General features: G+C 36.1%; 1 protein-coding gene across 2 annotated transcripts; it reads left to right on the plus strand.

The window, feature by feature from the left end:
• Positions 1–6,794: 6,794 nt before the first annotated feature.
• On the plus strand, positions 6,795–53,054 carry GABRG1 (gamma-aminobutyric acid type A receptor subunit gamma1; the record flags this gene model as incomplete). 2 transcript variants are annotated; one of them, XM_081101988.1, is made up of 9 exons in its annotated part: positions 6,795–7,083; positions 24,171–24,319; positions 27,605–27,672; positions 35,458–35,678; positions 36,379–36,461; positions 40,082–40,219; positions 40,335–40,487; positions 43,858–44,069; positions 52,785–53,054. In XM_081101988.1, 9 exons carry the CDS (start codon positions 6,980–6,982, stop codon positions 53,052–53,054), a joined length of 1,398 nt encoding a protein of 465 aa, XP_080958114.1. The 2 variants fall into 2 exon arrangements, with proteins under 2 accessions (XP_080958114.1, XP_080958115.1); XM_081101989.1 differs by having other exon boundaries at positions 6,980–7,083; positions 43,981–44,069.
• Between the last annotated feature and the right edge of the window lie 19,035 nt (positions 53,055–72,089).

Consider the following 72,089-nt stretch of genomic DNA (forward strand, 5'->3'; position numbering starts at 1 on the left):
GTAAAGCAGACATTGGTAAAGTGTGGAAAAAGAAAAAAGGACCAATTCTCTATGTATCAAAAAGTCATGGTCCAGATAAGAGACAAAAAATTAAATACATGGTTTTTTAAAATGTGTTTAAAAATAAAAGTGTATGATTTATATTGTAGAAAGCTCAATAGAATGCAAATTTAGTTTATGATGGTATTTGGAGTATGTAGAAACGTGCTTGAAATCCCAGGGCTCAGTGACTATTTCTTGAATTAAATAAATCCGTGAATTATATAATATAGCAAGTGTAAGAAAGGAAAAATACTGAGTGCTTCTAGATGGCATAATGAGGACTTAAATTGATTTGGGGAAATTGGGCTTTCTTTGAAGATGTGCCAGTGAAACGGAGACTAACAGGGACAAGAGAATAGCCAGATCAAGGGTGAGGAGAGAGAGTCATCCAGCTAGCAGAGGTTCTCAACCTGTGGGTCGCGACCCCTTTAGGGGTCGAACGACCCTTTCACAGGAGTCGCCTAAGACCATCGGAAAACACATATATAATTACATATTGTTTTTGTGATTAATCACTATGCTTTAATTATGTTCCATTTGTAACAATGAAATTGGGGGTCACAACAACATGAGGAACTGTATTAAAGGGTCGTGGCATTAGGAAGATTGAGAACCACTGAGCTAGAGAGAAATCATCTCCCAAGCCCCTATCAACAAGTCATGGCAATGACAATACTGAAGGCAGGTCATCGTGGCTGAAACATATTGAGGGAAGGAGAGAGCTGCCAAGGTGGAGCAGGGAGGAAGGGGTAGGGGTCAAAAGCTGGAGTGCCTCAAAGGCCATGATAATAATACTCAATTTTTGTCCAATGTACAACAGGAAATCACTGCATGGTTTAAGCAGAACATCATCAGGTTTACACCTTTACAAAGACCATTGTGATATTTATATAAAGAATAATTAGAGGTAGGCAACATTGGAAATGGAAGGTGTTATAGTAATGCAAGTAAGAGATGATGGCTGTTTGGATTATGTGCCAGTAGAGACAGAAAGTTGGATAATGATTCTAACAATAGCATTATTTAATTGTATTAATTAAAGTTATCTGAGCACTTACTATGTGTGAGGCACTGTTCTAAGAGCTTTATATAAATTGACTAATTTAATTCACAGCAATAATATGGGAATTAAGGCATTGCAAAATAAACTTTTTACTCTTATTAGTAGAGAATCTTGAGTTGGAACCCAGGTTATCTTATTTATGATCCATGATCACTGCAATCTATTTACCCTGGATACATTAGAAATAATATTTGGAAATATCGAAAGAGTTCATGATAATTAGATAACACAGATATTAAGCAAAATGGAGGTCTTTGGTTTGACTAGCTGGCTGATATTAGTGGGATATATGTGTCTAAAACCCAAGAGAAATTCCTGGACTTGCATTATTATTTGAGGGACTATATTTCAGTTTTAAAACAATATATGTAACTTGAGATATAGGTGAGTCTGCACAATGTGAGAGTGTGATGGAAAAGGAAAGAACTGATCTTTGAGGGATCCTCAAATATTTAAATTGGGTAGAACCAGCCTAAAAGCAAGCCTAAAAAGTGTTTGCTAAAGACTTAGCAGAAAACCCAGGAAAGCATTGCATCATAACCTCCGGGAGTGTTTTGAGAAAGAGGGGATGGTCAACTGGATTGAATGCAGAGGAGAGACCATACAGGTGAGTATGAGAAACTTCTACTGGATTTAGCAACATGGAGGCATTGGTGTCATGGGGACACAAGTCAGACCACAAAGACTGATGAGAGTTTGGGTGGTGAACAAGTAGAGAAAGACAACTATTAATGAGAGAAAGTGATAGGCATGAAAGAAAGAAGGTTAATACAATATCTATGTATATTTTAATGTTATGCATGAGCACACTTACATGCTGGTGTAAAAAGGAAAATATGGAAGATAGAAGAAAGAGTGGAGAGAACAAGTGGCAAACATTCAGATTCAGAAAGTGTAACACAGAAACAAACAACAACAAAAGGGATAGACTTAGGGTTAGAAGCGATAGATAGATCCATTGCCACCTGCCACCAAGGACCAGCTTCCGGACTCCCTTTCTTGGCTGCACTCTAGGGGCCAAGTACAAGACTGAGCCTGAACAGATGAACAAAGAAAGGGGTGTGCTCTCAGTCTTGAAATCTCTCTGTGCTGGCCCTTTCTTCTGTTTACATTAAATAATAATTTGATTGCATAAACTAAGATGCCTGGGTTTTTAAAGTTTTGATCATGGCAACCTGTAAATTGGAAAAATAATTGATTCCTATGTTCTGTTGGGAAGGAATAAATCAAGCAACAAGATTTGACTTTTGTCTTTTTAGATATGAGCCCTTGAGACCAACACTAGTAAAAGAGATCCCTTAATGGCTACAGAAATATATACAGTAATTAAATACATCCATGTGTTATATATTCAATTATACATTGAATACTTATTCATTCTACAGATATTAATGAAGGGATTATTACCTGCTAGCCTCTGCTTTGAACAGAAGTGGTGATGAACATAAATAAAATCCCTGCCTTCATGGTGGTATGTTCTAGAGAGAGAGCAAGGCATTGATCAAATATACACATAATATTAAATATAAATATACTACAATAACATTGAACATATACATAATATAATACCAAGTCTAATAAGCACTATAAATCTTAAAGGTATAAAATTTAAAAGCACATAACAGTTTGAGAAGAAATACAGATAGTTTCAAAAAATATGTTCTATGATATAAATATGAAGTGGTAGTTTTAAGTGAAAAGAGAACTATATGTACCTATAATTTGAAACCATTAAGAATAATGCCTGGTGACATATAGTGAACACAATAAATATCACTTATTATTAATAGACAGACTTATACCACAGGCTAGCATGCAGTGAACAACCAATAGAGGAAAAAAATAAAGTGACCCTTAAACTTAATCAGGAAGAATGAAGAATGAAGAGACTCTAAACAGATGAAGAAGGGATAAGGGCCTCCTATGCTGAGGCAGTAGCATGACAAGACAATAAAATATGACAGTGAGTGATTGGTTTGGAAACCTGCAGTTGTTGTTTTGACTGAAGTATATAGCTTGTGGCCATAAGAAAAAAAGTGCTGCTCAGACACTGTTGCTCAGTGTTTGAACATCGACCCATGAACCAAGAGGTCACTGGTTCAATTCCCTGTGGGGGCACATGCCCCGGTTGCAGGCTCGATCCCCAGTAGTGGGTGTGCAGGAGGCAGATAATCGATGATGTTTTTCTCTCATTGATGTTTCTATCTCTATCACTCTCCCTTCTTCTCTCTCTCTAAAAATTGATAAAAACATATTTTAAAAAAGAAGAGAAGTGTACTGGGAGAACTGGAACACGACTCAAAATATCTTCTTGTTCAGGTCAACATTATCAGGATAATGTTGAGGTGGATGAGAACACCAGTGTCTCCTGAACCCCTCCATCTTCCCTATTAGACTGTGCATTCTAGAAGTTAATATTCGGTTCCAGATATTGTACTAAAGATTAGAGTGAATAAGTTAGATTTTAAACCTACTCTCAATGAGTTAATAACAATGGCAACTAACCTTTTTTGAGTAATTTCTTTTATACATGTACTGTTTTAAGTGATCCCCTTGAATTAATCCAGTTAATCCTTAAAACAACTCTAGACCCTAAGTAGAATTTTCATCTCCCTCTTACACATGAAGAAACTGGGGCACAATGAGGTAAATATTGTTCACCATTGTATTTCTAATATTAGGCACAGAGTTTTTTAATTAATATTTTGAATGAATAAATTAACAATGGCCTGATGAATCATGCCAACATCCAACTTTGCTAGGGCCAGGATAGCACGTTCAGAATCAGATCACTGTCTCACTCATCACTTTGTAAGACATTTATAGGACAATATTTCTTAAACTTCTGGAGGCATGATAATCCCCCAAATTATAATTACTAAAAATTATAATTGTCTAGATCTGGAGATAATTTCATTACTTTGCATTTTTAATAGGTACCCCAAGCATTTCATTTTAAGGTGATACCTGTACAAATTTTACAAAAATGAATATTACTGCTCACTATGATTTGATAATAATTACAGCTAGATATAAAACTACTGGGTAATGGTTATGGCTCAGTCTTTCAAAGGAAGGAGAAGGGCAATGGTGACTTCAGTGACAATGTAAGGAAATCTTCAGCTGCAATGAAATCTAGCCACCCATCCTTATTGCAAGGCGTCTCAACCTTGGTACTGTTGAAAGTTTGAACCTTATAATACTTTGCTGTGTGACCGCTTGCTTTTGAATTTGTGATTGTGCAGCAGGAACTCTGGACTCTACCCTCTAGGTGCCAGTAGATTAACCTACCTCCCAAGATGTGACAACTGAACATATCTTTGACACTGAGAAATGTTGTCAAATTAACTGTCATTGGAATCCACTACCACAATGGAAGAGAGAATTTTCTCCAGTTCCGTATTTATAAGCAACCATTGGCTTCTAATCTAGAATCGTGTAAGACACCTGATGTTTCCCGGTGAGTTTTCCCTCTACGGGAGACTATGGTTTGTTTGTTGAGTAAATGTACCTTCTTAGCTTTCTTCAGGACTCATAATATATGTCACCCTTCTCCCTCCACCCCCACACAGCTGGCTTATTACATTGAATGAGACAGACTGTCAGGGTCAAGACACCTGACTAAGACCCCAAATCATCATTCTTTCTTCAGGTTCTTGAGGGCTCAGGTTCCTTTCACACCGTTTACAGGGAATTGTAACTAACTGTGACAGCGGAATGAGATCAGTTTCCCAGGAGACATATATTGTAAAAAAGAAAAGAAAAATCAAAGATGAGACATAGAAATAAAGAGTCAGGGAAAAGTGCTTGAAAGAAAGGGATGAAATAAACCTTAAAAAGTTCAGCACAAAATTGGCCAAAAACTAGATTTTGAAAAATACAGGAAATTTCCCATCTTGAAAATTACTCTAGTTCTTTATCATTTATAAGAATAAGCAGGCAACATGTAACTACCCAAGGGGGTATATCCTTCACTTTTCCTCTCCATTGATGTCTCTTAACTGTTCTCAGTATCTTTCAGTTACATATAAAAACAATCAGGGTAAAATCTTAGTACATATTTTTGATGGAGGAACCATTATTACTATTGTGTAACACTATGCAATATCACATTCCCATTAATATATGCAAAAATCTTATCAAAACACAAAGAATAACGAAATAAATATTTGTTATTCACTACATACTTCTAGTGAATTAATTCCTAGTTCACCAGGCTAATCAGATCAATGAATTAGTGTGTGCATCCAATACAACAGTTGCACTAGCTATCCAAAGCACATTCTTAATGGAAGCTGGAAAAATAGAAAGAAGACAATACACATTTATATTGGCACCGCCTTTAACTAATTCATTCACCTCAAAATCAATAATGGAACTTTATTGTTATATAGATTATTTAGTATTAGCTGCCTTGACTAACGTGCTTTGTGGAAGAGAATAATGCTGCCTAATTAACGTTTAGAAGAATCACAAGGGGGTCAATACCTATTCTCAGAGGAGAATGAAAAGATGGAGAATCAATCACAGAGAGGGAGGAAAAGCCCAGCATTGCACCATCTGTTATCCTGGGCAAGAAAATAATCTGTAACGTTGCTACCGCCAAACCCAGTGAAGTGATTTCAGAAGGTTGGGTAGACGCTGTTACTTCTGCCTTGAACTGTTTGCGGGGAGACAGATGCTCGTGGGTAACTATGTGGTAAATTGTAGTTCACCCCTGAATCTGGCCAATTCCACGTGGTGATTAACGAGACCATCAAAGACGCAACCCCGAGCGTCCTGGGTGGGAAGCAGGGATTTAGGAAGGCATAAAAGCAGAAACGGCTGGGCAGCGAGCCTGCTTCCACCACCATCACTGTCTTCGCCTGTACAGTTGTTCAAGCTGCCAGAGGCTTTCTGGTTGCCCTGGCAACTGTTGAGCTCTGCTGCAAACTCAAAGCAGAGCCTCTGAAGTTGGGTACCAAACACTGGAGCTCAACAAATGCAAAGGCAACTGGGGAGGGCGAGGAGAACAGCATCACCCGTGTACCCGGTCTGTAACTCCTACGGCTCAGAGGACCTTTTCCAAACCGGATTTTTGTTTAAGTTTTTTTATAAAATGAGACAGTTCGTGCCTGGCATTATTCATTAGTACCATCCCCTGGTGCCCGGGGAGAGGAGAATGCAAATCATCTCACTTGTAAAGACGGAGAGAAAGGAGTTAGGAAACGCGATAGCCAGGAATGCACGGAGCACGCCCATTCATTCATTCATTCGGGATTTTAGCGACTCCTTGGTGCCGGGCATTGTGCCAGGTGCTGGGGCTGCTTCGAGAAGTGAGACGCCCTCCTACACGCCAAATGAAGGATAATTAACAAAAATTAGCAGAACCTGCGCCAGCCCGGGGAAAACCAATTAGGGGGCTGCAATCTTCCCACGGGTCTCGGAAGGCAGATTCCGAATCCAGACGCGGGAGCGGAAGGAGGCGGCGGCGCCCCAAGAGTCAGGCCCGGAGCGAGCGGGGCGCCTCCTTCCCTGGGGAGGAAAGCTGTCCTGGCCACTCCAAGGCTCCCCGGGGCTGCGAGGGAGAGAAGAGGTTTGTTTTTCTTTGAGAAAGACGGAGCCCTTTTCCCCACTGGGCTCGATTTCTAGTAGGGGGAGGCCCGCCTCTCGGGGTCGTTGATTGGCCCAAACGGTTTGCAGATAATTTATGCCAGCATCCTCTCGGTCCGATTGGCTCCCGGCTCCATTCCGCTGGGAGTCGCATCCCACCTGGTCGGGAGGTGTATCGCCTTCCCACACTTTCCCTTCTGGTGCTCCTTCCCCGGGCGGCAGCTTAGGTGGGAGGAAAAGTCCTGGCGTGAAGAATTCAGCGGAAAAGAAAAAGCGATTCTGATGGGTTCTTGGAAAGCTTTTCTCTTCTCCCCTCTTCTTCTGTGGAGTCAAAGTAGAGGCGTGAGGCTGATGTTCTTGTTGCTGACCCTGCATTTGGGAAGCTGGTGAGTAAATGCAAGGACTGAGAACTATTCTTCCGTGCCTACCCCCTTCCCGCTGGCTTTTTCTTTTCTTCCCAAAAAACCATTCTAAGTCATTTGCATTTCCCCAGGTACCTGTGCAATATTTCCCCATCCTTTTCTTTTCTGAGGAGGTCTCCCCATTTTCAGACAGAAGGAAATGAACCTCTGTGTGGAGCATGGAGGTTACTCCAGCTGTTTTCGTTTGGAAACGTGGTCAAAACTAGTCAAGACTCAGTTACTGGGAGTGGGGAATGGAGATGGGGGGGGCGGTGTAGAAATGGGTTTCCTACTAAATTTAGTGAATAAATGACACTGATGAACTTTCTAATGATTCCGCATTTTATAGGAATGGTTACTTTAGAAACTAACAAGTTTCATAGCCTGGTATGTATGATGCTTTTCTACATACAAGTGTTTTGGTTTTCCTTACCCCTCCCCCTTTTTTTGCTATGCTGGGGGAGGGGGGAGGGTTTTACATCAAAGTAAATTATAAATATGGCTAAAATCTACCAGGTTCTTGTGTTATATTTATGTTAGAAATAAATATATTTTATTAAGCCAGATTCCAAAGATTTTTATTTTAATTGTCTGTCTACATGAAAATAAAAATTGTATGGTGATAGAAATGATGTTCTGGGTGTGTGTGTGTGTGTGTGTGTGTGTGTGTGTGTGTGTGTGTGTTGTGAGAAAGTCAGAGAGAGACTGAGAATATCAACCCCAAGCCTCCAATTTAACAGGTCTGCTTGGGTTGTGATACCTTTCAATAAAACTTTTAAATCATTCAAAAAAAATATCGAACTGCTCAGGTATTGTATCTAGCTATAGAAGTAGTTGATGAACAAAGTTAAAATATATAGATTAGGGCACAGATGCTATAAAGATCTTAGACATACTGAGTAGTCGAAGTATGAGTATATTGTGTGACTTTGTTTTATATAAATCTACATTTAAAATTATATTATTGTATGATGTGATCCTCAAGAGTAAGACACAATTGCTATGCAGATGAAAACATGCCTTTATAACTACTTGCATCATTGCTAAAATGAATTATTATTATGACTAATTTTAGTATATACCAACAGTGAATAGTTGTGTCAATACCAGCAGATAGAACAACTATATTTTCTCTCTGAAAATAGAGAATGGATTGAATTATGCTAAGTAATACTAGACATGCCAGAAAATGTTTGACACTCAATGCTTCTTTTTTTTAAAGTTTTTTAATACTTTTTCTTTAGAAACTTAAATATGTTGCATGGACACAAACATGCTGGTTGATTATTCCTTATATGTAAGTTTTGTCATAAGGGCTTATTTCTTTGAATATATATATATATATATATATATATATATATATGGAAAATTACAGAAAAGATTTTTATAAAATAAATATCAGGGCTCTCATGCATCTTCACAATATTACAAACGAATCTGTGTTCTCATAAATAAAAGCAGATTTAGCCAGTGGTTTTTTGAAATAACAACCTGTGTGCTCCTTTATCATTAGAAGTGCAAGTTTTCCTTACAACCTAATAGGCAACTGCTTACTTAAGGGCATAAAGAGTTGCGTTGTTTTAAACAGTAATTTGGTGTTTGATAATACTTACGTGATGATCATCATAATTGGCCCCAGAATTCTCTTCTAGCTGCTCATAATTTAAAAAGTTGGGAGTTGTTAAAAAGCTGTGTGTTGCAGTGGACGGAGATGGGTTCTGGCAGTCTGGGGACATGATTTTATGTGTCAAGAGTCCTTAACCCTTGGAGAGTTTCTTCATCTAGGAAATATAGATCGTTTATGATTGCTTAACTTTTCACATGCAATATGTCCAGGATTTGAACTGAAACATAGAAATAACTCAATAATTGTTTCACTGGCTTTTTCTTAGGACTTTTAAAGGAGGAAGTTCTAATAGGAAAGTCCCTATATTGTTCATACCATATGTATTATTGAGTCAGAAAGAGGTGTTATGTGTTCAAATATATAAATGATTCATTTCATCCTAGTTCAATAGATAATCTGGATTATTCTAGCCAGTGGACAAATATTCTAAAAACTATATTTTATTGTGATAATGAACTCGTAGGGCCTCAATTATGAGAGCTCATGTCTTCATTTTTTCAAAGTAGTTACAGTGTGGTAAAGTTTTCATCTTCTTAATATTAAGTTCGAGATAATTAATGTCAACATATATAAACCATTTACACTTATGGATTTTCTCCCTTTCTTTGTCTTTTGAAGAGCCTTTTCAAAACTAATCATATATGGTTCTGTGTGTAAGAATTTTGGTGTCTTATGCTGGTTTCTAAAATAAATCATCAAAGTCATCTATTTCGAGACTTACCAAAGTAGGACCTATTATTTCTTATCTCAGCAGAGACAAGAGCTTATTTCCTTGTTAGTTTCTCTTAAGAGCACAAAGGAGGGACAGTATATTGATTTTTATATTCCTGAACTATGAAAACCTGTCTCATTGCTGTAACTGAAGCTATAGTTATGGTTCTGTGCTTCATTCTCTGCGAGGCTATATGGCATCTTGACAAGTTGCTTAAAATCTCTTAAGCTTGATTTAACTTTTTTTAATGTTGGGAAAAATCTATTTATAATTAGATTTCTAAAAGAGTTGCAAAGTGTTTGATATATCAGCTGTTTTAAAAAGTAATTTATGGCAAGCTTTGACCAAGAAGCTATATTTGAGAGAGCACAAGAAAAATAACAGGTTTTCATTTTTTAAAACAATTTTATTAATCAACTAGAGGCCCGGTGCACAGAATTTGTGCACTTGGGGGCAAGGGTTCAGTCTGATCTACGCCTTTTGCAGTCTGGGAGCTCTCACGGGATGTCTGACTGCTGGGGGATGTCTAAGCTGGCAGTCGGACGTCCTTAGCGTTGCTGTGGAAGAGTGCACTAACCACCAGGTGGCAGCTTCTGCGTTGAGCCTCTGCCCCCTTGTGGTCAGTGCATGTCATAGTGACCAGTCATTCTGCTATTTGGTCTATTTGCATATTACCCTTTTATTATATAGGGTTATATGCAATTTAGTATTCAGTTGCCCAAATAAAAATATTCAAATACACTTGCTTTATAACATATATAATTTCAAAGTAATTTTAGTCATATATATTGACTAAATATACAGAGGTAGTTGTCAATGAATTTTTTCTTAGTCATCTAGATTATTTGCTTAATTTCTGACACTTATGATAACCATTCAAACTTGAGGGCAAAAAAACTAAGTATGATGTTTCATGATAATTAACTTTTCAAAAGACTGAAAAAAAGATTTTTGAAGCTAAAATTCAAATGCTATAATTGATAAATCACCTGTGTATAGAGTCTTTTGGGTATGCCATTATTTTGTTTTATTTTATCCTATGAGACACACTTGACTAACTAATGAAAGAAACTGTTTGACCTTTCATTCAAACATTGAGAAGACTAATTTAATATTGTATACTTATATAAAGGTGGTTGACACTTGTCTAAGAAAATAATATGTGAAGGTGGAATCCCCAAAAAGAGAAAAAATAGGGTGGAAAACTGAAAAACTGACTCAAGATATTATCAAAATATGACAAATCACTACCGTGGGGGAAAAAAAGAAGAAGTGGACATAAATTGAACATACTGGCTTCAGGAGAGTAACTCAATATCTGCATGGTACCAGTAAAGAACCCGAAACTTTCTAATCAGATTCTGGTTTCGGCTCTACCATTTACCACCATGGTGATTTCAGGCAAATCTTTGAGGCAGAGAGTCCTCATTTGTGAAAAATAAAAATGACATCTACCTTCCCAGATTGTTTCAAGATCAAGATAAAACATGTGTGGAAAGAACATAACACTTAAAATGTTAACTGAAAAAGCATAATAGCAGATACTCTGTGGAATCCACTGATCCTAGTATTATTTATCCTAGTTACAGTGGTTTAAAGGCAATAAAGTGAAGTCCTTGGATTCTTGTGCATTAATATCTTTTGGATTTGAAATAGATCATTCTTTTACAACAAATATTGGTTGAAAACTCGCAACATGCTAGGTTTACATTGGTGAATGAAGTAGACGTGAGTTTAGTTCATGTCTGAGAGAGAGAGAGAGAGAGAGAGCTTATACTCACTGCAAAAACCTTGACTTATGGTATCAAAAGAAAACAGCTTGTAGTCAAAATAAGAAAATATGCCTTTTGAACTTCAAAGATAAACAGGAAATTCTGAGTGTTTAAGGATAGACGATGCTGATGGAGTAGATCACAAGCAAGGAAAAGGAATTAGAGAGCCATGGATGTCTCTCAGCAATACAGGAAGACTAGGAGGGAGATGTCTCTAAAAATCTAAAGACAAATGTCCAGCCTAGAAGGTTAAACTTAGCAGAGTTACCAATCAGATATGAAGGAAGAAAAAAGCCTAGATACTGTCATTCTCCCCATTTTACAGATGGGAACACAGGGGCACAGCAGTTTCTAGAAATTCACTAAAGATCATCTTGCTAATAAGTTCTGAATCCAAGACTCAAATCCACATATTCTATGCCCAGAGTATTCAGTCTAAACCAGCACAACTCTCAGGTTACATATGCTATGTAAGTCAAACAACAGCAAAAAAGCACATGACTGTGGATGAAGGAAATAAAATAAGGGAGAGAAGGAGGAAAAGAAAGGAGAGGGAGGCTAGTGCAATCGATAGAAGTAAGTATAAAAGTCTACTGTGTACCAATCACAAGATCTGAAATATTATGTACTAGAGGCCCGGTGCACAAAAATTTGTGCACTCAGGGGGGCGGGGGGGTCCCTCAGCCCTGCCTGTGCCCTCTCGCAGTCTGGGACCCCTTGGGAGATAACGACCTGCTGGCTTAGGCCTGCTCCCGGATGGCAGAGGGCAGGCCCAATCCCTAGGTGCAGCCCCTGGTCAGGCTCAGAGCAGGGCTGATTGGGGAGTTGGGGCGCTGCCCCCTGTCATGCACAGAGCAGGGTGGATTGGGAGGTTGCGATGCCACCCTCAGTCACACTCAGGGTAGGGCCAATTGGGGGGTTGGGGCACCGCCCCCTGTCACACTCAAGGCAGGGTCGATGGGGAGGTTGCGGCGCCACCCCCTGTCACGCACAAAGCAGGGCCAATCGGGTTTGGGGCACTTCCCCCTGTCACTCACAGAGCAGGGCCCATCAGGGAGTTGGGGCTCCGTACCCTGTCACACACAGAGCAGGGTTGATCAGGGGGTTGGGGAGCTCCACCCTGTCACGCACAGAGCAGGGCCCATCTTGGGGTTGGGGAGCTCCCCCTTGTCATGCACAGAGCAGGGCCGATCAGGGCGTTGAGGAGCTCCCCTCTGTCACTCACAGAGTAGGGCCAATAGGGGAGTTGGGGCACTGCCCCCTGTCACACACAGAGCAGGTTGGATGGGGAGGTTATGGCTCTACCCCGTCACACACAGAGCAGGGCCCATTGGGGGGGGGGGTGTTGGGGCACCACCCTCTATCACCAACAGAGCAGGGCCGATCAAGGGGTTGGGGCGCCGCCACTGTCACACTCAGGGCAGGGCTGATGGGGAGGTTATGGCTCTACCCTGTCACACACAGAGCAGGGCCCGTGTTGGGCGGGGGCGGGGGGGGGGCAGGAGGGAGTTGGGGCGCCGCACCCTGTCACATATAGAGCCGCAGGGCAATCAGGGGGTTGGGGAGCTCCCCCCTATCAGGCACAGAGCAGGGCTGATCAGGGGGTTGGGGTGTCTTCCCTGTCACGAACAGAGCAGGGCGGATAGGGAGGTTGTGGCCCCGCCCCCTGTCACACACAGAGCAGCAGGGCAATCAGGGGTTTGGGCGCTGCCCCCTGTCACGCTGATCCAGGTGCTGGGAGGCATATTACCCTTTTACTATATAGGATAGAGCCTGGTGCATGGGTGGGGGCCGGCTGGTTTGCCTTGAAGGGTGTCCTGGATCAGGGTGGGGGTCCCCACTGGGGTGCCTGGCCAGCCTGGGTGAGGGGCTGAGGGCTGTTTGCAGCTGGTCACACACCCTTCAGGGTGGGGGTCCCTACTGGGGTGCCTGGCCAGTCTGGGTGAGGGGCTGAGGGCTGTTTTCAGCCTGGCGGGTGACTGAAGCTCCCAACTGCTCCTTTTTTCTTTTTTTTTCTTTTTTTATTCTGGGCCAGCTTTAGCTCTGAGGCTTGGCTCCAGCTCTTAGGCCTCGGCTGCTGAAAGCAGATATCTGGTTTGTTTGGGTGCTATAATCGAAACACTGTTTCAACTCCAGCCTTGAAATCCCGGCTGGCTGAAAGCAGGTTTCCTGGGTTTTGTTTAGCTTCTGTATATATATATATATATTTTTAAATATATTTTATTGATTTTTTACAAAGAGGAAGGGAGAGAGAAAGAGAGTTAGAACCATTGATGAGAGAGAAACTTCGATCAGCTGCCTCCTGCACACCTCCTACTGGGGATGTGCCCGCAACCCAGGTACATGCCCTTGACCGGAATCGAACCTGGGACCTTTTAGTCCGCAGGCTGATGCTCTATCCACTGAGCCAAACCAGTTTTGGCGAGCTTCTATATTTTTAACAATGTTTCAAACTGTAAGCTCAGAGGCCGGCAAGGCAGGCAGGGAACATTGGCTTCCTCCATCACTGGAGCAAGCAAGCCTCATGTTCGTTTCAAGCTGCCTGGCTGCCGGCCGCCATCTTGGGTGGCAGTTAATTTGCATATCACCCTGATTAGCCAATGGGAAGGGTAGCAGAGGTATGGCTAATTACCATGTTTCTTTTTTATTAGATAGGATAGTACTAGATTATTTATTTGGGTAAAACTAACAAACTGGAGTACTTGATCTATAAAAAAAAACATAAGATAAAGGGTTAAATGCAAGAAATTTGGAATTTAGCTAAGTTTTGTTGAGGAGTCTGATGGCTACTTATTTTTAAGGATGCTATGTAAAATCAGAGTTAAATTTCTTATGTCTATGTGAAATAGACACACCATAACCATGTAGTGAAAACTGTGTGCAAGGATTTTTCTTTTAAATCAAATGCTCTGTAACAAAATCAAGGATGCCTTATCACTAAGCTCATTCTAGCAAAAGCTTGTTAGAATTCTTGTACTCTGTGGGAGGCAAATGACAATATATGGTATTTTTCTACTTTTATTTTTTTTTAAATATATTTTATTGATTTTTTTCCAGAGAGGAAGGGAGAGGGATAGAGAGTTAGAAACATCGATGAGAGAGAAACATCAATCAGCTGCACACCTCCCACTGGGGATGTGCCCGCAACCAAGGTACATGCTCTTGACCGGAATCGAACCTGGGACCTTTCAGTTCATAGGCTGGCGCTCTATCCACTGAGCCAAACCGGTTAGGGCTTTTTCTACTTTTAAATATCTCAGAACCTAATTCTGTCGGTACACAAAATAGTTTTACCAACTGAAGCCCTGTGTTTCAGGAAGTACTCTTAGCTATTAATTCACTCAGTAAAAGTTAGAAAAAAAATAATTGTATTTTTTATTGTTGACAGCATTACAGATGTCCCCCAATTTCCCCTCTTCCCTTAGTCCACCTTAGCATTCATTTAGCGATAACTATGTGAGACCTGAGAAACAGTGGTAAGAAAAACACAATCCCTGCCCTTGTAGTGTTTGTGCAATGTATATAGGATATATATGTGACTGTATATATGCCAGACACATAGGACAAGGAGGGTGGGATCTCTGCTCCCGGTGGACATAAACTCTAGAAGTTTATGTTGAGACTTGTTTATTAATATAAACAAGCAAAGACATAAAATGCTATAAATTCTACTCAGAATTCTAGATGAGCTGTAGTGGGGACACCGAAGGGGCTGGGAATTGCAACTCTGGGAAAAGTTTGAATACTCTGAGCTTTCAGTGGGATAAGTTTGGGCCAATGTTACTGAAGAATAGAGAGATAGAAAGATAGCATTGCTATTATGGGGCCTAGGTATGGTCTCAAAATTTAGTAGTTTCTTTTGAAAACAATATACCTATACCTTCTAGGAGAGCCTTTATTCTTGTCATTTAACATATAACGATAAAATGGTAACATCTTATTAAAGGCTATACGTATTTTAATATTGGTGTGATCGGGGTGTGATTTGGTTCTCCAAGTCTGCTAGAATCAGGGGCTCTGGCCAAAGAGTTAAATCTTTGGGCACATTTTCAAAACTCACTTACGGTTGTACAATTTGTGAATTGCTTAAATACAAGGACATCATTCACCTCTCAGTCCTTCTAGATGTATATAATTATTAGAAGAAACTTTCAACACATGCTGTAGAGTATCTTGAATAAGGATTACCTGTTCCACAAAATAGCCATATTGACTAGCACAAAGCTTTTTTTCTGGATTATATTTGTGTTATTCAGACATGTGTTCTTTCAACCAATTTGTTGCTCTGTGCAGGTGGCTTATGAATGTGCATTTGTTTCTGCCATTTCCTTAGTTAGAATTTGTTTTAAAAACCTTCAAACTGTCATAACTAGAATTAACTAGAGTGTTTTTGCTGGTTTTGTTCTACTCATTTGTATTCTCTCCATTTTGAAGTGAATAATCTGAAAGGATCCTTATGTCAATGAAAATATTTTATCTCTAATTTTATGACCCCAAGATTTAGGGGGAAAAGTATTTATTTCCACATGTAGAGGATCTAATTCCCATTACTTTCTATCATTTAATTTCAATCTTTTAATAAATTTTAAAATGTAACAAATCTCAATATTGTGCCTCTACTTTATGGAATTTTTAGCAGCCTTGTAGAATTTATCTGATGTGGAAGAGCATATAAAACAGAGAATGTGAATGTCATAAAGAGTTGTATTGTTTCTAAGTCCAATTTATGTTGTCAATTTCTATGGATATAAATTGGAACAGTGAGGAATTTGATGTTCATTTTTTTTATTGTCTAAAGTTTTACATATGTCTCCTTTTTCCCCAATTGACCCCCCCGCCCCCCTGCCCAGCCATTCCCACCCCGGGCAATCCCCCACTGCCCCAGTGTCTGTGTCCAGTGGTTATGCTAATATGCATGCATACAAGTCCTTTAATCCAGTTGTCATTTCTTTAAAGACCATAATGAAAATTAAGGTTTCTTTACCATCCTCAAAACAAACAAACAAACAAAAATAGTTCCAAAAGAACATTTATAATATTTGGCTATTCACCAACTACCTAAAGATTATTCATTGGACTCATGGTTTCCAATTCCTAAACATTTTTCAAAATATTTTTATTTATATTTAGAGAGAGAGGAAGAAAGAGGGAGAGAGAAATAAACATCTATTGGCTGCCTTTGCATGCCCCCACCAGGGATGGCCTGCAACCCAGTAATAGTATGTGCCCTGACCAGGAACCAAACCTGTAACCCCTTGGTGTAAGGGCTGACACTCAACCCACTGAGCCAGGGCTCTAAACATTTTTAAAGAACAGAGTAGGCCTGTCTAACAACGTAAATAAAGAAAACAAAAACAATACTCCTAAAATTGGCAAAATATATTGCTTTATTAGTAGCATTTACTGTGATATTTAAGATCTATCACCAACCTGCATGTGTATGCCCATTTGTATATTTAAATTTTTAAGTAAATGAAATCAAACACTTGTTTTTGGCACATAGTTAATATTAGAGATAGCTTTCTTGATTCGTATACTAATCTAGAAATCAGTTGTACCTACATTTCAATGACAATGTTGTATTCTATATTCTAGAAGAATCATAACTTACTAAATTATTTCATAATAGATTCTATTTTATGTTATCATACATCATTTTGTGTACATACATACATATGTACATCTCTTTAATTTCCATATTTCATTAATATTTCCAAATTACTTACCATAAAATAATTCAGTTTTCTCTTAATGGTTGGAAAACTGCTACTTATCCATATTACTATCAGTACTTGAAGTAATGGATCATTTAATGTTCTGCCAATGTGATGGCTAAAATTTGTCACATTTTTAACTAACTTATTTTCCCTAGGTAACAATAAATGTTAGCATAATTTCATCAATTTTTTGCCCCCCCCCGAATAATGTATACCAATTATGTTATAAATGTCTTCGTCTCAGCCTTTCCTGTGTCTTTAGTCTTTTTCTAAATTGTGTCATGTCATTCATAAGTTATTCTTTTTCTATTTTTATATCTTTCTTTTTCTATTTTAGTTTGGTTACGTGCTACCCAGAAAGGCCTCCTTACCCCAAAGATCAATATTTCCCCCAATATCTTCCTTAATACTTTCATACTTTATTTACTATATTTTGATTTTTATTATATAATCTGTAATTTTTTATATAAGTAGGACTCTAATTTGTGTTCTTTTAAGGGGCTTAATAAGCACTTCAATACAATTTATTGAATAACTTATTTTTTCATATCCAAACTGGCTAGTCACTTTTATCATATAGTAAATTTCAAATAACTTGGATCTGAATTTGAGTGCTAGATTATGTTTTCACTAATTTCCTTCTGTATTACTACAATATGGTATGGAATACGGTAACTTTTGTTTTTTGTGTATTCTGGCAGAGCACCTTTTTTATATATTTTTATTGATTTCAGAGAGAGTAATCGAGAGGGAGAAATAGACACATCAATGATGAGAGAGAATCATTGATCAGCTGCTTCCTGCATGCCTCACACTGGCATGTGCCCTGACCAGGAATGGAAGTGACAGCCTGGTTCATAGGTTGACACTCAACCACTGAGCCGCACACTGGCTGATTTCATCTAACAAAACTTTTTTTCAATAATTTATTCTAACCCCTCATCTTGATTCTTCTAGTTAAATATACTGATTTTAACCTAATATATACGAACTCTGGGTTTCTGATTAAAATTTCATTAAGTTTATAAACTAGCCCTAACTGGTTTGGTTCAGGGGATTGGGTGTCGGCCTATGGGCTGAAGGGTCCCAGGTTCGATTCCGGTCAAGGGCATGTACCTTGGTTGCAGGCACATCCCCAGTGGGGGGGGGGGGTGTGCAGGAGGCAGCTGATTGATGTTTCTCTCTCATCGATGTTTCTAACTCTCTATCCCCCTTCCTTCCTCTCTGTAAAAAATCAATAAAATATATTTTTAAAAAATGAGTGCTAATACAAACATCTATCCTAAAAAAAATTATAAACTAATTGGGGAATTATATATTAACAATATTGTTTCATAGCAAAAACATTTATTTTACCTTTATTTTTTTCTGTTATGTTCTTCAATTTACTTTTCAATTTCTTTAAATTGACTTAAACTTTCTCTGTTATATATTTTTAAATTATTTTTATTGGGAAGGAAATCAATTTTTGTTTATGATGAATTAGTAATAGTATGAAAACGGTACTGTGTTTTAAAAGCTAATTTTATATTAGGTAAGCTACAATAATTTAATTATCTTATTAAGGCTAATAATAATAGTTTTTAGCTTTTTTTTTCATTCACTGTAATTTTACCTGCAAACAGCAAGGTGAGCTTTGATTTTTCCATTTATTCATTTATTCAGTAAGTATTTTTTTTTTTTATTGAACACCTTTTATTTGTTAAGGAGTAGACTAAGTACTAATGATATGACATTGAATGGCTTCAAGGAGATTAGTGCCACAAATAAGTAAAGTAGTCAATTAAGATTCAATGTGAAATATTTTTAAAAAGCCCACCTGGTGTGGCCCAGTGGTTGAGCATGGACCTATGAACTAGGAGGGCACAGTTTGATTCCAGGTCAGGACACATGCCTAGATTGTAGGCTCGATCCTTAGTAGGGGGCATACAGAAGGCAGCCAAACAGTGACTCTCTCTCATTATTGATGTTTCTATCTTTCTCTCCTTCTCTAAAATCAATAATTTTTTTTAAAAAAATGCAATATGAAATTAAAAATGAGAGTTCCACAGCAGCACAATTGACAATAGCTAAGATTTGGAAATAGCCTAAGTGCCCATCAGCAGATGAGTGGATAATAAAACTGTGGTACATCTACACGATGGAATACTATACTGCTGTAAAAAAAGAAGGAACTTTTACCATTTGCAACAGCATTATGCTAAGCGAAATAAGCCAGTACGAGAAAGATAAATATCACATGATCTTACTCATTTGTGGAATACAATGAACAACATAAACTGATGAACAAAAATAGATCCAGGGACATAGAAGCTATAAACAGACCATCAAGCCTCAGAGGGAAGGCAGCGGAGCTGGGGAATAAGAGAGCAACCAAAGGACTTGTATGCATGCATATAAGTATAACCCAGGGACACAGACAGTAGGGGGGTGAGGGCATGTGCTGCGGGGTGGAAACGGCTGGGGAGAGGTCAATGGGGGGAAAAGGGAGACATGTAATTCTTTAAACAATAAAGAATTTTTTTAAAAAAAGATGCAATGTGATCAACTTCCTGGTAGAGCTAAGCACTGAACAGATTGTAAACACATAGCAGAGAACAGCTACTTAACTTTCTTGGCTTGGCTCCCTTTGCCCTCCTAAATTTCAAGTCATTCCTCTCTTTGTGTGTCAAAGGATGGGTCCCATATTTCTTTGTGTTAATAAAATAATCACCACATCGAGTGATTTTACCTCCCTACAACCCTGAAAGTTCAAATTGATAAGTCTGTTACATATCACTTTTTTAGATATTTTACTTCCCTACCAACTTTAATAAGTAATAAAAAAAAAACTAAAAACCTACAAAGAATTTTTTATACAAAAGAATTTAACAAATACAGTATAAAGGTGAAAAGAAAATAACATTTTTTTCTTAAATTTCTTATTTTACTTTTATTTTCTTTGACTTCTCTATCTTAAAATCAGAGCTTATACTTACTCTTTAGAAGCTAGTACTCATAGGCTTTGACATTAAGGTCTCTTCTCCTCTGAAACATAACAGACATGTTCTTTACTGAAACTTGTCACTTGACCACTATGCTTATAGGAGCTGATGTTTATGAATAAACACAGTTTAAGTTGCCATGGCCAATAGATCACAGAGGAGGCCTGGCTTTGGAGTTTCATCGGCCTTTTCTGAACAGATTAATGGAAGAGCCTTCCCCTGGAGTCAGAGCCAGGACATTCACACTCACCTTTATATGAACCATACTCAGGGTGACTGTATAATTTACCATCCAAATTAGGTCACTTTGCCAGTGAAGGAGGGTGCTATTAATAATTGCTAGTATTCTGGAAAAACAGGTGTAAACCAGGCCATCCGGGGTAAACCTCCATGAATGTTTATCCTGTGTATGAAAAATCGTTTATATTCATTGACTGACTTGCTAGGGGTCTGGTGCAAAGACGGCGCTCCTCCAGAGGACTGGCGACGGGGCTGTCAATCAGCTATGTCCCCATGGCAGGAGAACAGAGTTGCAAATTTTCAGAGCTGCCACTATCGATTTCTTGGCAGGTGATAGAGCTCTGCTTCTCTCTATAAGAGGCTCCAGTTAATTATTTATTTTTTATGATTAGAAATGTATTTCGGAGCACTATCTGGCGGTGCATAGGAAAAGACAGGAATGAATGTCAAATTAACTCATTTTTGTGTATTTATATTTCAAAATTATACAGAAAGATTATAGTATACTATAAATATACCAAAAATGAATAAGTTTTGTCTGTCTCTATGATTGTAGCCTGCCTAGTGTATTCATTAGGCTACTTTCCATTAAATCTTTAGCCATTCTATAAATCAGTTTTAATAATAGTCGAGTGCTACATGTTATTTTTCATATAACATTAATTGCATCATATGAATAAATCGTAATTTACTTAAACATAGTCATAATGTTTAAAATTTGCCTGCCACAGATAATACTGTGATAAGCATCTTTATATGTAATGGTTTTCTGTATCATTTATTTTATTTTATTTTTTTCCACCACCATTTATCCCCTCTATATCCTCTTCTACCTCCATTCCACCTTCCCCCTAAATCACCTCGCTGTTGCCCATGTCCATGAATTATGTATCATTTTATTAGTTTTTCCTTCATTACAAAAATAAGCTAGTTTAGATCATGAATGTAATGTTATTTGTCTCTGTGTTTCAGCACATACCACATTTGTAGTACATAATATTTCTCCATATGTGAATTACAGAGTTGGATTGGATATGTACACACGTTAGATAGTCTTTCTCAAGAGAGAAGGTGTGTGATTCCTTGAGATTATTATTTTAACTTCTCGGAACTCAAAGGCAGAGACAAGGCATCCTACCCATGCACAATCCGAATGCACTTCAAATTACTTACCATCATTGATGCATGTGATTATGAATTAGAAAACTCCAAATCCAACCACCCTGATTTGTATAATAAAGATAAAATGAAATTATATTGTGCAAGTCTTCAAACTCAATCAATATTGTTTTAAATCCTGGCTATATTATTTAATAGTGTATGTCCTTGGAAATCTATAAGCCCAATTTACATCTGTAAAATAGAACTACTAATATTTTCTTCAATACATTACTCTGGAGTAAATTATATAACATGTGGAAGGAACTTAGTACATAGTTTCTGAAACATGGCAGGCACTGAATGATGCATTATATGCATTCAGTAGCAGGTAGTAACAGCAATACATCAAATTTAAAATAAATAATTAGTAAATTAAAATATTCAAGAACTTAAATGTAAATAAGATTATGTGCATTCAAATTATTTAAAGAAGTCCTTGAACATGTGTAGAATTTCTCAGAATATTACCTAAAATCATAATTGTTTTCCCCAAATGGTTTGAACACTCACTCATTCAACACATATAAATGCTACAAATATCTTTGAGTCTGTGAAAGACATTAAGATGTCAGATATGTTATATTAACTATTTTAGAAATGATGATAAGTACTCTTTAATCATCAAAATATTACCAATATGATATTCAAGGTAATTAATGAATAGATTGAAGATAATTCTAAAAGTTTGGAAAGAAGATGTGGAAAAGTTAACCTTAATAAATGTTTTCCTGTTATTGCCAAAAATGAGGAAAGATAGCTTTGTACTATCATTGAGGTCAATTTTCATATTACCTTTGAGCTAGCTGCGAAAAGGGGAATATAAATCACTATGAGCATGCACTTTCTGGAATACAAGGATGTTGATACTGTAAAAACTACAAATATATGAAAGGAAATCATACTACTGTACCAGTAGTATATACTTTTTGAAGTTAAATATGTCACAACAATTAATATAAATGAGCACTTCAAAATTCTATTAACTAAATGCACACTAATAGTTTACATAGGAATAAAAATTGTATACTGTAGTAATAAACTACTCCCAATTCTCATGGCTTACAACACTGATTGTTTATTTCTTGTTTAGTCTATATGTTCACTGTGTGTTGACTGTGGCTCTGCCCATGTTACCTTCCCTCCCAGAGTGAAGGAATAGAGTAGCCTCTGTCAGGATGGCTAGTCTTCTGGTAGCAGGACAAGAGCTATACGGTGAATCGTGAACTTACATTAAGCCTCCTGCTCAGTAGTGACACATATCACATATTTTTCATTAGTCAAAGCAAATCACAAGCCACACAAGTTCAGTGAGACAGAGGTGTATAATCCTCTGGCAAGAAGGAGCATTTTAAGCCTAAGTTAGAAGTGAGTGGAGTGGAAAGTATAATTCTCTGACAGGAAGGAGAGGAGAAATATTGAGAATAATGACATACTCCATTATCTATTAATAATGACTATCAATAGGTTTATTGTGAAGATCAAATGAGATAGTAAATAATGTAAACTTAAGTTTTAATTTGTAATGCTAATTTATACTCATTAAGGATGAAGAGGGTGGATGTTAACTAAACTTATTTTGGTAATCATTTTTTCAATATACACATATATTATATCATTATGTCATATACCTTCAACTTATACAATATTCTATGTCAATTATATCTGAATAAAACTGGACTTTTAAAAAAATATAAATGGTGTGGGAGCTGCATTAGATAATATTAGATCCAAAGAAAAATAGGTCTGAATGGATAACTTGCATATTCACTATTGGACAGAAGCCAATCTTTGAAAAATATGTAAATAAAAATTATAGTATGAACTTACCTGATTTTACTAGTATAAGTGTTTAGTGTTTTGACTGTTTTCACTCAAGGACTAAGGCTTACTACAGTAGGGTGTTTTAAGTCCCAGATTATCTTCTTCAAACAAAGATGGAGTTTCTTATGGGTAATAAAGTAAGAGTAGCCTGTTGCTTATGATGAATTGTAGATAAATATCTATATTACTTCATTTTCTACCACGATTCAGAAGTAAGCTGAATTCTTAGCAGGAAGCATTAACTGGAGAGTTAGAGCGTGATTCCTAGGGTTGTGCTTGGGCTTGGCTAGTTCCCCACTGTTTCCAGTTTTCTACTGGAAAATAGCAGTGGGCTATTGGGTCCCTAAATTCTAACTTCTAGTTCTAAAATTTGAGAGTCATGCCCCCCAAATATACGTGGAGGGTGTCGCCCATGTTGGATTTGATGATACGACAACCTCTGACAAAGTTTTTGGAAAAATATCTCTTGGTTCTTCTAACTTAAAAGGAAAAAGCATAGATGTGTTCAATACTTGTTTCTTTTTACTTCAATCCTTTCTTCACTCATTTTTCCTCAATTCTTCTTTGGTATGCATGCATTTTTATACATGTTATCACACTAATGTTACAACTTTACCTGTATTCATTTATCTTTTAATTTTTATTTTGGGGTGTGGTTATTTAGAGTCACCACATATAGTTGTCCAGATTGTGTACTGCACAAATCTAGGGCCACCATTCACATTTTCAGTGAATAATTTCTAAGGCCTTTAAGGACCATTGTGGGGATGGCCAATAATTATTTTATTATTGTAATATTATTTTATTTTAATATTGTGTTACATTTCTTGTAATAAATTTTTAACATTTGAGTGTTATTATATTAGTAGAGTTCATATGATGAATACACTAGTCTTACTGAATATAAAATAATTCTAACACTTTCCCCCCCTCTTACTTACTATTCCCTAACAAAAGTATAATAATCTTGAACTAGTTTTTTAAAATACCCAATTTGGTTAACTTCCTATCATCCATTTTATTTTTGGGATTATTTAGTGTTGATAAAGCAGATGATGAAGATGATGAGGATTTAACAGTGAACAAAACCTGGGTCTTGGCACCAAAGATTCATGAAGGAGATATAACACAAATTCTCAATTCATTGCTGCAAGGCTATGACAATAAACTTCGCCCAGATATAGGAGGTAAGTTTTTAGTTATCTTCTGAGATTTGGGGACTATAAAAACCATATTTACTGATATTATTTTAATTTTAGATCACATATTTCTTGAGTGTCTGATGTATGTTAGAGTGCTGGGTTTGACAAGTATTAATTGGAATAGCACTAATTATTAGAATAAAGGCATGTAAATTTTTCTGATGTAATTACTTTACAACTGCTACAATGAAAGATGCAACAGCAAAGTTTAATGAAACTATCTGAGGATTAGAGAGATATTTTATAAAAGAGAATATTTGAGAAATAGCAATTCTAATTTTGTGCCAAAGTCACACTGTGTTTTAATTAATGTAGAATTATAATCCTTGATATTATCCTATATAATAGAAGGGTAATATGCAAATTGTCCCCTCAACCGGGAGTTTGACCTGAGTTCAATCAGGGGGCGGGGTCGGCCCCCCAACTGCCCCGGGCCCCTCCCCCCGGCCGGACCCCACCAGTACACAAATTTGTGCACTGGGCCTCTAGTATTTAGTATATGTAATCCTACTTTGTTCCACTTTAAGATTCCTATTCTAGGTCATTTGGCTTTATATGTAAACTTTATAACATAATTAACTTCTAAGCCCCTCCACCAAATCCTTAAAACAAACAAAATATATAAAACAGGAAATATTATTTTTGAGATTGCATTAAATATATGGCCAATTATAGGGAGATTGAAATCTTTACTTTATTGAATTTTTATCATACCAAATTCATGAGCATTACATATTTTTCAATGTACATATTTCTTTTTTATTAATATTTCCTGTAATGAAGTATTAAATATATTTTACTAGATTTAATTCTCTATATTAGGAGTTTCAATGCAAGTGTAAATACATTGCATAAATACATTTCTGTTGATATCAGAAAACCAGGATATATCACTCATATCTAAAACTTTCTACACTTTAATTGTGAAAAGTATGTCCTACATATAAAAATGTCCTCAGGAATCATTAACTTCTTGGCATAGAACTATTCAGTCCTTAGTATCATGAAATAAAGAACAGGTAGTCAGTGTTTGTTGATTTATCAAATGAACTGAAAATATCTAATTAAGTAAGAGTGGTATGTTGCACTTAATTGCTTATAAATGGTAACGAATATACTGAGGAGTGAAACTAATAAACCGATTGCCTAGTTATTAATTGACTTTCATAAGAACCATTCTGTAAATCTAGCTATAATTTGCTTAATTATATTATAGTTATTGGCTGCAATTCATAGCTAGTCAAAATAAATGGCAAGTGGTTAAAGCACCTCCTCTCAGAAGTCATTAGCCTAAGTTAAATTATAAAACCTTCTATAAATCATATGAGCTACTTTTATTTAAGAAATCTAATTGTTGGATAGCAAATCAAATTACACTGTCATGTATAAGTCTGTGAACCTATAGTTTTGTACTGAAACTATTTCTAACAAATCATTTCTTTTTCTAGCTAAGAAATATGTATGCCATAAAATAAATTCTTTGCTTGACAAAAAACAAACTATTTAAATGTTATGGGTTTCTAAGTGTAGTTTTTTTTTTTTTGAATTGCAGAGGGTAAGATTAAATGTTGTTATATAATTGTACAGGCACTGTGTTTCAAAATGCTTCAGGTTTCCCACTGAAGCTTGCTAGCCTGGGAGACATGGGACTGAACAGAGACTCAGACAGACTCAGCCAGGTAATAGAGGAGGAGGAGCATCCTGCAGGGGGAACATAGAATCTGAATTGTAAGAGTGACAAATACTAGGCCAGGAAGAGAAATTAAAGTTTAGAAAGGAGAACTGAGTAAATATTACCAAAAACATGCTACCTTAGAAACATTTATACTACAAGTTGTTTTTTTCTGCTTTATTTCATTTACACTATCCTATATAATAAAAGGGTAATATGCAAATTGACCCTAACTGCAGAACTACGGGCAACAACCAGTCGCTATGATGCACACTGACTACCAGGGGGCAGCTGCTCAATGCAGGAGCTGCCCCTGGTGGTCAGTGCGCTCCTCCAGGGGGAGCTCTGCTCAGCCAGAAGCTGGGCTAACAGCTGCGAGCACAGTGGTGGTGGTGGGAGCCTCCCCTGCCTCCTCGGCAGTGCTAAGGATGTCCAACTGCGGCTTAGGCAGGGAGCGGGCCTAAGCCAGCAGTTAGACATCCCCTGAGGGCTCCTGGGCTGCCAGAGGTATGTCTGACTGCCAGCTTAGGCCCAATCTCCCTGGGAAGTCGGCCTAATCCAGCAAGTGGACATCCCCCGAGGGGTACTGGACTGCAAGAGGGTGCAGGCCGGGCTGAGGGACCCTCTTTCCCCTGAATGCACAAATTTTTGTGCACCAGGTCTCTAGTCTCTTTATAAAACTAAGTTTTATATGGATTTTGTAAAAATCTATATAAAATAGATTTTTTTCTTATCTACTTTGTGAAACTTTTACAGATATTCCTCAAAAAGCATTTGATATATCATAGAATAAACCATTTATATCATATTTTGTGAAGAAAAGGGGATAAAAGAAATTATGTGAGAATGTTTCTCATAGCAAACAAAAATCTTATGAGTAGAAATTATCATTATCATTATTATGGTAAATCTCATTATAGGAACCAAAAATACCTGGCAAAGGTTGAAAGCCTAAATCATAATCAAATATGGCATGATTATGGATATACTGTAATCATATCATTTGATAAATCTTTATAATACTGACCTGTGCTACACATTTTAATAGAATATAAAATACTGTATATACAACTTAAAGACATACTGAAAAAACACAAATGGTTGTATAAACGTGAAGTTCATATGACATTCATAACATATACCCTGTGAGAATTAAGTAAAAATCTACCTTAAACTGGAGCCAACTATGAACAACCTACAGAAATATTGTTAACAACAAGGGAGGAACAGGGAAAGGAGAACAATAGGCTCTAAAGTCCATGCAAATTCTAAAATTCTGTGACTGTTATAGAGAAAATTATCTAGCAATTTTTATTGAATTCACTTCCTTAGATTTAATAAATTATTTAGGTATTTTAAAAACATTTTTAGGTTGTGCACTGGGATGTTTTCAGTCAAAAATATACTTTGTAAAATCAACTTGTAAACTGAAAGGTGTTTATGTTTCTGTAACATTTTGTGTTCCTTCATTTTCTAGTGAGGGATGCTTTATTATTTAAAAAATAAATAGTAATACTCATTTAGATTTTTAAAACTAAGTTCTATTTAATGAAACCTCTGATCATGTCCTTGACCATTTTTTCTTTGATGTTTTGCAGTGAGGCCCACAGTAATTGAAACTGATATTTATGTAAACAGCATTGGACCAGTTGATCCCATAAATATGGTGAGTAATGGACATTAAAAGAACAAAACTGTGGCATGGAATTCTTGAGTATATACCTCAGTAATGGAATGAACATGCAAGTATTTCTGATCATTAATTCTTAATCAGTTGAGGGCAAAACCTCCAATTCCTACACGCCAGGTATGAACAACTGGAGCTAAAATATTCCCATAGCTAAGAATGTGTAACCCTTGACTTCAATGGTAGGGTCTATGCTAGGGAATAAAAGCTTATCACCTGAGCCATCACGAGTGGGTCCCTGAAGAAATCTGGGAGAAGAAAACCAGAAGGACTGAGGGGAAAGCAGTCGGAGAAGGAAAGGGACTGACTGCAGAGGACGGAGCAGGAACAGAGTCATAGAGGACCAAAGCAGACTGAGAAGATCAGGAGACTGTCCAGCAAATTGATAAGCCTGGAACATAAATGCAAGGAAAAGAATTAAAATAATGTTTAGATGCCTTATTAAGGATGGTCATATAAGCCATAACAGGAAGTTTATGTATTATATGAATTATATCCCATTGGGTAAAAGAAATGACTGGAAGCTTTTTATCACAAGCATATTATAGGCAGATATAATATATATATAGTCCTCACTCACTCAAGGATATGTTTATTGATTTTAGAGTGAGAGAATGGGAGAGAGGGAGAGAAAGAGGAGAAAGAGAGAGAGAGAGAGAGAGAGAGAGAGAGAGAGAGAGAGAGAGAGAGAGACATTGACTGGTTGCCCTTCATAAGGGCCCAGATCAGAATGAACCCACAGCCTAAGTCTGTCCTGACCAGAAATGGAATTTGCAGGCTTTCTGTGTACAGGTTGGTGCTCCAACCAACTGAGCCACACCAGCCAGGGCTACAGATTTATATTTTATATACTCTATACAAAAGCATAGAAGATGGATGCAAGGGGCCAAGCCAGCTTTAGAGTGACCAGTTAAGAGGTTAATGCATTAGTCTGGACAATAGATCATGAAGGCCTTACCTAGAGTAGTAGCAACTGAGCTGGAGAAGACACTAGTACATTTAAGAAATATTAGATGAGTGAACTCAGAATTTAGAGGTTAATTGGTGGTGCATAGGCTGACTCCAATGTATATAAATGAGAAGACTTTGCAGATGGTAGAGTTACTATTTAAAATACAGATAGAAGAAAGAGGGGTTCAAAAAAGGGACATATAAAAGTGAGAGGGTTAGGAGAAGAACCAGGAACATATGATATTATATAATTGGAAAAAATAAAGAGCATGAAGAAGAAGGAACTAATTATCAATTGTCAATGTACTTGAGAATCCAATGAAAAATGGATTAAATTGGGCCCATTGGTGTTGGCAGTTAGGTGGAACTGGTTATCTTTGCTAGATGAAATTCCATGAAATGATGAAGGTAGAAAATAAATAATAATTGAATTTTAAATCCCTCCTCCATCCTCAAAATTGGTCTCATATTCCACTTCTTGTCCCAGGTCCCTGTAGACATAATATGGGTTATAGGAATAGACAAGCAACATGTGTTGTTGGGTCCATAGTGGGAATGTAGTTTACTTTTATGATTTTGACATACTTCACGGAGAAGAGATTGCGATGAGAATGGTGGTAGATATTGGAGAGAGAGATTAAAGGAAAGAAAATAAGAGAAATTTCAAAGGAAGGCCATTTAGGATGGAAAATGATAAAGTGTGTTATTTATGTTTTATCTTTACAAATTGAATGGATAGCATTTTATTACTGATTTAAAGACATAATTACCTCCTCCAATAGAACCCCTCAAAATTTTTAAAAAATGGTTAAAAGTGTTCTGCCCCAAACCCTAATAATACCATTTCTGTGAGTCAAATTACTTCCTAGGACCCATTCTGTGGACTCAATAGTGTCTTATATTCATCTCCCTTGATTTTGTAATCTCTGTTAGCCTTTCAAGACACCAAAAAACAAACAAACAAACAAAACAAAACAAAAAACTACAGACTAGGTGGCTCAGACAACAGACATTTATTTTTTCCAGTTCTGAAACACAGTAGTCCAAATCAAGATTGTAGCAAGTTTAGTTTTTTAAAACCCTTTCTTCTTTGTTTTCAAATGCCTACCATCTTGCTGTGTCCTCACATGAACTATTCTCTCTGCAAGCACATTCGTGGTGTCTCTTTGTGTGTCCAAATTTTATCTTCTAAAAGGATGCCAGTCAGATTTGCTTAGGTCCCAGTCCAATAACCTTATTGTAATTTAATAACCCCCTTAAAGGACTTAGCTCCAGGTACTTCACATTCTGAGGTACTGAGGGTTAGGGCTTCATATGAATTTTGTGGTAATGCACTTCAGCCCATAACACCATCTGAATATAATTCTCTAAGATTTTGCTGATTTGCTCTCTTATTTTACATATTCATTATTACAGCAGTCAAGTTGTTTCTCTATTACAAGGATTTCACCACTTTATATCCAAATAGTCATCACGCCTAACAAGTGCCTGTGTCTGCTCATTCTCATGGTAGTATAGTCAGGCTATTTTTTTTTTTCTTACTCAATATGATGTTCCTATGATTGTCATGAACTTTCACAGCTGCCTGCACTGACTGTGGTACTGACAGGATTGGGGCCACACCAGGACATCTTTGTTACCTCATTGCAAATGAATATGAATAGGCTGCGGAGAAGTTGAATTTGACAGTCTGAAATTAGAAACTAACTCTCAGGAAATGTTAGCACTGGAGCAAATATCTGTCAGTAATTAGCTAAATCCCGAGACATGGCGAAAACAATCTTGTAAAGAGGAAAAAAAAAAGAAATGGATATCAGACTTTAAGGAATATGTACATTTAAGGAATATGTACTTCAGATGAGGCTGCTGTAAATAAAATAGCAAGGTTGGCAAGAAAATTATGATAAAACAGTGGCAAATAAGCCAAGAAAAAAGAAAGTTTCAATTAAATTTTCAGTGTTAGCTCTGTTTAAATCGAATTCCTATACACCAGTTGATTATTATAAAGACAAATCATTCTAAATATCTGTGTATATTATTTAACATTATGCAAATATGAGATTTCATAGAACAATATATAACTGAAATGTTAATTTTCTTTTTAGGAGAATCTTAAAATGCTCATTTTTAATTAACCAATGCTTAGAGGAGATAAGCCTGTTAGAGCATATGGAAATCTACATTTTCATCAATTGTATATTTTTTTGCTCTGGGCCTTTGTTTTAAATTATAATGAATGCATTAAAGAAAAATATATGGTTGTTAAAATAAACAGAAATAGGATTCAAGGTTATGTTAGTGTTCCAGAGATATTTAACAAGAATGGATACCAGGAGGCATTTATGATAATCTAACTTTATAAAAGTTTCATAGTACTGAAGATTCATTTTCCCGGTGACACAAATTCCACACTTGTGACCTGGAACAGTGATAGTTTTTTAAAGGCTAATTAAATTAAATTGTTATTAAAACTGGTGATACTGAAGTACATACAGGAAAAAATTAAGAATGTTTGATACTGTTTATTAAAAGAGAAGTATTAGGGATTAATGAGGAGCAGTTTACATAGAAGACTTTTTTAACTGAACAATACAGAAAAATTAAAATTCAGTTTTCATCAAATGAACAAAATTGCTTTGAATGTGAGTGCAATCAAGCAGGCAGACTTGAGTATAATTAAGCAAGCAAGAGGGTGGTTTTACAAGTGGGATGGCCAAGTATCAAATGTGTGTGTGTGGGGGGGGGGTAGATGTATAGTTTAATAATTTGTTTGAATATGGTGAGAAATGACTTTTAAGTCTTTTTTGCTTTCTCTTCTTATATCAACCTGATTTTTGGTAATAAACTCTTGAGGCGTATGACTGTGTTCAAACATTCTACACTAGAAAAGCTGGTCCTCACAGACAAATTTTTCTCCATGAATTTCTTCAATTTAAAGGAACACATTTCTTCAACATGATTTGTGCAACTGGACCTAATGTTCAGTATGTTTATCACTCTCTCTCTTTTTCTCTGCTTGTACCTCTTGTTCCTTCCTCTCATTTTTTGTTATTGCAGCTTCTAGATTTAAGAAAATAGAATCTGAAGCATAGCTTGTACATATCAAAGAAACCCTGTTTATTCCTTATACTATGTTAACAGGAAACTGTTACTACTTGATAGGTATATTAATTTTAAAAATTATAAGTTAACAAAACCATAAAAAACAAGATTTTTTTTCCTATCTTGAAAATTGACCTGCATATACTAATGGAGGGGAAGAGAAGGAGTTTAGTCTTTCTGGATGTGATGAATTAAGGTAATTGGAAAAAAAAAGAATTTATATTTAACAGTTTAAACTTTATTTTCTTGTTTTGTACAATACTTTAAAGCTTATTACCATAGTTTTAATTTCTTTACTTTTTATATTGCATTAACATATTATTTTTGACATTAGCTACTTAAATCTAGTTCTTTTCACAGGCTTTATTTTAAAACAATATAAAATATAGGTATGTTTCGATTCAACACTAAGAGAGATCAAATAAGAAATTATAAATGAATAGTGTTGTTTTCATTTCTATGCCTCTTTCTCAGTATGCTCATTCATTTACCCATATATATATGACATTAAAGATCTTAGAATTTGAAAATTAAATTAATCTCTGATCTTCAAATAATATAAAAAAGATATTAGTTTTTGATATAAACAAATATATCTCTCTCATATCATGGTTTTGCTTGCCTTACATGTACTTACTACCTATATTGTAACAGGTGGTTATTTCCCACTAAAATATATTGGCTTCCTTCCTTCAGGGAAGCTAAAACCTAGTGGGGAGAATGTCTAAACAATGAAAAATACAGCAATACAGAAGGTCAAGGGCCAAGAAAAAGGCTGTGTACGAACCCATGTATATTTTAAGTTGCAAATGATGACCTTATGCTGTTTTATATGAAAAAAAATGTCATAAAAATAGTGTATCTATTATAGAAGAAATTCATGTCTAATATGGGAAAGTTAGAAATTTGATATAAGTGAAAGAAAAAAATATTCTAGATGGTTCTTATTCAGTATTCATCATTGTTACTTCCAATTTAATAACTCTGTAGATAGCTTTACTAAATACCATAATATTATGCATATTTTATAGTAATGTGTCTTTTCACTCATTATATCACAACTGTTATTCCACCCACACCTCTGAGACCTCTGACACATCTTAGTCAGATTTTGGAGGTGTCTATTTTGAATTATTTTCAAGATAGAGACTCCCAGGTTAGTTACAATTTTATCTTTATAGATTAGTAAACATGCTAATGTGGTAGAATGGACTTATATTACTTGGTGGTTCTGATATCAAGCTTGGCTTGACGAATAAAGTCTGCATGTTGCTGTAAAGGCATTTTTTGGATGTGATTAACATTTAAATAACTAGACTTTCGATAAATCAGATTACCCTTTATAAGGTAGGAGGACACCGTCCAATCAGATAAAAGCTTTGAGAAAGCACTGAGTGAGGTCCCCTGAGGAAGAGAGATTCTTTCTCCAGACTGCATTTGACTCAAGACTGAAACCTCATCTCCTTCCTGCAAACTACACTTGTACCTTTTCTCAACATGTCTGTAGCCCTTAGATTTGATTTACTGCTAACCATTATCTGGCCCCTCATAATATCTGGACATGTGAGTAGATAGTTTAGGGAGAGATTAATTTCCAGGTGGGAAGACCAGATCACAATCAACCAAATTTTGTAATGAAATTATTCACCTACAATAATTTCTTAGGCAGGTCTGCATTTTATATGAAGTTTTCTTTCATTACTAGAAAGACAGTAATATTGAATTAGCTAGTTAAGTATGAGACACATGCATAATTGGAAAGCTGACAGTGTGATGGGAAGACTACACTACATAAACTTTCATCAATTATGGTTTGACTTAATGGAGTTAGAAATCAAAATGGCTCACTTCTTCATCTTTACTTACTAATGCTGTGTTCTCAACTCACTTTCAAGGAAGCAAAGTAAATTTCATAATGTTCATTGGCTCTCACATATGTTAAAAGCCCTGTTCCTTATCTCCAAATGTTTATCCTAGAAGCTATTGCACTTGTTCTGGATAAATGGAATTTTCTTTTCATGTTTCTTTTGCTTATTTATTATGCAGCTTATTATAACCTCTAAATGGGAACATGAAGTACAAGAACAGTTGAATCATTTTCTGGAAATTACACTAATACAAACGAGTAAACAAAATTGTATTTTCGATGACATATAAAACGGCACAAATTTTAATGACCTTCTTAGTGAGACACTTATTAAGGATTAGTAATTTAAAAGACCTTGGAATTATTAACCTCTGTTATGGATTTGGGAAGGACAGATTATGAAGACTTCTTTCTCTCCTTGATCCTAGATTGAGGGGATAACTTTGAATAGAAAAATTTCACATGTCCTCAATACTCTCTGCTTGGGAGAGTTTGACACTTCAGAAGTCATCGCTCTTTCAACAGTGGTTAGCACTTTTATAAACAGGTATTCTAAAGAAGAACCTGTCAGCTGCTCCTAAGGAAAATTCACAGCTGCTTGCTAAACCCCACCACTCCGATAGGTAATTATCAAGTGTCACTTTTAATGCCCTGTTAGTTTGGAATACTGCAGCCAAATATCCCCACCAAGTAGCATGAGGTTTCCTCTAGCAACCAATGTTGGATCTTCGCCTAGCCATAATCCTGGCACATATGTATGCCTCTTCCGTTATTTTAAGCTGTTTGTGCCACTTGACTACATGCCAATGAACAACAAAATTCTGGCACATCATGTAGATTAAATACTCTTCCTGAGATCTACCATATCTACTGATGATCTGCTCCTCAGAATGGGCGTGAGCCTTCTGACTATTTCATTTACTATTAAAACCAGAAACCATGTCATTAACCCAGGTTACACTCTTAGACTCTGAATGGTTCGTCATTTGTGTCAGTCGAAAAGGCTGTTTGGATCAAGTATAATTTCTCCCAAAGAAAATACATCCAGCCTGAGAAGCAGGAGGTCAGGATAGGCATGAATGAAAACTATTATGAAGATAACACAAGAATAGCGTGGTGTGTGTGTTTATGTGTCTTTGCTTTAAAACAATTGAAAACAGTAATCTAAGTAATCATAATTAATTTTTTTGTACAAAAAATAATGTAAGGGATTTTAGGTAATTTGGTGAATATTAATATCTTAATTTTTAAAAAATATATTTTATTGATTTTTTACAGAGAGGAAGGGAGAGGAATAGAGAGTTAGAAACATCGATGAGAGAGATACATCGATCAGCTGCCTCTTGCACACTCCCCACCGGGGATGTGCCCGCAACCAAGGTACATGCCCTTGACCAGAATCGAAACTGGGACCCTTGAGTCCGCAGGCCGACGCTCCATCCACTGAGCCAAAACGATCAGGGCAGCATCTTAATTTTTTACTTCGTATTGTTTTCTGTGACTTAAGCACAATGTGAATATCACAAAAGTAATGTAATTGTTAACAAGATAATTTGCTTTTGTATTTAATGATAATATCCAACATATTATAAAATCTTGAATAAAATTTCCAAAAAATAAAGCCACATTAAGCAGCAGTGATTACTAGAAATATTGGATTATTTTTACATGACTCTTGTAAACAATTAAAAAAAAATTTGGATTATGACATGTTTGTTTTTTTTTTTGTCCCAAAAGACCAACTTATAGAAACTTTTTAAATATAAACATTCAAACATCTAAAGAAAATGTGCAAAAGAGTGCCTTTACTATTACATGCCATTATTCTTCTTGTTGTCTTTCAGGAATACACAATTGATATTATTTTTGCCCAAACCTGGTTTGATAGTCGTTTAAAATTCAATAGTACCATGAAAGTGCTTGTACTTAACAGTAATATGGTTGGGAAAATTTGGATTCCTGATACTTTCTTCAGAAATTCAAGAAAATCTGATGCTCATTGGATAACGACTCCTAATCGTCTGCTTCGAATTTGGAATGACGGACGAGTCCTATATACTTTAAGGTAGTACTGTTTTAAAAAGTGTCATTGCTCTAACTTATTTTTCATGCTAATATTTGGTCAACTCATGAATTTCCCCTTTTTAAAGTTGCAGAGTAAGTAAGACCTATGATGCTCCTTTTATACATTAAAATGAGTATGGTGAAATTTTTTTAAAACACTCAAGTTCAGAGTAACACAGTGATTTTTTTTATAATGTAGTAAAGAAAGTCTTTAAGAAAAGTTTAAATGAATGCTGATGTGTACGATTCAGGTTTATCTAATTCATTGTCATGAGCATATCTAATGGGTTATTCTTAAGGATAACTCATAATGGAAAGATGTTCATGATAAGTTAAGAGAAAAACTTATCATACTTAACCATGTACACTCTGCTAATTGTTTGTGTGTGTGTGCACATGCACAAGCCCATATGTATGTGTATTGATCCCCTGAAGCACAAATTTTTAACTGTAAAAAGACATTCTACTAACTGGATACAGAGATAGTTTAGTTGGCTAGAGAGGGAAATGTTAGAATTATCTAACTCATTTATGAATGTTATAATATTGCCACTTAAGATTTAAAGATTATATCATTATTATTTCCTAGTATATCAAAGTTCATTATTGTAGGCCAAAATTATGCTTGACAATTAGAGAAAATATTTACAATATTTGAAATTACTTCTCATTTTTAATATTTATTTTTTCCATCTAAATAGATTGACAATTAATGCAGAATGTTATCTTCAGCTTCATAACTTTCCTATGGATGAACATTCCTGTCCACTAGAATTTTCAAGCTGTAAGTGATAAAATACATAATAATTTCTTAGATCAACAGATATATAGAGACTAATGAGAATGACAAAACAGCATATCAAAATGTCTGGGATGTAGCGAAAGCAGTAATAAGAGGGAAGTTTATATCATGACAGGCCAATATCAAGAAGCAAGAGAAATACCAAGTAAAAAACCTAACAGTAAATCTTAAACACCTAGAAAACAAAGAACAAAAATGACCCAAAATCAACCTAAGCAAGGAAATAGTAAAAATTAGAGCCGAATTAAAAGAAATAGAGAACAAAAAGGACTACACACAAAAAAAATTAATACAATAAAGATCTGATTCTTTGAAAAGATTAATAAAATGGACAAACCCCTGGCAGACTCACTAAGGAAAAAAGAGAAAAAACTCATATAAACAAAATGGGAAATGAAATAGAAGTTACCACAGACATCACAGATGTACAAAGGTTCATACTAGAGCATCATGAAAGACTATATCCCACCAAATTCATTAACTTACGAGAAATGGATAAATTCCTAGAAATATATTACTTTCTAGACTGAATCATAAAGAATTGGAAAATCTAAATAGACTGGTCAATAGAGAGGAAATTAAAACAATCATCAAAAACCTCCCAAAATATAAAAGTCCAGGACCAGATGGCTTCACCAGTGAATTCTACCAAACATTCAAAAAGATTTGATACCTATCCTGCTCAAACTTTTCAAAAAAAAAAAAAAAAATGAAGAAGAGACAATACTTCCTAACATTTTATGAGACAACTTAATGCTGATACCTAAAATTGCCAACGATAACACAAAAAAGAAAACTATAGACCAATATCTCTGATGAATACTGGTGCAAAAATCCTAAATAAAATACTATCAAATGGAATACAACAATACATTAAACAATTAATACATTACGATCAAGTGGAATTCATTCTAGAGGCACAATGACGTTTCAGCATATGCAAATCAATCAATGTAATATGCCATGTTAACAAAAGATTAAAAAATCATATGACCTTATCAATAGATGCAGAAAATGCATCTGATAAGATACAATATCTATTTCTGATTAAAACACTCAATAAAATGGGCATAGAAGAAAAGTACCTTAACATAATAAAGGTCATATATGAGAAACCGTCACCTAATATCATAGTCAGTTGTGAAAAACTGAAAGTTTTTTCTAAGATTAGGAATAAGACAAGGATGTCCATTCTCACCACTCTTATTCAACACTAGAGGCCCGGTGCACAATATTTTTGCACAGGTAGGGTCCCTAGGCCTAGCAGGTGATCAGAGCCCATCAGGGTCTTCTGGCTGCTGGCCAGGGCCTTCCTTTCCCAGCTGCCAGCTGCCAGCCGGGGCCTTCCTTTATTCCCCAGTGCCCCCTGGTGGTCAGCGCACATCCTAGTGATTTATCAAACTCCCGGTCTCCTGACCAAACTCCCAAGGGGTTACTTTGCCTATTAGTCTTTTATATATATACTAGAGGCCCAGTGCACAAAAATTTGTGCACTCGGCTCGGCGGGCGGGGGGGGGGGCGGGGAGGGCGGCGGGGGGGGGGTCCCTCAGCCCAGCCTGTGCCCTCTCACAGTCTGGGACTCCTCGGGGGATGACCATCTGCTGGCTGAGGCCTGCTCCCCAGGGGATTGGGCCTAAGCTGGCAGTCAGACATCCCTCTGGCAGCCCGGCAGCCCTCGGGGGATGTCCACTTGCCAGCGGGGAGCAGTCCTAAGCTGCAGTCAGACAACCTTAGCGCTGCTGAGGAGGCAGGAGAGGCTCTCACCACCACTGCTGTACTGGCAGCCGTCAGCCTGGCTTGTGGCTGAACAGAGCTCCTCCATGTGGGAGCTCACTGACCACCAGAGGGAAGCTCCTGCATTGAGTGTCTGCTCCCTGGTGGTCAGTGTGTGTCATAGTGACCAGTCATTCCCAGTCATTCTGCTGTTAGGGTAAATGTACATATTACCCATTTTTTATATAGAATAGAGGCCTGGTGCACGGATGGGGGCCGGCTGGTTTGCCCTGAAGGGTGGCCTGAATCAGGGTGGGGGTCCCGCTGGGGTGCCTGGCCAGCCTGGATGAGGGGCTGAGGGACATTTTCAGGCTGCCCACACCCCCTTCAGGGTGGGGGTCCCCACTGGGGTGCCTGGTCAGCCTGGATGAGGGGCTGAGGGACATTTTCAGGCTGCCCACACCCCCTTCAGGGTGGGGGTCCCCACTGGGGTGCCTGGTCAGCCTGGATGAGGGGCTGATGGCTGTTTTCAGGCTGCCCACACCCCCTTCAGGGTGGGGGTCCTGACTGGGGTGCCTGGCCAGTCTGGATGAGGGGCTGAGGGCTGTTTTTAGGCGGGCCAAGCCTGCAACTGAAGCTCCCAGTCTCTCCTATTTTTCTTTTTTTTATTCTGGGATTTATTTACCTTCTGTAATTAAAACTTTGTTGCGGCTCCAGCTCCGAGGCCGGCTGGCTGAAAGCAGGTATCTGGGGTTTGTTTAGCTTCTATAATTGCAACATAGTTGCTTAGAGTGCAGCTCAGAGCCCAGCTGCAGCAGGCGGGGAATCTTGGCTTCCTCCATCACCAGGGCAACCAAGCCTCCTTTTGGCTTCAGCTGCGGGGCTGCCGGCCGCCATCTTGGTTGGCAGTTAATTTGCATATTGCCCTGATTAGCCAATTGGAAGCATACCGGAGGCATGGTTAATTACCATGTTTGTCTATTATTAGATAGGATATATAGCTAGTCCTGGAAGTCTTAACAAGAGCAATAAGGCAAGAGAAAGAAATAAAAAGCATCCAAATAAGGAAGAAGTATGACTGTCACTTTTTGTGGGTAATATGGTTCTATATATAGAAAACCCTAAAGACTCCATCAAAAAACTGTTAGAAACAATAAACAAATACAGTAAAGTTGCAGGATACAAAACATACAAAAAAATCTACTGCATAAATATTTTTATTTTTATTTATTTATTTTTTAAATATATATTTTATTGATTTTTCACAGAGAGGAAGAGAGAGGGATAGAGAGTTAGAAACATCGATGAGATAGAAACATCGATCAGCTGCCTCTTGCACACCTCCTACTGGGGATGTGCCCGCAACCAAGGTACATGCCCTTGGCCGGAATTGAACCTGGGACCCTTCAGTACGCAGGCCGACACTCTATCCACTGAGCCAAACCAGTCAGGGCTGCATAAATATTTTTAAAGAAGCAAAATATAAAATAATAATTCAGTAAAGCAGCACTCAAGTAGAGTTCAAAAAAAATAAACTGTTTTTTTTTCCCAGAAATGCATACCAAAATATCTATAACTACAAAAAATTAAAGAATTATCTGAGAAAGCAGGCTAGTGTTTACCTCTAGTTGGGAGAGGAAATGCTATATTGGGGTTGTCACATGAGTTTTCCTGGATGCTAGCAGGGTTCTATTTCCTAATTTATGTGGAGTCACATGAATTATCATTATTCTTTAAAATATACACAAGTTTTATGGGGTATTTTTTGACATATAGTAGAAGAGTGAAGAAGAATTTCAAAAAATTTGTCTTTGGATAATGTTGGTCTGGTAACTGTAACAGATTTGGATCTTGCTAATTTATATATTTCATTTTAATATATTATCTAGATGGATACCCTAAAAATGAAATTGAATATAAGTGGAAAAAACCTTCTGTAGAAGTGGCTGATCCTAAATATTGGAGATTATATCAGTTTGCATTTGTAGGGTTGCGGAACTCAACTGAAATTTATCACACAATCTCTGGTAAGAAAGAAACACAAAATTAGTGAAATAGCATTTGTATGTCAATCTATGGGTTGGAATCTATACTTTTGTATTTATTTTATAACCAAAATAAAACCTTTTTTTTTTCTTTCAGGGGATTATGTTATCATGACAATTTTTTTTGACCTGAGCAGACGAATGGGATATTTCACTATTCAGACCTACATCCCATGTATTCTGACAGTTGTTCTTTCTTGGGTGTCTTTCTGGATCAATAAAGATGCAGTACCTGCAAGAACCTCACTGGGTACGACATATAATATTATGCTATAGTGTCAGGGGACTTTTACAAATATTTTAATGTGATAAACTTTATTGTTGAATATTAGAATATTCCTCTACACTACAATCAAGCAAAAATTAAGTTACTCTACTGCAATATAGTGTTGAAATGCATACATGAAAAGCAAAATGAAATAGGAATGCAAAGAACTTAAAACTTCAGAAAATATTTTTATTGTTCCACTACTAGAGGCCAAGGAAAGCATGCATACACAGCAAGAATTAACACATAAAAATCATACAGAATCACTGAATTTAATTTAGTCAACAATTGGAATCACTTTTCATCAAGATTTTATTTTCTTCTTTTAGCTGGATCACTAATAGCCAACATTTATTGACTAGTGTGTGTTAAGAAGGCTTTGAAGTGCCTTACTTACTCTGACAATGGTGCTAATGAATAGTCAACTGTTCTAAAGGGCAGGTTGCTGAAAGGAACAAGAATCTTTTTGTTGTTGTTGTTATTACTCCTCACCCAAGGATATTTTTTCCATTGATTTTTAGAGAAAGTGGGAGGGAGGCTGGGGGAGAGAGAGAGAGAACTATTGATGTGTACCACATGTGCCAGGGCCAGGGAAGGAACCCACAACCCAGGCATGTACCCATGACCAGGAAGGAAACTGCAACCCTCTGGTGTACAGGCCAGTGCTCTAGCCACTTGGCAACACTGGCCAGGGCAGAAACCATTATCTTATAGGCTTTGGTAATCTATAGACTGTGGACGTAGTCTGTGAATACTTCTGAGAGTTTCCTGTAACATAACACTGATTTAAAAGGTAATTTGTAATTCACACTTGATATAATAGACTTTTGTTTTCATTCTTTAGCAACCCATTACAATAATCAACATCATATAAAAAATTTTTTCTAATTACTATACATTTGTTTAAAAAACTAAAGGCCCAATACACAAAATTCATGAAAGAGTAAGCCTTCCTTCCCCCAGCTGCTGGCACTGGCTTCCCTCTGGTACCTGGGGTCTGGGCTTCTCTCTGGCCTCCAGCAGGCACCCAGGACCCAGGCTTCCCTAGCAGCCTGGCTTCGTCCGGAAGGTCATCCAGAAGGACATCTGGTCTAATTAGCATATTTTGCTTTCGTTATTATAGATGACACCTTAAATTCATGCATTAATATACAATGACAACTCACTGATCAATTCCCAAGAATACAATAGTGCAGGAAGTGAATCACATTACTGAAAATTGTGTCTTACAAAACAAAGAAAGTTAGAGCTTTTGCTTTTTTCAACAGCAAAGAGATTTTCATTTTGTTTCTATGATAGCTGGTGAATAACTTCACTCATAAATACAGTAAAATGCAAATCACATAAAAGTAGCAAGATAAAGCCCGAGGCATCCAGCTCTATGCTTGGAAACGCATTTCCTTTGGGAGTCTAAGCAGAAATGTAGACATAGCTAGTGGATAAAATGCACTCATACCTGAGATTTGTTTTCTATTTAAAATAATTGTAATTTCAAATTACATTTCATGCCAAGGGAAAAGAAATGATTGTAGATTATTTATATGCTACTTTGAATATAACAGGTATTATATTTTTGTTTTAAAACATTTTTCTTGTATTTTTCCAAAAAGGATTTGAATAAATTAATTATACTATTGGGTGTGTCTGAAGCCAAAAATCATATTCCACAGTTTCATGAAAGAAAATAGCCAGTTGTGGAATTTTTGCATGAATTAATATTTTAATATTAGTATATCAAGTTTAAAGATAAGTGATACTCAGATCTATCTTGAAGAATATCTTATAACTGTGGATCCTATGTAGTTGGAATATAAAGCTTTTTATATTTGAAGGAAAATTCTCTGAGCTCATTTATTCCACATTGCATTTTTACAAACTTGTATCAAATGCTTTTGATGAAAGAGGCAGCGTTCTAGGCGCTTTAGTATTATCAGTGAACAATATTTGTGAAATCCTCATGTCTATGGCATTTATGTTTTTGTGGCATATAGAGTTAATGTACAAATATAAAAAGCATAGAAAAAAATTCAATGAGTAATAAAGGTTATAAAGAGAAAGCAAAAAAAAAATGGCTAGAGAATGGCACTAGATGTTGATAGACATAATGTTTGGTATTTTATGTGGATTCAGGCTAGACCTCTCTGAGGAGGTAACAGGGACTTAGGGCAGTGCGGCAGCTGGCCTGGTGGATAACCGGTAGAAAGATGGTGGGGGCAGGGAGAACAGAAGGTTCTGAAGCGGACCTTCCTCGCCATGCCATGCTTGGAGTTCAGAAAGGTACCTGTGGCTGGGGCTGACTGAGAAGTGGTAAAAAATGAAATTAGAGAGGTGGGCAGTGGTGTGATTACATAAAGTTTAGTAGGTTTTTCTAAGGACTTTAAGGACTTCTTGGTTTTTATTCCAAATGTGGTAGGAGATTATAGGATTTTGAGCAGGAAAGCCATAGAGGAAACATTAGTGAATCTGCTTAATAACACGATAGAATTCAAAAGACTAAAATTTTCCAGAGTATTTCATAAAATATATTCTAAAAATAATATGTATAATAATGCCTTCATATATTTAGATATTAAAGCATGACCTTTTAGATAACCCTTGGATCAAAAGAGAAATTAGAAAATATTTCAAAATAAATTTAATAGATATTTAATATATATATAAATATTTGCAAGACACAGGTAAAGCATTGCTTAAAGGGAAATTATAGCTTTAAATATGTTTTTATTTATTTTTAGAGAGAGAGGGAAGGAGAAGGAGAAAGAGATAAAATCAATGATGAGAGAGACACATAGATTGGCTGCTTTATGCATGTCCCCTCCTGGGGATCGAGCCCATAACTCAGGCATGTGCCCTGAGCTGGGAATCAAATCCGGGGCCTTTTGGTCCACAGGACAACTCTCAATCCACTTAGCCATACCAGCCTGGCAGAAGTTATAGCTTTATAATGCTGATATTAGGAAGGAAGAAAGATTTAAAGTCTATAGTCTAAGTATCCCCTTTAAGAACACATAAAATAAATACCTTTTTGCAGGGCGGGGTAAAAGTAGGTGTACAGGCAGCCTTGTGACAGTTAAACATCGAATAGTCTGTTACTATAGAGCAAGGGAAGGATGGGTACAGGGAGTCACGTCCTTGCAGTCCACGGAATTTAGATGACTAAAGCACGGACAGGAGAACACATTGAACATAATGTAGCTATGGTTACCAGTATTTTTCCCCTGTAAATCACAGTAATCATACCCTTTTGTGTCCATTGTTTATTGCTGCTCACAATATTGCCAAATCAGAAGAAAGGATGAAAACGGTCTGTGAGGCTATTTTTCATCTTCTATTTGTTTCCCTCCCTGCGCAGGCATTACCACAGTTTTGACCATGACCACTCTGAGCACCATAGCCAGGAAGTCCTTACCTAAGGTTTCCTACGTGACTGCGATGGATCTCTTTGTTTCTGTGTGTTTCATTTTCGTTTTTGCAGCCTTGATGGAATATGGCACCTTGCATTATTTTACCAGCAACGAACGAGCAAAGGCTGCTAGAGACAGAAAGCTAAAACACAAGGCCTCGGTACGTTAAAAATCTTTATTTTCTAAATGGCAATGTAATATTAGAGCTACTGTTTAAATACTCATGTTATACTTACTTAGACAAGTATGGGTGCTTGAGGAACCCTGACAAAATATAAACAAAAATAAAATGAAACTGGAGCACCTCACATTGCCCACCAAGGAGAGTGCATTTACTAGTGTATTTCCTCTTAGAAGAGACTCTTGGATCACCTTTGTAAAGACTGGTTTCATGTGCTGTGAATTTTTCCAAGTGCTAGGTTCTTATACCTAAAAAAAGTGTTTAAGATCATTCTTTAAAGAGATCCTACATTTGTGTTTAGAATTTGAAAAACAGGTGGCCCACAAAATTAACTTACCTTGTAGAGACAAAGATTCCTCTTTAACATTGGTATTCAGCTGTGTTTGAAAGGCATAGCCATACAGGTTTTTTTTCTTTGTTGTTTTTTTTGTTTGTTTTTTTGTTTCTGCATATTTATACTCTACTACTCCCTCTTCCCTATCATGTATCTATCCTAACATATGTCACATCAAGTTGATATAATTGATTCTAAGATACTCAAGTGTTGGATGATTGACTATAATTTCTTGTTATAAAGGCCACTTTAAAACCTTCAAGTAATACCTAACAATGATCGCATCAGGTGTTCCTCTAAGTATTTTGCATGTGTGATTTCATTATGCTTATATGAGTACAAGTTCAGTAATCTGCACAAGGACAGCCGCAGGAAGGGAAGGATCCATGACTCACACCCAGGTCTTTCTTAGTGCCAGAGCTCAAGTTTGTAACCCTTATTACCTTTTCTCAGAGAACTCAGAAAGTAAACATCCGTTTCTCCAATATTAATTTAAAAAGGCACTTCACTGCTGACTGCAGAAAATGATTTCAATGTGGATTTGTTCCAAAATACCCAAATAAATGACAACTGTATCAAATAGCCACGATAAGCCTCCCATAGTGTTTATACAGTGAGGCATAGAGTTTTCCACATTATCTCCTAAGCTTGTAAGTTCTAGGATTTGATGAGTTTTTTCCCCTCCCCCTTTTTCGTTAGTTTCTTTATAAAGCTTTGCAATACTTATAAATTATATTTTACTTTTCATGTAATACTCTAAGGCACAAATCTTTGTGAATTTGTTTTCAGACTCCCACAATATTCCAAGAAAGCAGAGTGCAGTAACTGGCAGTACACATTTGAGAACTTACATTGTAGAATTAGCCTACGAGTGTCTCAAGTTGACATTATTTTAACTTATGCATAGCACATATTATAACCCATAAGTGGGCAAATTATCAAAGGACAATGATGTCAACCTTAATATTGATTCGCTAAATTTTAGGTAAGGAAAAATGCAGGTTTTCTACCATTTTCTTTGAATCAAAGCCAATCATCCTCTTCTGGATTTTCCATTTCATCATATATTCATCCATAGCTCTGTTCAGGTACTACCTTGAAATTTTACTTTTGGAAATTGGGAATGAAAGTCAGTCAGTGTACAATATCACATGCGTTCTCTAATCTAATTCTAAGAATATCATGTAGGTACTATTTTTTATAGCATCTAAGGACACTCAACCAATAAGTGGCTGCTGCTAATCACTTTGATTCTACATCATGCACTCTCAATCACATTGCATGTCACATTTACTCAGGAAGCTACAAACTGGAGTGCAAACTGTACTATTATGATAATCATTCGTTCACCAAATATTTATTAAAGTCACCCTTGTTCTAAGCACCGCTTTAGAATAGTTATTTGATATAAAATATACATGCTGTGTATTCAAAATTTAGCATAAGGCCCAGGAAACAAAAATACTAAAGGTGAAAAAATAAGGAATAAAAATTAAATGAGGACACATATGTAATACCTTAATCAATGAAGAAAATAATAGATATAGCACATTAAAAAATAAGTGAGCCCTTTGAAGCACTATATTTAAAACCCAGATAAAAGTTAAATTTGACCTAGTATAATTGACTACCTGGGTACAAAAATTATTTTCTTTAGAGCTATCCATAAGAAAGTTCTATAGTCTTTACTTTCTGTGCTTCATGAGCTCTTTCAATAGTAAATGTCACTTTGAGTGAAAAACTGAGATCAGTAATCAAATCTGACTCCCTGCCTGGTTTAGTCATATATTCTTGCTAATCAGGTAAATCAATATGAGTACACTTTTATTAAGAATAGACACCTCTGCTTGCTATTTTCTCAAATATCCTATCTAAGAGCTTTGTGTATCTGATTTTCTTCTGTTTCAGTCACAGTAATCAAATGCACAACATAGACAGAGTTCTCTCTCTCTCTCTCTCTCTCTCTCTCTCTCTCTCTCTCTCTTTCTCTCCCCGTCTCTATTTCTCTCTCATCTTTCTCTTTTTCTCTCTCTCCCCCTCTCCCCTTGTCCTCCTCTCTCCTCCCTCCTCCTTTCACCTTCCTTCCATCTCCCTACATTTCTTTTTATAAGCTCAAAATTCTGAGTAGTTTAAAATACAGTATTTTTCCTTTTTTAACCTTAAATTACTATGACAATAGTCAGACCAAGACTAAAAACTTTGACTAGAGTCAGTGAATGGTCAATAAGTCTGTTATTGAGCAAAACCAAAAATCCCCTTTGTTGATGTCTCTATGACGACTTAACTGAGGATCCCAGAATACCCCAATTTATGAACAGAATGAACTGGTGATTATAATAGAATCAGGGACATGGAAAGGGAATGGACTGACTATTCTTGGGGGGGAAAGGGGTGTGGGAGATTCGGGAAGAGACTGGACAAAAATTGTGCACCTATGGATGAGGACAGTGGGTGGGGAGTGAGGGCGGAGGGTGGGGCGGGAACTAGGAGGAGGGGAGTTATGGGGGGGGGGGAGAGGAACAAATGTAATAATCTGAACAATAAAGATTTAATTAAAAAAAAACAGCTGATATTTTAACACAATAGATTTTTTGGCTTCAGTGAACCTTCTTAGAAAAACATAAATCAATTAGGATGCTTTGTACTTTACTAGCCATATGATATATCCTTCCTTCCTTCCTTCCTTCCTTCCTTCCTTCCTTCCTTCCTTCCTTCCTTCCTTCCTTCCTCCCTCCCTCCCTCCCTCCCTCCCTCCCTCCCTCCCTTCCTTCCTCCCTCCCTCCCTCCCTCCCTCCCTTCCTTCCTCCCTCCCTCCCTCCCTCCTTCTCTCCCTCCCTTCCTTCCTTCCTTCCTTCCTTCCTTCCTTCCTTCCTCTATCCTTTCTTCCTTAAGTAGTTCTTTTCTCTTTTCAACATTCTTTTCCTTCTTTAATTTTCATTGTGATTGTCAATGACATTTTGATTTGGTCCATGTTCCCATCCAATATATGTCATTATGTTTTTATTTCTACTCAATAAAAATATGATTTTTGTATGTTTGAGTCAACATATATTTTCCAAAACAAAACAAAAACCAAAAAATGAAAAGTTAACTGTGTTGGAACATGTAATAAACATTATTTATGAATCAGGTAAAGGTCACATTAATACAATAGTAGTAAACTAATCATTACTAACTGAAGAGTAGTTAATTTTGAAATTAGAATACTCAACATATAGATGATTAGAAAGCTCAGGAAACTATCTTATACTCACACCAGTGGCCTGGTATACCCACTAGAGGACAGAACTTATTAATAATCTCTCAATTAGATTAAAATGTAAAATGATAGAGATTTATTTCACCAGCCATGAACAAGACACTTAGGAGAGAAGAATGATAGAATGTGTTTTCTGCTTTCAGGATCTTCAAATCTAGTTGTAGAAAAGTACAGTAGACATGTAAATGCCATATAACAAAGTGCAATACAAATAGCAGCCCAATGTAAAAGTCAAAAGTAAACAAAGATACTCCAAGGGAATTAGCAGTTAAGTGACTGGTTTCAAATACTTCTTCAGACGCAGACTATTTCCTATGATGTGCATAAGTAAAGCATATTTTAAAGGATATGTTTTATTGAAATATCTTGATTTCATGCTCCAACCCAGTGAAACACTAACTTAACAAGTGTGTAGTGCTGAGATGAGGCTATATGCAGCTCTTCTGGGGATGGACATGTCAAATATTTAAGGCCATATTGTGGTCCTGTATATTATTTCCATTCTTCCTACCTAAAGTCAGTGTTGGTGGGCAAAACAACTCCCACACTCTGAAACTTTGATGGACAGAACAAATTCCACATCCTGTTCCCATTTCCTGAGCCTTTTCTGAAGTGTGGCTTCCTTGAGTCAGCTTTATCCATTGGCCTGTTTCCATCTGTTCTTTGCCTTTTATAAACTCATCACAAATTCTGACATGCTGATGGGCAGCTCAGCATCACCAAGACTCACCTTTATTTGTTTTTTTAAAAAATATATTTTATTGATTTTTTTACAGAGAGGAAGGGAGAGAGATAGAGAGTCAGAAACATCAATGAGAGAGAAACATCGATCAGCTGCCTCCTGCACATCTCCCACTGGGGATGTGCCCGCAACCCAGGTACATGCCCTTGACCGGAATCAAACCTGGGACCCTTCAGTCCGCAAGCCGACGCTCTATCCACTGAGCCAAACCGGTTTCGGCACCCTTATGTGTTTTTAACACTGAAGTGCATTTTGTAAGTTTTGAAATTCTGACTATTATATAATATCAATAACGTGACCTAATAATGTATTCTATTCATATTACTAATATTTGATAACATATAATTAATGATGTTAACATATGATGTAATAATTATATCATGTAAATACACACACATATAATTTGTACATAAATGTTTTATTTACTATTTAATAATATTTAATTGATAGAAGTATGTCTTGGTACTTAAAATATACTTTGTATATTTAACCAAGTTACTCATATATGTAATATAGTGTTTAATATACAACCAGATAATATGCATATGTAATAAGAAGAATGTAATCCATTTTTCAAAATGTTACATTCAGCTATATTCTTAGTGACTTTTGAAATAACAAAAAAGGTATGTTCTCAAAACTTTATCATTCAAAGTAAGAGTAAATTTTATTTAATTTTGTCATTTCTTTTTTTTATCACTTAAACTCATTTATTTTTTCAATCCTTGCTATTTTGGGAGCGGGCAGAGGATATTTACTTGAAGGGTTACAAGCTGGGTAATATAGTTGCACTTCAGATAAATAAGGTTTGAAATGCTTGTATTCTGATTAATCTTTCAGTAGTTTCTGGGTGACAGATCTGCCAATCAAAATATTCATTTTAATGGTATTGCATCAGCTCTTAACTATTTTTTCATCACTTATAATGTATATTTCTATTCACATTAATCAATCATTAAAGTGTAGCTTCTCTCAATTTCTGAATTTTTGGTGTTTTGAGGGGACAGCAGGAAACTAGAAAATTGTCAATAAAGGTGTCACTGTCATAGGAGGTTTCCATGACTTTGACCACTAGAGATTAATCCATTTTTTAAGTGACTCACTTGCAATTTTTCTCTCTTTGTGCACGTTAGTGTTTAATCATCCCTTTCATATACAATCGATATTTTCTGACAAACACACTATATTTCCATTTATGGCAGTTCTCAGTGATATATGAAATGTGTTTTATACCATATACCCTTGAAATTCCCAAATAACAAACTTGTATTTTAATCACTTTTCACTCTGATGAGCATTTAAACTATTTAAGTTTTAAGTGACAGGGAAATGAATACAAATGTTTCCGTTTTTTACATCATTTTAGTGCGCCACTAAAATTTAGGAGTCTTATAAAGTATCCACAAGTGTCAACCTGAAAAGATCTTTCATTAACATTTAATAAACGCTGTCTCTGCTTTTTATGATACATCTAAGCTGGTGGAGTCATGAATTTATTTGTGTTTAGGGCATTTCTCCTTATCTTCAGGCTGCACATTTTGTTTTTAATATGGATATTATGACTTGTCTGATGCATTTATCTTTTTAAAATATCACAAAATGTGATTATTTGCTTCCGTTTGCATACACTGAATTTTTATAATTTAGTGGTTTGGAGTCTATATTCCTCTTTAGAAATAAAATGGATTTAAATGTAAATCCACATTTTAAGAAGTTATAAGGTTTTGTTTTTCACTTTTAAAATATTCCCATACAATATTTATTTGTCATGGCTTTGTGATATATTTATTTTAAATTTAAGACTAAAAATATATGAACATTTTCATTAGAAGAATTTAGATAAGATTAAAACAATTTTAATAATGTCAGCATTGTACTTGCTGTTTAGACAATAAAACCACTGATTATAATAAGCTGTAAAATGTCATCTTAAGATAAGCCCTAAATATGCAGAAGTTTTGAAGAATAAGTGTTACTAAAACTGCAATCTCCATTCATATTTTACTTGCCATTATATTCAAGGAGTTATTCATGTTTTTTCTGATAACCTTTTTTTTTTTTATAAGATCTGGGTTTTTATTGTTGGTTGTTTTAACATACTTTATAGCCAATTATGATATAATAGAGGCCCAGTGAATGAAATTTGTGCACGGGTGCGGTCCCTAGGCCTGGCCAGCAATCGAAGTGCCAGTATCTGGGATGGAAGGGCAGGTCCCAGCTGACCTCTGGTCCCTGAGCAGCACCTGGACCCCTGGGCCTCCACATGCCCCACCCTGCCTGAGTCAGGGTGCCTGAGTCCCCACACGGAGATGTGGTGAGCACGACCAGATGCCGCGGGCCAGGGTGCAGCATGGGCCTCTAGGCCACCCAGCGATGCTGCACGGAAGCCAGGCGATCAGCGCACTCTCTCCCGGCTGGCCTCGCAGACCAGCTTCTGCATGAACCCATGGGGACCCCAACTGGTCCCTGTGGCCCCAGTGGCTGCAGCCCAGCTCACCTAGAAGAGGTCACGCGGGTGTGGAGTGGGCTCCTCGTGGCACCTGGCATCTGAGCGCGGGGGCTTCCCTGCTGGGCAAACCCTGGTGTCCCAGGGGAGGGTGGCAGGGGGAGTGAGAGGGAGTTTGGCAGACACCCTGCATTCTCACCACACTTCCGTTTCCATCACCTCTGCCCTAGTAGCCAGCAAGAGGTCAAAACCTCCCATCCAGATGCCTCAGGAGGTTGGTTGCTAACACCCATCCCCAGTTCTCCATCACAGCCCAGGGCCCGGCCCCCCGATTGGGTGATCAGGGCCTGCTGGCTGTAGGGAGGGATCCAGGAGGTTGGCCACAGGCCCCAAGATGGGAGCTGGCCCTCAGCACCCCTGGGAAAGCGTCCATGTCCACCAACACCCACCCCCAGTTCCCTGTCCAAGCCTGGTGCCTGGCTCCAATTGGGTGATAGGGGCCTCTTGGTTGGGGGGAGGGACTGGAAGGTTTGCCACAGGCCCCATCTGGCAACCAGGGCCCGCGGGTCAGGGGCAGCTCCTGCATTGAGCATCTGCCCCCTGGTGGTCAGTGCCCATCATAGGACCGGTCGTTCTGGTCCTGCTGGTTGTTCTGTTGTAATGGTTGCTTAGGCTTTTATATAGATGCTGTTCAGGAATCAATACAAGCAGTAACAATACTAACATTAAGCATTGCCTATTGGCAGCTGAATGCTTGCTATGTTTCAAATGGTTTGCTTGGTGCTTTGTGTACATTATCTCATCTGATCACCAAATAGATCCATGTGTTGTCATTGTAACTTGTATAGCAGAAGGCACAGAGGCATAAGAACAGTCACATTTCCTGTTCAAGGTCATACACAACTCTATTGGCAGAACTGGGATTTTTGCCCAAGCCGGTCTGACTCCAAAGTGATTGTTTTAATGTATCATAGTATCCTGGATTGCTTAATTTTTATATTTAAAAATGTTTTCTTATTTAATTATTATTCAGAACCTGTTGTCATAAAAATTAATTTGACATGTATCCCAAATAATCCTGGTAATAATAGTAAGATGGGCAAGATGAAGCCTGATCATTTTACATAAGTTATGAAATATACTCATCACAGCTATAAAAATAAAATTAGGTGCTAATATAATTTTAGCTTTGTGGATAGCTACATTGGTAAAATTAGACAAAGTTTGAACTCTTGAGTTTTTAACTCCTGCCCATTCTTTCCCCAAAGTATGATGCCTTGAGCTTATCCACTACCACAACCCCCATTACATCATTTTTTAATTCACTCACAGTTTCTCAAAACTTGTTTATCAAAATGTCACCTTTGCTATTTTTCTCAATATTACTAAAATAAATAACTTGCATAATATAATATAATAGCAAGTAGACATTTATGGCATTGTAAATGTTTCAGAGTAAAATATCATAGAAATATAGTTTGTTTTAGAATACAGTTATGGTTAATATTTTAGTGGATCATCTTTCTGAAGGTTTAGCATATATTTCATCTCTGAGAGTTTATGTGAAATCTTCGATATGTAAAATAATACTAAGTTGTGTGTTGCAAAGTAAATAATATAAAAACGCACTAAAATTGAATACTTTTTTCTTTTTCTTTTTTAATAATATATCTATTTTTTATTGTTGACAGTATTACAGATGTCTCCCATTTCCCTCTCTTCCTTTACCCCCCTCCAAGGAACCCCTACCCACCCCCTGCAGGTCTTAACCACCCTATTGCCCTTGTCCATGGGCCCTCTTTGATTTTTCAAACCAAGATTATTTTCACTGCATTCTCTTAGAATTCGCCTTGCGGGGACAGATTGATCTTTTTTATAATGCTGTTCTCTTTCTCACTTATTATGTTACACAGATATCTCCTGGACTCCACCTTGGATCCACTCTGATTCCAATGAATAGCATTTCTCTGCCACAAACAGAAGACGATCACGGGTACCAGTGTCTGGAGGGCAAAGACTGTGCCAGCTTCTTCTGCTGCTTTGAGGACTGCAGGACAGGGTCCTGGAGGAAGGGAAGGATCCACATCCGCATTGCCAAAATCGACTCTTATTCGCGAATATTTTTCCCAACAGCCTTTGCGCTGTTCAATCTGGTTTATTGGGTTGCCTATCTTTACTTATAAGTTCTACTTGCTAAGAAAAAGCATAAGAAATTTGACTAAATCCAATATAATCTATTGTACTTCAGTAACATGAAGTTTAAATGTAAAATTCAGAGAAACCAATGACCAAAATGTGAATATTATTGTAATCGTTTTAAGACTTTCATAGGTCGGTAAAGTAGCAATTTGCATATTAAGTTACTTAAATTTAGGTAACACAGATTACTTGTAAAATGCAATCTATTAAAATACTCATATATTTTTACTTAAATTTTATTTATTTTACTTAAATCACATTAGGACTTTGGATTATGTTCCTGGATTCATATTTTAAAGACATAATAATTTTAATACATGATTTATTTAAATATGGTCTATATATGAGTGAGCCTATTCTAAATGCCTAATATTTATGGAGTAATTTTTCACCTAGAAAATATTGTTAATTGTTTTTTTCTTTCTTTTTATTTGTATGCCCTATTTGGAATAGAGGATTTTAAAAACCTAAAGCCATGATTTCCTGGGATTTATTTTCAAGATGTTTAACTCCAAGGAAGAAATTAACTTATTTATAAACTCTTTATTAATTAAATAATAACATGCCAATTTTACATAATTAAAAGGCCAATTTTTTATCTGTTTTAGTGAAGTCTATTTCCTGACAGTATTAACTAGAACTCTTGTTACATTTATTTTTTTTTTACTTTAATTTATTGAGGTGACATTCGTTAGTAAGATTATATATAATATTTTGATGATTTACAAACTAGGATGGACACCACCAAAGTCATTTTTTTAAAATACAAAGTAAAAAATATAAGATTGTTACATCTAACCATATTATGCTCTACTTCTTAGCATTTATGTAGTAAAAGGAGTTAACACTGAAATATTTAGCTCTCTCAAGACTGGAATTAAATGGAGAAAGAATTGATTTTTTTCTGTATGCTCTGCAAGTGTTACATTCCCTAAATTAACAAAAACACTGAGGAACTGTGCTTTGTGGTTAAAGAATTATTACCTAGCAAATTGAGTAACAGTTCATACCGAGGGCATGGTCTTAAATATGAACTATTAACATTTTTCAGACTAAAAAAGTTCTGGAAACACCATTTTAGGAATTTGTCATATATTGCCTTTTCCATCTCCTAAATTTGGACCCTGTCAGTTTTACAACTTTGTTATAAATCTTTATAATATTCTCTTTTCTAGGAGATGGTAGCAGGCTAAAAAAGTCAGGTTAAAGGTGGAATATGTTAGAGGCACCTCTAATGAGCATGAGTGTGGGGGCCTCTAAATTACTAGACACAGGAGCAGAGAAAATTTCACTCTAATGTAAAGCCTGTTGGTTAATAGCTTCCAAAACATGTCTTTTGTTAAGAGGGAGTTAACTTTAGGCTTTAATCTTTATTTTCTTGTAACTAGTTTGGCATATCAATTGTTTATTAAAAAACCTGTATTCATTCACGATCACCTAATTTTCTAGAAAATCTCCAGAGTAATCTTGGAGATAAAAGTTAAGAATGGTTTCCATTGCCTAGAGCAACTATCAGGATGAAGTTTCTGATAAAGGCCTATCTTGTTAAGTGGATGAAGCTATCACCTGTACATTTGACATTCTAGTTTTTAATACAATAACTCCTTCACATGGTTAATGAATACATGAGTGAGGGTCAGTCATGTTATACTTACGTTTTTAGAGTATAGTTATTACAAATCTAAATGTATGTCATTGTGTGCTCCCCAGATATGTCTGAATTTTTACTATGCTTATAAACTTCTGGGGGGGAAAAAAAAGCATAAATTGAACAATAATGCCCAATTATCCACCGACACTGCTTGTTTTGAATGGAGAGCCAAATTAAACTTTGGCCATGTAATATATCGATTTATGAGTTATTCATGCATTCATTTATATAACATCCAGAATTTATAGATATTCTTAAGGTGAACATTAATTTAGAGTTAAATAAAAAAGTACCCATGAAGAATAAAACTCTTCATTCAAATGTATGATAGCCATTTCCATAATGCATTCTCCAAGGGAATGCAGTTTTTGGCTGCAACTTGCTCATTATCATGGTGGCAAAGTTAATTCTGGGATTTTTTTCAAGTCTGTCTGAGCATGATTATATTTTAATACTTAAACATGCTTAGTATAAGTAGCTTTGATTTTCTCATTGCTGTTCCATTAACCTGGTTTTGAATGTTGGCAATATTTACAAGTGGAAATAAAATTGATAAAAATAATAAAAGATGTTTTTCTATATCCCTTCATTGTACATACCATCAAAACAACCACTTTGTTTTTCAAGGCCAGTGGTACTTTGTGCAGTTTTATGTAAACACGTACATCAGAAAAAGAGATATGCATATATTATTTCTAAAAGTGAGAATAAAAGGGCAAAAGTGCAGTTCAACTCCTTTTGCAAGAAATCAAGTAGAACGTATTTTCCAAGGGACTGCAGTGGAATTCCTATTTTTTTCTCTTTAAAATGTTTTGCCATTTGAGAAATAATAGTTTAAAAACACTCCTCTTTCTCCTGTGAGTTATGTTTTAATTTATTGGATTCTGGAATGTGTTTTCTAGCTACTTTAAATGTTTATAACACTAACTTAAAAAAAATGGATACAGAGGATGAGAAGAATAATGAGCAGAAGGATCTAGAATCATTTGGGGAAAAGTTAATTCACATATACCACCTTCTAAATAAGTGACCAGGATCTAGACATTCTGAGAAAGAATATTGTGCCTGGTACACCTTTATTCTCTTGGATTTACAATTGCATGGTAAGATAAATTAGACTCCCTTGAAATTAATTCCTAAAATACCAAATAGTTTCTCAAAAGAGCAAACAAACAAACAAACAAACAAAAGTCACTTAAGATTATCTGGGAATTTACTAGAGAAAGGGACAAATTCCTTAGTAAATTTGTCTAAATACAAAGTTTTATTTTGAACAGGAATTCCACAATTTATTGGATTTATTTTAAGTTAAAGACATATTTTATAGAGGAGTTTTTAAAATGGATAAACTCTAATTTAAAGCAAAATAAATTTGTGTAAATAATGGACAATCACCAGGTTTTCTTTTTTCTTTAATGTGTTCCCATATTCTGACATCAATATGTACTCATAAAATATGCTATATATTTGCTTAAGAGCAAGGCCAGAACTGAGGGCAGCATGCTTGCCAATGATTTAGAATTTAAAAAAATGGTTGAGAGTGCTTTCACATCAAAGAGCCCATAATTATAAAATGTGAAATTACATTCCAAGTCAATATGTTACAACAAGATACATCTTGTTTGTTGATTACATAGAAGGAGATTTAATAATCACATAACAAAGGAATAAATACATATAAAATTATTGAAGTTTTATAGCAGTAACTATTTTGACTCTTGCTAAATTACCTGTAGCAAGATACCACACTTGCGATTATTTCATGGATCATAGTGTTAGAATTGAAGTGATACAATAAATGTTTAATGATTTAGCATTTCTCTCACCCAAAAGATTTTGAGAATAATTTTGACCAAGCTATTTTTCTTTACATCATCAAATTTGTGTCACTCCTCAATGTCATACAACACAAAGTCCAGAAATATTGTATAATATTTCTATTGATCATCACTGCTTTTCACTGCTAGGAGGCCCTTGAGAAGCCACTGTAACGTCACAGAAACCCTTATTAAGTCTCCATAAAAACAAAAGAATACAAAAACAAAGCAAAATATCTTTCCAAATGGAGTTTCCAAACACTATTGACCACATTGCTCTATAATGTAAGGTCAGTTCAGTCGCTTTTGTGTTTGCATATTGAAAGTGACATAACCTAACTCAAATATTATGCACTTTTTAGGTATAAGATACATAGATACAGTAGGGAATGCATAAAGATGAATTCTCAAGGAACATGTAATCAGGTGATTATACAATTAAAGGAAGAGAACTTGGGGAACGTTTCTTGGAGGATATGTGTTTAGAGATGGGAGCTTGAGATTCAATATGTCAATAGGTGAAATTAACGGAACTCACACCTTCCGTTAAGTAAACAGCTTGGATAAAGAAACAGAAGCATGGGCTTAAATGAAAATTTTATTTTAAGGTTAAGATTTATTGGAGGTTAAGATTTATATGGAGACGATCAAAGATGACGCTAGGAAGAGGCCTATGGTAGAGAGGCAAGAATATGATCCTCAGGAGGTTGGGTAATACCATACATTTGAAGAGTTCACAAAGATGCCTGAGTACCAAAGAGCCATCAGTGATACTGCAGAAGTTTCATCTTATCAGTGTGTGATGTTTGGAGTAAGAAAAGCCAGGTAGGAAGCTCCGTATGTGGTAAGAGAGGATGAAGGTCAGTACTCTGGTGATAGAAGTTCAATTGAGAAGGAGGAAAGATAGCCCCTGAATAAAAAAGTATAAGTGACAGACATGAAGCTGTGATTAATAGAGAACCTTCACTGAGTGGCATGGAGTTTCTGAGGGGAGAGGCGGTCCTGTATTGTACACATTTGTGTGTACTAGACACTAGACCACAGCAAGGAAATTCTGGATGTACTACAATCTTTTCTGTTACTGTGAACATTGTTAATCAAATGCTTATTTTTTTCTATTGATGTTCGATTTTCCCACATTAGAGATAAAGAAAAAAATAATATCCTAAAATAAAAAAATCATAAGGCAGTTCTGTCCAAGTTATTATTTTTTAAATAATGTTACTTTTTAAAGGGCTTTCTCTTAAAATAACTTCTTTTTTCTTTCTAACTGAGGGGACAGGGGTGTATTTAGACAAAGAGAGGAAAGAAACAGGACTGTGAATAGAAATAGGCTGCTGTGGAACCAGACAAATCCAGGATTTGATTTCTGACTCTAAAACAATTCTTGAAATATTTATCTCAAAATAAATACATTTTTAGGACAATGAAATATATATTTAACCTTTGAGTCTGTGGATGGCTAAGAAGAACCTGCAATGCAGTTGAGAAGAAAGGGCTAATTAACAGATTTTAAGACATGGTTCACCTAAATGGATATATTTCGGGTCTTAATAAATCACTGTAACAACAGCTGTTTGTGTTCGTTAAGTGTATATAGAGGCTTCATACAATAAAATTTTATGGCTTGTGATTGCAATGGCTATGTTGTCTGTTTCTGCCTCATTGTTCTAGGAGCATTTTGTGAATGTGACAAAGGTATCTATCTCAAATGTTCAAAGTGTTCTGTACTTTCATGATTATAAGTACAAAATAAACTCAGTAACTTGTTACGAAATAAGGGTTATACTCTCTTAAATGTGTTTTTTTATAGTTTCATACAGATACGTTCTTTTATTCATAGTATGTAATCATAATTTTAGCATTGAATTTTTGATCAATTATTTCACAATTTTCCAATTATGAAAATAAATTTAGAATTTGTCTTTGTTAGAGAGTTCTGAAAATAAATTGAACTATTAAAAGGTTAGGTAAAGACAGTTGAGGTTATGAATGATTTTCACTGCAAAGACTGGATTTCTGGATTGTTCTAACAACCTATGAGGATTTTATCCTAATTTTAACTGTCAGATACTCTTCCCCAGGTGAGTTGATGAGGGCACTATATATTAGCTGGATTAATACTCAGGCCATTCCAAATCTCCTGAATTATGATGATATGACAATATTCCATTTGAACAAAGTTAGTGAAGGAAAATTAAGAGCCAAAAAATCAGGATCAAGGATATCTTCTTCCTCAACCTTTTAGGTCTCCCTTCTCTGCCACTAAAGAACAGTACTAAAAAAATGTGATTCTTCAAGTCTAATGCTGTTTTCGTAGAAAGCTGAAGAATATGGGGTGAGAGTTTAATGTTTCTTGAGCACCTGCCATGTGTCTGGAACTTTAAATGCATCATCCTATATATTAAAGGATAATATGCAAATTGACCAAACAGCAGAATGACCAGTCGCTATGTCATGAACTGACCACCAGGACACAGATGCTCAATGCAGGGCTGCCCCTTGGTGGACTCCCACATGGGGAGCAATTCTCAGACAGAAGCCAGGCTCACAGGCTGGAGAGCAGAGTGGGCCTAAGCCGTCAGTCAGACATCTCCTGAGGACTCCTGGACTGTGAGGAGCTGGGCTGCAGGACACCCTCGAGTGCATGAATTTTGTGCACAGGCCTCTAGTATGTTAATAATTTGCTCTTCAAAGCAAAGGTCCCTATTTAACAGATGGATAAACCAAGACACAGTATATTAGGTACATTCTTTAAGCTCATATAGCTGTAACTGGAAATTAAATTTAAGTCTCTTTAGCTGTTGAGATCATTCTCCTTCAATTACGTGAAAGTACTTTACGACAAAGGGATTTTTCATATTCTAACACTAGAACAGGTTTCCTTCACAATATAGAAATTTAGGGCTAAATAAACAACCTATTCAATTCTGTGTAAAGCACAGAAATGCTACATTATTCAGTAAGAGCATAATCTTTATCACCTTATTTCCAATGTAAACTTAATTTCAGCTGAAACATTTTAAACATGTACTTAAAGTGTTCTGAAAAATTATTCCTGTTGTCCAATAAAATATAATACAATATTGACTTTTAAAAATTAATTTTATTGGGAGGACATTGGTTCATAAAATTATATAAGTTTATCATGTACAGTTCAATGATACCTCATCTCCATATTGTACTCTGTGCCACCACCCAACTTTGTATCAGCGTATCATCTTTAACATTTATTACCCCCTTACCCCTTTCCCTCTGGTAATTACCATACTGCGGTTAGTGTCTATCAGTTTTCATTTGTTTTTCTTTTGTGTTTATTTGTTGCTTTCAGTTTTATATCCTTCATATGAGTGAAATCATACCACCTCACACCTGTTAGAATGGCTATTATCAACAATACATGTAATAACAAGTGTTGGAAATGTGAAGAAAAAGGAACCCTCATTCACTGCTGGTGGGAATGCAGACTGGTACAGACACTATGGAAAACAGTATGGAAACTTCTCAAAAAAAATTGAGAATATGCTTACCATATGACCTAGAAACCCTTTTGTTCTATATTTAACTGAAATATTTGAAAACAAAGATATATGCACCCCTATGTTCATTGAAGAGTTATTCACTGTGGCTTGGAAACTACCAAAGTGCCCTTTGATAGATGATTGGATAAAGAAGGTGTGGTACTTTTATACTATGGAATACTACTCAGCCATTAGAAAAGATGAAATACTGCTCTTTTTTACAACATGGATGGATTTTGATTATATCGTGCTAAGCGAAATAAGCCAGACAGAAAAAGCTAAGTATTGAGTTTTTTAGAAAAAGAATTGATACCCTATGGCCACAGTAGGGATTATCAGAACAAAGGCACACCTTTTCACTTGCATATGTCTATGCTGCTTTTGCACTATAATGTTAGAGCTTAGTAGGTGCAACAGAAATCAAGCCTAAATATTTACTTTCTGGCACTTTCCATGCTGTTGCAAATGGTAAGAGTTTCTTTTTTTCTTTTTTCCAACTGTGTAAATGTATCACATTGTGTAAATGTACCACAGCAGGTTTTTTTAATAGAATTATTTTTTTAAAAAATATAGTTTTATTGATTTCAGAGAGGAAGGGAGAAGGATAGAGAGATAGAAACATCAATGATGAGAGAGAATCATTGATCAGCTGCCTCCTGCATGTCCCCCACTGGGGATGGAGCCCACAACCCAGGCATGTGCCCTTGGCCGGAATCGAACCTAGGACCCTTCAGTCTACAGGCCGACCTTCTATCCACTGAGCCAAACCAGCTAGGGCTACCACAGCGGTTTTATCAACTCATCTGCTGATGAGCACTTAGCTATTATAAATTGTGCTGCTATGAACGTAGGGGTACATATATTCTTTCTGATTGGTGTTTCAGGTTTCTTAGGATATATTCCTAGAAGTGGGATTGCTGGGTCAAATGGGAATTCCATTTCTAATTTTCTTTTTAGGAAATTCCATACTGTTTTTAACAGTAGCTGCAACACCAACAGTGCAATAGGGTTCCCTTTTCGCCACGTCCTCACCAACACTTGTCATTTGTTGATTTGTTGATGATAGCCATTCTGACAGGTGTGAGGTGATATCTCATTATCGTTTAATTTGCATTTCTGTGATAATCATGATATCGCTCATATATGGAATCTAATGAACAAAATAAACTGATGAACCAAATAGATCCAGAGACATAGAAGCATGGAACAGACTGATGAATTTCAGAGGAAAAGTAGGGGTGAGGGGTTTGGGAGGGGAGAGATTAACCAGGGAAATTATATGCATATAGGAATAGCTCATGGACACAGACAATAGTCTGGCAAAGGCCTGGAAGGGACAGGTGCAGGGTGGAGGGGGTTAATGGAAAAAAATAAAAAACTAAAACAAAGGGACATCTGTAATATTTTCAACAATAAAGATACATTTTGAATAAAGGAAAATATCTTAGTTGAAAATAGTTTTATGTGAAATAATTAAGTAATTGCTCTGCACTGTATATTCTCAGCTCCTCTCAAAGAGATATTAATTGACCCTATGTTCACTTTTTTAGAATCTGTAAAAACGTTATTGTAAATCTGTTTTATGAATAAACACTAACATGAACACACACTTAAAGCAAAAATAGTAATAAATGCAAATTTTAAAATATTTTAATATTCTTCCCCTTGAGACAGCCTAAAGTATGTTTCTTCATTAAACTTGCTTGTTTCAATATAAAATCTTGTTTTTAAAATTTTTCACAGTATTAAAATCCAAGCAGGGCTTTCTGAATAATTTCATTGGGATAAATATTTAATTCGCCTTGCACATTACTCATGTACTTTCCCTCTGCATCTTAGGATATGCACTTTAATTTTTAAAATTTACATTTCAAATAGTCACAAAACATAGTTTGTTAAAAATTTCATGCTGAATAATATAAGAAAGTTCTTTAAGATAATACTATACAATAGGTAACTTTTGTAATGAAACTCAACATTTACATAACCAAGTCTCTGAATACTGAATCAAGTATACTACTACAATGTTCTTATATTCATACTGAGATTTAGAATTTTTAGAATTTTTTAGCTTTTAACCTTCAAATTCCTATGCTAAAGTTTTAATTATTTATTCTGACTTAAAAATTTTTGAAACAATGAAAACCTCACTTTGCATTAATAGTAATGATTAGTATTAGCATATTGCTGAACTATACAAGCATTTTTATATTAATAATCTCAGCTGACAAGTAGCAAAACCTATGCCAGAAGAGTAACCAATAGTAAGCAATTCAATTTGACAAATAAGAAGACAGCAGAGAGCTTGGGAGATTTATACAACATACCACATCTCAAGTTCAACCCTTTTGCTTATAAATTTCGTGTTTATAACATAAACTCTGGGTCTTCGGGCATATTATGGAAAAGTTTGAATATTTTTTACTGCACAACTAATCCTTCCCATCTTCCCTTACTTTGTCTCCTTGAGGATGAATAATGAAGATAAGAAAATATATTCTCACCACAGCAGGGGTGGGGAATGCCTGTATCAGGTTCGCAAAATCATTTGGTCTGGACCCTGTCAAAGCATTAGGGGTGAGTTAATTAAATGTTTGAGCAATTGTAGCAGGCTAATTTTTAAGCTGATAATTTTGTATGGCCCACAAATGATATTATAAATATCTAAATGGCCCTACCGTGGATACTGAACAAAATAAATTGATGAACAAAATAGATCCAGAGACATAGAAGCATGGAACAGACTAATGTATTTCAGAGGAAAAGTGGGGGAGGGGGTTGCGGGGGAGAGATTCAAGGAAGGCTGAGTGTTGGGGAAGTTAAAAGTTATATAAAAAACTGTGGCGCATATACACAATGGAATACTACGCTCTGGTAAAAAAAGGAACTCTTACCATTTGCAACAGCATGGATGGAACTGGAGAGCATTATGCTAAGTGAAATAAGCCAGTCAGAGAAAGATAAATATCACATGATCTCACTCATTTATGGATTATGATGAACAACATAAACTGATGAACAAAAACAGATCAAGAGACAGAATCATCGATCAGACTATCAAACCTCAGAGGGAAGGTAAGGGAGGGTGGGGGAAAGGGAGAGAGATCAACAAAAGGACTTGTATGCATACATATAAGCATAACCAATGGACACAAACACCAGGGAGGTGAGGGCATAAGAGGGAGGGGTGAGGGGCAATGGGGGGATAAGGACACATATGTAATACCTTAATCAAAGAAAAAAACTTAAAAAAAAAAGTTATGTACAGATTTCCTCTATGTGGTGGTTGATGCCTCTAGCCCTTGTGTTGTTCAAGGATCTACTGTAATTACCTCTACAATCTTCTTTGCAGACTGGAGTAACCATTGTATTTATGAAAATTACAAACTTTGTACAGCAAAAACAAGGAGAAAAGTTTTAAAATTATGCAGAATTGGAATCAAATCCCAGCTCTCCCTTATTTTAGGGTGGCTGTAGATAAACTACTTAAATTTAGAAGACTGACTTAATATTGTGTTTTGGGGCTAATATATACGTCAAAAGATTTACCAAAGATAACTTTTATGTAAACTTTTAGCATCATATTGATGCTCCCAAACTGTTTACATTGGCCTCTGATATTTATGGAAAGGGAAAAGCTCATAAAAGGGAGATTTCTTGAAATAATGACTTTTTTATCCAGGGCTATAATAGAAAGCAGCATTTTAGAGCAGTTGAAAATGTGACTCTGAATTCAGATGCCCAGTTTTTTGCTCAGCTCTATATGGCACTGGGGAATCTACTTAACCATCCAAGCTATATTTATCTCAATGGTAAAATATGGAGGATAATAAATGTATTGACTCTAGGATGTTCAGCAGACACTGAAGAAGGTGCTTAAAAATGTGTATATATATATATTCACTATATATATATATATATATATATATATATATATATATATATATATATATATTCACATTCCCTCTATCCCCTGGTCTTTTTCTACTATAGAAGCAAAAGAAGAAAATAAATATTAGTCTTCCGAATTTTTCTTATAATTTAAAGGTGACCCTGGTATGTGCAATAGATCTTTAGACCTGTCAGCTGTTGGCCTTCCCCCTTTTTCTGGAATTCAGATACAAGACCTGGAGGTACAAAAGTCAATGTATAGAAACAGTAAGGATTATTCTACCATTTCCAAGTTCCCATATAAGCCTTAGACTCCAAATTTTCATTTATTGTTTTAAAAACAACACTATTCTTTAAGGCACTGTACAGGCTTATTGCAAGCACTAAAAGAAGCAAAGAGAAGAAAACAATTATTACAGTGACTTCCCTGCAGCAAATTATTACTGACAGACATGTTTGCCTAGTTGAATGTGAATCTCATACACCTTCTGTTTCTTGTTCTCTGGTGGTGAGCATATGGTAGAAGAATGCATTGGTGTCAATCTACATGGAGGCCATAATTCAATATTTGTATCAATTTTGTAACCTGTGCCAATAATACATAATTATGAAACAGCAATTGTATTACAGGGTTCCTCAATTTTTTTTCAGATCTAGTCTTCAATGTAACCTGACAGATTAGTTGAACAGCGATGAAAGTAGACAGTCAAGAATCCAAAGGGTTTGCAAAAAAAGTATTTCTGTTTATGGATTTTATTGTTGCATTAAAAATATTTTATGTGCATCTGCTAGAACTATTTTGATGAGCTTAAGATATCTTAGGGGAATGTGTATAGCATATGCTCAAGCCTTAGTTCATTGATTAGCTTATTGAGCCGTGCTGACTGCCTACTGTAAAGAGATTCGTTTTGTGATTCATGATAGGAAAAGCTAATAAGTTGAAATGTTTTTCTACGATCTTGGAAAAATGTATGTTTCCTAATGGTCTTTAAATGGTGTAGTTTTCAACCATGACCTGCTTTCCTTAAACGATCCAGATGAAAATTAAAATAACATTTAAAGCGATACATTTCAATGAAGTAAAGATGTGACTGGCTCTTTGAAAGTATACAAATCACACCATAATTCCAGAGTTCCACTATTTATTGAACCAGTTGCACGGTAGATTGTGTTTTCCAGAAATGGATGCAACATTTCCCAACACACATGTTCTTTTTACAATGTGGTTTTGACCTTCCTCCAGTTAAGAAGTAGGACTTATGTTATTCGTCTAGAAGGGGATAGCTTGTGACTCTAGTGAAGACAGTGTGAGCAATCCAATGTTAGAGTGTATGAAGTAACACAACCTTTGCCTGGCTCTCTTGGGACACTTGGTTCTATAACATAGCCTGTGTGCTGTGAATAAGCCTATAATAGCCCAAGCAGAGAAATCGCATGGAGAAATAATATGCTGGTTTCTAGCTATTAGAATAGCTAAAGTCCCAGTTGACAACCAGTATCAAACTACTCAACATGAGACTGAAGATGAGCCCAGATAATTTCTGTCCTCAGGCATTTCTAGCCTTCTACTCTTTTCCTGCTGAGGCCCCGGACGTGGTAGAGTTAAGACAAGCCATTCCCATTGTGCCATATTGAGATTCATTTTTAAATGAAATTTATTGGGGTGACATTAGTTAATAAAATTTTGTTTCAAGGGTGTAATTTTATGAGACATCATCTATATATTGCATAGTGTATGCACAACCCAAAGTCAAATCTACAAACAGTGTGAGCATATTAACTTTATTATTTCATGGGGTACTTTAAGCAGTAATAGTAACTGTTGCAACTTTTCTTCTTTAGAAGTTAGAGAGCTCTGAGTGATGGAACTCAGGATTCTTTAGTGGCAATAATGCTATAACCAATATATTTATATTATATCATCCTTCAAATATTCTGAATAAATTTGAGCTGCACAAATGTAGGGATATATATTTATCCCTTAATTTAAATGCCTTCTAAGCCAAGTACATTATCTAAATATACAATTTCTGAAGCAACCTACTTAAGATTGGAGGGTTGTTAGATACGGAGAAGTACACACTCTCAGTAAGGTATTTCAATTTACATCAAAATAAAAAGCTTCTGCACAGCAAAAGAAACCATCAACAAAACAACAAGAAAGGCCACTGCATGGGAGAACATAGTTGCTAATGATATTTCAGATAAGGGTTTAATCTCCAAAATTTACAGAGAAGTCATACAACTTAACAAAAGGAAGATAAACAACCCAATCAAAAAATGGTCAAAGGATCTAAATAGACACTTTTTTAAAGAGGACAAAAGGAAGGCCAAGAGACATATGAAAACATGCTCAAAGTCATTAATCATCTGAGAGATGAAAATCAAAACAACAATGAGATACCATCTCACACCTGTCAGACTGGCTATCATCAACAAATCAACAAACGAGAAGTGCTGGTGAGGATGTGGAGAAAAAGGAACCCTCCTGCATTGCTGGTAGGATTGCAGACTGGTGCAGCAACTCTGGAAGACAGTAAGGAGTTTCTGCAAAAAGTTAAAAATGGAACTCCCATTTGACCCAGTAATCCCACTTCTAGGAATATATCCCAAGAAACTGAAAACACCAATTAGAAAAGATATATGCATCCTTGTGTTCATTGCAGCACAACTTACAATAGCTAAGATTTGGAAGCAGCCTAAGTGCCCATCAGCAGATGAGTGGATTAAAAAACTGTGGTACATCTACACAATGGAATACTATGCTGCTATAAAAAGGAAGGAACTTTTACCATTTGCAACAACATGGATGGAACTGGAGAGCATTACGCTAAGCGAAATAAGCCAGTTAGAGAACGATAAATATCACATGATCTCACTCACATGAGGGATATAATGATCAACATAATTTGGTGAACCAGAATAGATGGATCTAGAGACAAATGGTAGGGGAGGGGAGTTAGAGAGCAACCAAAGGACTTGTATGCATGCATATTAGCATAACCAATGCACACAGACACTAGGGAGGTGGCGGCTTGCCCGGGGTGGGAATGGCAGGGGGGCGGGAGGGTTCAATTGGGGAAAAAGGAGACATATGTAAAACTTTAGACAATAAAAAAGGTATTTAAATTAATATATATTTCAATATTCTGGAAAAATACATATCTGATACATACCTGTTGTTTCTACTTTCAGGATTTATTTCTGTCTAGCTCCACTGTGAGCTAGAGAATGCCATCTTTATTATTTCTATTGAATTCCTAAATTAAGTCAATACTTCTAACTTACATAGAAGTTTGAAGTTTGTTTGTTAATTTAAATTAGTTCAGTTACTCATTTCCTAGAAAGTCCTGCAGTATCAGGCCTTGTCAACATCTGCAAGTTTGTCTAGTGCCACTTCAAAGACGCTCAGGTATTTACAACTAAGAACCTTGGCATTTATTATTTCTCCTTAGACTACTCTTTCCCCTCCAATTTGATTGGTTAGTCCTTTCTTTCTCTATTTTAGATCTAAGCTTGTTTGTAGCCTAAGGAGGCATCCTCTGACTACTCTATAAATGTGGGACCTCCACAATTATTCTGTGTTCTCCATATCTAACTGATCTGAGCCCTATTTCTTCACTTCGCAGTATTTATATTACTAACTTCTATAAATATATGTACATATATTGATTGCTTATGTGATTGATTATCTGTCCTGTTTGTTGTGAACCTCAGAAAGTCAGGGGCCGAAATAGATACCACATAAGAGGAATCAATAGCTATTATTTAAAAGAATAGCGGAAGTAATGGTTCAAGAGAAAAAAATCATAATTATACTATAATTACAATACAATAATTGTACAAAAATGTATTTTAAAGCATTGGGGCACAATATATACTTAGAAAAATGGGCAGTATTTAATACGATCATTATTGATTAGAAAATTGGAAATGGGGTGACTTAAAATTCATTCAAATGCAAGAAAAACTAGAAAAGAAAAACAACACACTGAAGTATATAAATTGATAGACATGACATGAGTTAAATTGCTAAACATGGGCAAACAAAAAGTAAAAGAGAGAAGTCACTGGTAAAACAAGTGAAAAAAAAAAAAAGATAGCTTGTGTAACCAAAGTTGGAAGTGTAAGGAAGATAAAACATGAATAGAGAAAGACTTGAGACATTTGAGCATACCTTGTATATTTACACAATAGTAACAAGACAATGTGGAATATCCATGATTGACATGAAAGTTTTCCCTATTATAACAACTAGAGGCCCGGTGCATAAAATTTGTGCATGATGATGGCGGAGGTCCCTCAGCCCGGCATGCACCCTCTCGCAATCCAGGACTGTTGGCTCCTAACCTCTGGTCTGCCTGCCTGACTGATCTCCCCTAACCACTCTGCCTGCCTGCCTGATCGCCCAAACCACTCACCTGCCTGCCTGATTGCCCCTAACAACTCTGCCTGCCTGCCTGATCACCCCAAACCACTCTCCTGCCTGCCTGATTGCCCCTAACAACTCTGCCTGCCTGCCTGCCTGATCATCCCTATCCGCCTCTGCCTTGGCCCCGCCACCATGGCTCCATCCAGAAGGACATCTGGAAGGTCATTCAGCTGTCTGATCTAATTAGCATATTATGCTTTTATTATTATAGACATGAATCAAGGAGAAAGACACTGGATCCAGAGAAATTTAAAAAGGAATTCTCTTACATTTCAAGGAATAAACTAGAAATAAGTTTTGAAAGAGTTTCAATCTGACTTTTCAAAAAAATGTTATTTCAAAATCCGAAAAATAAAAAGGAAAACTAAGAAAACTATAGACCTGCAGCATAGGTAGAGGCAATACATTTTAACGATGTAGGTAATGCATCTTACACAAAATTCTAGCAAATTGAATTCAGCAATCACAGCGCCATGGCTGACACAGAATATTGCTGGATGCTTATTGCAAAGATCTTTTGAAATGATAATGTAGGAGGGCTGTGATCAGCAATACTTCACAGAGATCACAAAGCTGTAGCTTCACAGAGTTTTTCCCGAAGCTGCATTTCCATTTCTGCTGCTGAATGTATGACAAATCATAGTATCACGATTTCAAACAATATTGTTAGCTCAAGAACTTTTAGTATTATAGATGTGCTCATACATAAGTATACTTTGAATATTTCAAGAAAAATAAGTTTGAGAAGAGAATTTATACATTTTTTTCAGGCAATTTTAACATTACTGAAGAAATTGCAAACCAAGTAATGAGAACATGTACTAAGAATTTTCATACATAGTGTTTTTGCAATTTGTAAAAATCAAATCAAGTTGAATACTTTAATCTTACATAATCTTCCTCTATAATCTTATTTTCCACAAGAAAATTTCATGGAGTGCATTGTATTCACAATCAGCTTGAAAAGCACATTAAATGATTTTAGGATGCTTCAATTCTGCTATTTGAAAAATTCCTGGCTAGGGACAGAGGCAAAGTTAGGAAATGGAGCCATATCAGGGAAGAAAATTCATTGTCAACATGTGCTTAAATAGTGACAATGCTTGATACATTATTTCATTTAATTCCTGCATTCTCCCTATGTGGTAGTTATTTTTAAATGAGGTACTGAAAGTTTGGATATGAGAATTATTTTTTCAGGACATGCTGTTGGTTAATGGCAGAGTAAGACTTGAACTTGGATTAGCCTGACTAATTAGTGTGTGTGTGTGTGTATGTGTGTGTGTGTGTGTGAATGTGTGCTTTCTTTTTTCATGGCTTGATATGAAGAAGGATAAGACAAATGGGTTACCTCTATAAAAAGCAAAATAAGTGGCCCTACCTTCTTTGGTTCAGTGGATAGAGTGTCAGCCCATGGACTGAAAGGTCCCCGGTCCCAGGTTCAATTCTGGCTAAGGGCATGTACCTCAGTTGCAGGCTCGATCCCAGGCCCTCGTCAGAGCGCATGCGGGAGGCAACCAATCTATGTGTCTCTCACACATTGATGTTTCTCTATTTCCCTCCTTTTCACTTTTTCTAAAAATCAATGGAAACATCCTCATATGACGATTAACCAAAAACAAACAAACAAAAAAAGCAAAATAAATGGACAATCAAGTTACAGTAACACTAGGAATGGTGGATCTCAATGTGAAATATTATAAACATAGTGGATTTTTTCCAAATGAGACTGTTTTAGAACAATGTCTTATTTCTAAATTATTGAAATACCACAAATTATACATACTTTCAAAAGTAAATTAACAAAGTAATAAATTGAAGCCCAATTGTCCTCAGGATCAAAGAGAGCAGTAACTAATAAAATAAGTCTAAAAAATTAGGCGCTTTCCCTCTGGGAATCATACAAGTCCCTATCTCTTTCCCCTCTTCTTCCCCCATCCTTAACTCCTTTTCTTCCTCCCAGGCACATTAAAAAATGAAAATAAATAAAAAGTAAAATAAATTTTTTTTAAAAAAAACAAGTAACAACAGCTGAAACCGGTTTGGCTCAGTGGATAGAGCGTCGGCCTGCGGACTGAAGGGTCCCAGGTTCGATTCCGGTTAAGGGCATGTACCTGGGTTGCGGGCACATCCCCAGTGAGAGATGTGCAGGAGGCAGCTGATCGATGTTTCTCTCTCATGGATGTTTCTAACTCTCTATCTCTCCCTTCCTCTCTGTAAAAAATCAATAAAATATATTTAAAAACAAAACAAAACAAAACAAAAAAACAAGTAACAACAAACTTACATTTTTCTAATAAACTGTAAAAAATATAAATAATCAACCTACCTGTAATAATCACAGAGTGTTAGAGGAATCTTGTTTTGTTTAAATTCCTATTCAAATTGATTGCAACTTAAGTATGATTTCTTTCACAAGCCACCAAAAACCTGCAAGGAAGCAAGTAAACAAACGCATACATTGGACTCAGCTTTTCTTTTTTGCCTCCATCAACATTACCAGTTTTTCTCAATATAAGTTTGTAAATAATTAAAGTAACTATAAAGTACTATACATTAGATGGTGAGTAATAAAATATGTAAACAAAACTACTATAGAAAAGAAAAATATAAAGCGTGTAGATAAAATAATAAGTTTTATACCTTAATGTTAACTGCAGTTTGCTGAAATGATATGAAAAAGAAAATTGGAAAAGAACATATGGTATATTAGAATTCATCAAGAAAAGAGTTAATGACTGTGGAGATTAGAGACAGAAATGGAGAAAAACTACCAAACTTAGATAATTGGTCAAAATGTTGCTAAGGATTCTTTCTGACACACCACTAAATTAAAAATAATTTTGGGAAAAAGAAAACAATCAGTATTCTATTCACACTTTTATTAAACTTTTCTATAAAACCTTATTCTTTCTAATTTGTGTAGGTTGCACATTACAATTATTATGCATTTACAAAGTATTAAAGCACAGGTAATGTAGAATAAAACACTCTTTGAGAGATTATTCTTGCCTAAATTTATTTTTATGTTCCTTGTGGAATAGTGATTTTCCTAACTCCATCATTATTGTGATAATTATTAGTTAACATCCTACTGTAAGGAACAGCTTTCCCTTGTCCTTGAATTTATTTGTTTGCTAGGATTTTTGAGTAAATACATGATTAACAAATTATTTTATTGCACTTGGCACACACTTCCAAGATGAGTTTTCTTGGATATATTTGTGACATAGTTCCAAGATGACATTTTCCATATTTGTTTATATGATTGCCAACCTAATCACTTCAAGATTTATAGATTTAGGAATTAATTACTTTTTAATGTCAGTATTTGTCACACAATCTAGTGAAAGTTACGCTCAATAAATACTTGTTAAATAAATAACAAAACGACTTGGATATTTTTACCTGTTGCTTGTCCCTTCAATTCCTACAAATAAAAGAGGAGAGGCACCCTGCATAGTGTAAAGTAAGACACCGACATTCAGTGTCAGATACCCCATGGTTCCAGTTATACTGTCTATGAGCAAAGTTACCACAGGCGAATCATGTTACCATTCTTAACTTCAACCTCCTAATCAATAAAATGAATAGAAAACACATAATTGAATAAGTAAATAAAGTTAAAATTAAGATATTTACATGGAATCCATGGTGACTGATAAAACTGAATACAAAGTGTTTTTCAGTCAGAGAAATGATATTTT

The sequence above is a fragment of the Myotis nattereri genome (assembly GCF_964212035.1).
Source record: "Myotis nattereri genome assembly, chromosome: 1".
Lineage (NCBI taxonomy): Eukaryota > Metazoa > Chordata > Mammalia > Chiroptera > Vespertilionidae > Myotis > Myotis nattereri.